This window comes from Macrosteles quadrilineatus, unplaced genomic scaffold, assembly GCF_028750875.1.
Source record: "Macrosteles quadrilineatus isolate MER2022 unplaced genomic scaffold, UCM_ALF_1.0 Scaffold_9__3_contigs__length_116548681, whole genome shotgun sequence".
NCBI classification, from domain to species: Eukaryota; Metazoa; Arthropoda; class Insecta; order Hemiptera; family Cicadellidae; genus Macrosteles; species Macrosteles quadrilineatus.
Genome location: NW_026542602.1, coordinates 114797434 through 114863927, shown reverse-complemented (window position 1 = coordinate 114863927; position 66494 = coordinate 114797434). Strand labels below are relative to the sequence as shown.

The window sequence follows — 66494 nt, the reverse complement described above, 5'->3', positions numbered from 1 at the left end:
TATACTGTATTTTGCTTGGCACAATATGACAAAACATATAGTTCATCACAAGGGCGAAAAGTTTCCTTTCAACCCTCACCCATTTACTGAAATCGCCTTAATCGTAAAACTTGAGCTTGAATCAAAATAATATTATCCTTATTAGTTTATTAAAACTTATAATTTTATGAGAACTTGTAATTCTATGTTTAAGCTATGGCTTAACCATAAAGGTATTCTATATTTAATTCACTTATGTCCGTGGTCCCACCATCATCTTTAGTTTGTATTGTAGTATAACACTTTACTTTGTTAATAATCTCCGACAATGGTGTAGTCGGATGGATATCACCAAAATCTAATCTTTCTGATGATTTTGATTGTGTACAAGATAGCCGCAAGACAACTAAGTGTAAAAAATAGTTTCTTAAGACTATTTTAATACAACAAAAATACACGTTACTATTAAGCATGTGGAACAGTGTGGTGTTTGGATTTTTCAGTGATTGATACACACCTTTTAAAGGTGTGTGTTTAGTATGATTAAATATCTCACGTTGTCCAGCTCTGTAAGCTATAAAGGGCCAAACCTGAGACAATTATGCTCGAGTGTGTTTTTTCTACTTACCTTTTTACATTCAGGAACTCTAGATAATATTACAGGTAAATTATTTCTTCATCAATATTTTCAAAATGAAAACCTTTTGTTTTATTTATAAAAAAAAAACATAAAAAACAAGAGTTTGTGACTCTTTGTACTATTTATTTAGTTTTAAGTAAAAGTATATTCTAGACAAGAAACTACCCTTTCATAATATTTTTAGAATCCTCATATGACACTTCATCAAGTGATGATTTTCATAAAATAGAGCTGAACTATGCTTTGAAACCTGAAGAAATGTATAAGAAGTATGAAATTTACCCTTCATTCGACACAACATGGGACATCATTACAGGCCCTGAGGTAAGGAAAGATGTTTAAATTTAGTTTATGTTTTAAAGGAAAAGTAAATGTAGAATAGAAAGAATGGCCATTGTAGAACCTAACCCTCAGAAAAGGGATCTTTGAAATTAAGCCTGTAAATAAAAATATATCTTGTCCTTACTGTCTTCAGCAATCAGAAGTGATATTGCACTACGACTGTTTTGGAGATTACTCCATCATGGAGTGTGTAGTTTACTTTTAATTGTTTTTTATACACTGAACACAAAATGTCTTCATTTGCATTGCGTCAGTGGTTGAATAAAAGTTATGCATATAAAGACAGGACGGACACATGATACGACACAAAAACATTTAGCGAACATGCATGGCTTAAAAACTGGTGACCGATGTCAGGCTTTGTACTTCATTACAATGTAAAAGGGCACATCCAGCTAGTTTTTAAAGAAATGTTTAAATATGTAGGGTTATAGAACCATAATGATAATTATTGTACTGTAAACTAAAACATAAACCCCATTATAGGAACGGACTGTTGCATTTGTTATTCAAGTTTTGCAATGTAGAAAGTAGGTACTTTTCTTTTGAACCACTCAGTGGAGATGTGATTTTAGCAGAAATAAGTTTTTTTTTTACAAGAACAATCCAGATAACATTGAAATTTCATACCAGCTCAGTAAAGTGCAATTAATTAATAATTTCAACATTTAATTTTGTTGTAAAATAAAACCCATCAACATAATTGTATTGATATTTGGTAGTCTATTGTGTACCTTTGATTAAGTTCCTTTCTTTTTCAATAATTTAGAACAAAAATCCAAAGAGCAATATTATTTTATTACAGTTTGCCAATGTCCCGTTCTTGAAAAAAATTGTAAGATTGTGGAACACCACTCGGCGTCCAAAGATAGTGCAGAAGAAACCTAGGAAAAGAAGGCAGAACACAACTACGACTATAGCACCAACAATGTCAGGGGAAGATGTTAACATTACAGTACTGTCAACTACAACAGTAAAATATGAGACAACGCCTCGTGTTTTGCAGCCTGGGCAGCGACACCCGTTTGTTCTCATTGAGGGAACTTTGACTACAGGTTTGTGATTATTTGACAAATCCAACCATTATCTATATTATCTATGTATTTCAATCCGTAAGTGAATCGGTCCTCCCAAAATATTCAAGCTAGGAAATTAAGTAGCATGGCTGTTGAGGATTCATTTTAAAGCTTAAGGTCCAAGGACGGTGGGGAAAATATCAGAAGTGTCAAAAATTACCCCTGCTCTGTCCCGCAGGCTGTCAAAGATCCAGTCATTTTCTAATGGATGTACTGCTACAGTGTTTCTATATTAAGCTGTTTTAAATGTGCCAGCTGATGTAAACATTGTGTATTTGTTTGTTTATCGATTTTAGTGTTCACGAAGGAGAGTATTTAGGAATGGTGCACAGCATAGGGAATGGTTACGGACAGGGCGGAAAAATAATATTGTTTGGGGGAAATTTTAACCAGATACTGCCTGTTGTTCCAAGCAAAAAAAGGTTCAAAGAATATAACATAGCTTGCATGTATAGTAAAGGGAGCATACATAACAGTAAAATCTGGAGGTAATTTCCGTTTCTTTACGTTTCTTAAATTAACTAAAATATGCGTGTTCCGATGAAAAGGAATTTGGTGATTCGCTTTGACAACTGGGAAACGGGACCCTAACCAGTATCAAAGTATTTAAAAATCAATCAATGATTAGTTTTTTTTAACAGTATTTAAACAGTAAACAGTATTTACTCACAAACAATTCTATTCGTTGCCTTTAGCAAACTTAAAACTCTGGAAGGAATTTAATTATTTATTGAAAATTAATAACAAAATACCAAGGTAATCAAAGAGAATGTTTTCAAATGCCTTCTTACTTTGTTTAAATATTACAATAATGTGTTTTACAGTTGAGATTTTTGGGGACTTCTGTCCCTACAAGCCTTTACGCTTATATTTTGTCTGTTACTATGTTTTTTTTGTGTTTGTTTTGGGATTTTTAATACCATCCTAATTTTTTAAGGTTTTTTGTAAAGGGAACTGTCCACACCCTACCATCAACTATCTAACATCGACCTTTTGTTAGATAGCATCATTAACTAATACCCAATTAATTATGGTTCAATTTGAATAATGTGTTTCCTTCTTTCAAATACCTTCAGAAAAATATTCCTACATTTTGCACCAATTATTTTCATTTCCAATCACAAGGGCAGAAAGAAATGGTGCAGCGTTTAATTGGAGACATCAAAGAATAAATTGTAATAGTTTTATGCAAATGGCTTCTGTTAAAAAGTGGAAATTATCTTTACAAAATTTAGTATTAACAGTATCACTAATATGTCAAAAGGAAAACAACTATATGGTGGTTGTGCATGAATTTTAGCTCTTAAATGAGCTCCAGAAGGTAGGTAGTTCAAACCCAGTTCATAGACATCCACATACATTTAAACTTGTATTAATACACATCCATCAACTCCAACTGACAAATCATTGATTTCAATAGGGGTGGTCCCCCTTTCTCAGAAACTGTATTATAGAATGTGATTAATACTTAGCGAGTGTCAAATTTACTTTGAAACATTACTGCTAGCTACACAAGACCAGTAGAGCAGACAGGTTACTTGCCTAGAGTGTATTTCAAGTAACCAGCCGCCAACTGACTTTGTTTAAACGCGGCTTTATAATTACATGGGTGTGGGCCTTGGCTTGAATATTAGTGGGGGAAGTAAAAAAAGAATGTGCTGGTGTCAAATTTGAATTATCTTTCTTGGCTAGACTGGATCTCTTTGTAGACCCTAATTTACAAACACATTTTGGAAAAAAATCATTCCTCAAAATTGAGCAAACTTTTTACATTTCTTACAACAATTCCCATTATTTAAGCTTTTTTTTCATAGAGAAATAAACATTAACCAAATTGACTTTTTCAGCAAGGCGAAGACTGTTGAGAGGTGTCATGAAACACACAACCTTTGTTTATGTCAGGAATTTTCGACAACATCCTTTCAAGTACAGAGACAAGTTTTCTAGCTACTCACTTCTGAAATTAAAAAGAGCCTACGTAACTTTACAATTCTACTTGACAGGGAGAGATGTAGAGAGAATACTACAGGAAAGGCCTGTAATAATGACAGGGTAAGATAATAATTATTTTTTTATTAGTATTTTCATTTACAATATATCCTAAATGATTGATTTCGTTGAGTTTCAAAAGACAAGGCCGAAAGATGCTTTTGTTACTTCTACATCCACAACTATAAAACAAACAATTTAATCATTTTTTTACCCTCCATGCTTTACAGATAACATATACTTTCAGGTGATACGAGTTTTTCCCTAATATTCGACCTCTGGTTTCGAGCCCAAATAAAGTAAATTTTCAAGTTTAACACAAAGTTGTTAAAAATCCTCATTGTACCTGGGAAGTGAAAAGTTGTAATTAATCCATACACACACAAAACACTGACATGAAGATTGATAAAAAAATGTTTATACCAAATAATAGTAGTCCAAGTGATTTAATATTCACCCTTATTTACAGAAAACTAGTTACTTTAGATTTAAATCCAGTAATTGTAAAAAAAACAAAAACACAAAAAACAGAATAACCTGACAGTATTCTAATAATACCTCTTGGCAATTGGTTAAAAGACAATTCTGTAATGTTTAAATTGGGTTAAAACTGGATTGAAATCAAAATACCTATGGAACTCCGAACTGTCGCTGGACAGTAACTTAGGAACCAATTTTGAACGGTTCAACAACACAATTTAACAACACATACAACAACAACAACACACTTACGATTCTTTGCCACCACTCATTTTTGCCTATTGAATATCTCCTTATGTTGACCTCAACTAAACAACTACTTAATCCTCGGGGTAGTGGTTAAAAAGGTCAGATTACTTTGGGACAGTCCTTTATGTATTGTAGTACAACAAATTAGATTGAGGCGAAAGCAAATAAACCTGTAACTTCTGAACTTTGTTTAATAATACCTTTCCTTGAATCATCCACTATGCTACATCAACTCTGCTTGAAATAAAAAGAATCCAAAATAAAAGATTCCAAAAACTATTTTTGCATTTTTGGAATATGTTTAGGTTCTGGATGAGACAAATGGCAGAGTTCCTAGCCAGGAGGTACAAAACTATCAAGAGTCTTCCTCCACCTGGTGATAAGGTTTATCAGTGGCCGAGTGACCTTGTACGACCTGACCTGGTGTTCTTCCTACACAGTCCACGGACAGGGACGCACATCAAGGAAGACACTGTAGCAAGGCTTGAGAGGTTAGCTTAGTATAATCTGGATAATTGAAATACTGTATGTTATTTGAGGGATTATTGAAAAACCTTTATTATCATGATTTGTAAAAAAGTTTCATAATGGTTTGGGTATGTGGAATCTGATCCTGTCCTCAGGTGAGAAAGGACCTAAAACTAACAAGATTTTTACACAAACTCTGCCAAAGCTGGAAAACACAAACAATAAGCCACACAAAGTATGTAGTAGCCAAATATAATAGACTACTAGATAGATAGACACTAGATGGTAGCTTGTGCAAGAATTCTTCCCGTAAAACACTTTAAAATGACAATGTAGTAGCAAAACCACAAATTAAAAAAAAAATGTTGGATGGTTTATAAATAAATAGTTTTACCACATAAATAGCTATGAGAATTTTCAATGAAAACCAATAAAAATGTTCACTTAAGATGTATGTTTTCAGGATAATTGAGATATATCACCGGATGAATCCTCAAGTAATAGACATCGACCAATCGTACAACAATGCGACTGAGAAGCAGTACAGCCAACTGAGAAAGACTATGATTGACAAACTAACTCCAACTTATCCTTGGGCACATGAGTACATCAAGTGTAAACTTCCATCTGACAAACTAAGACGCAAGGGTTTTGGAAAAAATAAAACAAGAGCAGGAACAGAAGGCGACCAATTCAATGTGACGGATGAAACCACCGCCAGTGCAGATTAAGTAAATATGTGTGATATGTTTTTGTACCATAAAATGTATTTTCGTAAATAATTTATTTACTTTCTCCCTAAGATAAATAATTTATTATCTTTCACTCATAAAACACTATAAAATCAACGCAGGCGCGAGCGAGCACTTTTGAAGAAAAGAGAAACAAAAACTTAATTGGCTAAAATTACACACAAAAAGTCATAGAAAATATTCACCTGAGATGAATAAAAAATATGCTCAATTATTTCCTGTGTATTAGAAGTGCTTCATACGTACATTGGAACGGTTGCCTTATCTAAAGTATGAAAAGATGTTTCAGCTTAAAACACAACCTTTGAAATAGTCTATTTCTACTGAAAGTATGGAACGAGTTTGAGTATTTGGGTTGATACCGCTTGAGCGTCAGAAGGGAGGCATTGAACATTTGTGAACTTGTTTATGTGATAAAAACAGTTTTCTTTATGACCAATTTTCTTTATAATCATGTATAACAAGAGAGATAATGCTGTATTATGTTTCTTTGATTAAATACAGAATTTTAAAAGTCGGCTTTTTTTAAGTAGCCTATATATTTTTTGCCTATTAAGATGATTGAAATATGAATTCTACAAACTTACATTCAACATTACATACAGTCACCAAGAGCTATATCAATAACTGATTCTTGTTGAATGTGCAGCATTTTTAACCAAACCAAACTGGAAGGACAACAAATTAAAGGAACTAGCATCTTTTATGCCGCAAACTACCATCGTGGTACCACATCATAAAGTACCGTGAGAGAGAAAATATTATTGTGACTGAAGCATAGGAACTCTGTGAAATACTCATTCAACTACTGTATGTCTAATGTGAATGAAATCGGTTACATCTGGTCCATTAAGGTGATTTGTTAAGGATGTACCAACAATTTTCTGATCAGTAGAAACACTAAGCTATCCAAGTCTTCTGCTAGAAGAAGCTAAAAATAAATACTAATCATTACAATAATTGAATAAATGTAATTGTTGACTGCTGTGTGTTCAATTCGATCTCCAAATCAAAGGCCAATCGCTTCACACCCTCATCTGCAATTGCTGTAAATTAGCTGATAACATTGTTCCTACAATGTATTACTTTCAAGACAAGAGTACATTACATAATCATAAAGAAATATTAATTTACGTCCAGTATCTTTTGGATCGCTAATTGTAGTTTCTTATCTGATCTAAGTGTTTAACCCATATTCTTTCTTAAAAAAGTCTTCAATGACCTGAATACTGACAAAATTAAATTTGACAAAGTTTTTTTTTTCTAACTGAAACAATGGAGGTGACAACAAGTATGTTTAACGTTGTTTATATCTCAGTCGTTAGTGCTTTTATGTTTTTCATGTTATGTAAAAGTGAGGACACAGGTAAGGTATTATTCATTACCTACATTTTTACTAGTAAATTTTCTGGTTATTAGTAAATTATTTTTTGTCATGCTAGAATTATAATTTACCTTGAAGCTTTATCATTTTTTAAATCCATGGTTGACTGTATTTTTGAGTTGGTTACATCGTAGCTTTGACAATAGATAGAACTAGGACATGTTAAAGTTTCTATTGTCAGTTTTAGAATAAAAATAAACATTGTTGAGCTGAACCTACAGCAGAGTGCTTATTTTAACCAAGTCAAAGTGAAAGGACAGATTATTGTACATTTTGTCATATTAACCTCCACAGAAACAAAAATCTAGGTCGAAAGTAGAATTTCAGACAATAACATATTCTGTGAGTGGCTTACTCAACTTATTATTTTCATATAAAATTGGCTAGAACTGGTCCTTATAGATGGGATGTTTATTTCAGTATTGAAAAGTCAACGATAGGAGTCATTGTAATTACGAGAAATAGTGAGATAATTTGTTTACAAATACATTTTACTGGGTGAAAATGACCCAACTTTTATAATAAGTCTTGGTTGTACAGTATTGAGTATGGTTAACACTAATTACAATAAAATACACTTTGATCTTATCCTAACCAATAGGTTTTTGAATGGTAAAATGGGTTTTAAGGAACTTTGATATATAATTCATAATTTTGTGGTTAAAAGTTATTCAAATTTTTAGTTAGGGATGTCTCTTTATATAGGTACTTATAAAATGGCTTGACATTAATTTTAATTCAAACTGATACTGATGTCTTTCAATTGTTAAAAACTGTACATGCTTTGTAGAATGTTTAAAGAACATTTTAAGATCAAACTAAAATTGCCAAAAGGAAAGGAAGTTTACACAGTAGAAACTTCTTAAATTTGTTTCAACATAAACAAGTTTTCATTTAAATGGGAAATTTATTTTTTGCAGGTTATGGTGAACCAGCTGATAATCGAGTTCGGTATTCAGGTATGGTAAATTTTTTTTCTATTTCATACACCATATCATATATTTGACAACTAATTTACTATAATCCTATAATACAGAAACTTATTTGAGCTTTACTTTCCTCAAACGCACAGAGCTGCTGGTTTAGTGGCTAGGTAGAACTTTTAATCCTGGTGGCCCAAGTTCATTATGTTCAAATCACCAATTAATTTTAGCCATACGACAACACGGTTAATTGCTCTCATACTCACATTTGTTAAGTCATCTAATGTGAACTAATTCTTTGTTACAGAGTCAATTGAGACGAGTCAAGATTTTGGTGTGTTTTATTCATTTGATTCAGTAATGCAAGTCTTCAATGATCCAAAGGTAAATGAGGTTTGGTAAAAAGAAGGGTTTATTTGTAAAGAAGAAATCTTTAGCAATGTTGTGAGAGTAGGCTGAAAGTGTCGATGAATATTCATTTGTTGTGCTGATATACAGAAAACTGTTGCTTATTTAATTTGTTCTGGCTTATTAAACTTGCCAGTAATTTTATAAAGGGGTCATATTGGTGAGAGATGGTAGTGTGAATGTCCAATTTGGAAAGTCGGAGCCCAAGGTTCAGCCTTGGGTCCAGGAAAAAATTATATTTAGATTTGGGTTAAAGTTGGTGTAGTGAGGGTTTGAGTTTATGGTTAAGTTTCCGAAATAATTTAGGATTAACCTCCATACTCTGTCTCAGAGTAAATTGAGAAGGCTATCTAGCCAGAGTGTAGAATGGGACAATGGCTGGGCCGACCCTTTGGATGGATCCCAATAGGAACGTCTTACTGAATACACCACTTAAATGTGTAAATTGTCACCATCAACAGGCATGTGCATTTTTAAAGATCCTTTGTCTATTGTTTTCAGTATTACAACACGACAGAAGTTCGGCAACTAATGAGGACTTACCAGGAGACTTATCCTTATGATCCTCGCAGGAAGTATGGCAAGCGGAAACCTTTCATTGTTGTTGAGAGCACTCGTAGAGACAGTGAGTTTAGTAAAACTACAATAGATTAATTGCTGGTTTATGAGCTTTCTCCTGATATTTGCAGGAGTTGCATTCAATTTTAAAAATTCATCGCTATCAAAGTCCGTCAACAGTTGATGAAGGTGAATGGAGTAAGTGTTTACTTACTCTTACTTTTACTCCCATGGTCATCGATACCCTAGGTGGTATTTGGCCTCGCCAACTACATCGAAAGTGGAGTAAGTGTTTGGATAAAGAAAATATGGGTAAGGAGTTGAGGGAGGACAGAGGTGGTCGTCAACATTATACAATGTGTTGCATGGTGTAGGCTGGCTGCAATCATATGTCAGCCTCGTTTGAGGCAGTGACCAATGTTTGTGGAATTTTGCTTGCAGATCGTGGTGTGACTGAACGAGGGATCACCAAACTGTTGACTTCTCTCTATAAGTCTATCAAGGACAACAGTAAGCCCTGAAAGTCTTAAACACAACAATCAGCAAGCAGTTTCCCCAACAATAATTGATAGAAACTGATGACACCTTGCCTCATTGTGCAAACACGAATGGCCTTATGCAAACTACCACTTACACATATTTTCTACGTTTAATCACTTTTCTGCATACCCATCTGTCAACTGGCAACGGATTCTATGGGGTTGATCTTTTCCCCAAAGTAACGTAATCACAGAACTTGATTCATACTTGGAAGGAGTGTAGACTTTTTTCTCTTATGGTTTTTGGCTACTGAGACCAATTAGCCATTGGGGTGGGAACCGGCTAGACTAAATAACCGGGGTGAGGAAAGTAATAAACACGGCACTTTGCCAGGACGGGAGCACTTTGGAGACCTTGGAATTTACTGACAGCCCTTGTAAGTGGAAGTTTGGTCAAGTTGGTCTTGCAACCGATACCTTGACCGTTAGAGCTGAAAGGATTAAGTCCATCCACCATATGGCCACTACATAACCTCAACAATCAACATATTTACAGGTCGGCGCACTACAGGGTGGATGTTAGCTCGCAGTACAGGGTCACGTTACATGAGCAACCCCCCACGTAGTCTGGTGCCTCTACGTGACCTGTACGACAATCGTGGTGGTCTTCTACGTAGAGCCTACTTTAGCATTAGCATGTATGCTGCTGCTCACGATGTGCTCGAAGTTATGTATCGCTATCCTGTTGTCATGGTAGGGTAAGTATTTTACTTATAGATGAAACAGCGATATTAAAAAAATATTTAATTAAAATTATTATTATTTAAACAGTCAAATCAAGTAAAATCAAAATTTATGTCACAAAACGTTTGTACATAGCATAGCTACAAAACAGGTGACATTGTCAAATTATAATAAATACATAGTTTGTCATCTTACATTCTATAGTTAAAAAAAAAATAAAATACTGACTTTATAAAATAGTTCACAACAAATACTCATAAATATGGTAGTAGTTTTTTTCTAATAAAAATGTTGATAAATTATTTTTAAATACCAATGTATTGGTTATATTTTTTTTGGTTATATTTTTGGTAGCCTATTTTCAAGAAAAGAAAGCTTTTTTCCCATGTATGTTGGTGTCTTTTCAATGAGACACAGACGATGGATCGGCAATTAAAAATTATTTTTAAACGTTGTGTTATATCTCTGATCAAGATTATCATTTTACAAATTTTTATAGTTTGATTGTACCATTACTAAGGTTTTGAATATGTATTAATTTGGAACAGTTACGATATTTAATTCCCTGAACAGTGATTTACAAAATTTCTTAAAATATGAGACTGTCATTATTCTTAAAAACCTTTTCCTACAGTTACCTAACAATGTACATGTTCGCTCACTGATTTGAGAAAGCAAAGTGGCCAATTCGCTCACCAGTGAGACAATGTTAACATTGTCTCACTCTAATTACTTTGTCTCACTCCAGATTTGCAACGTGAAGGCACGAAATAGTGAGCGCGTAACATGCAGGCAACGTCGTATGCGTGCGAAATGCGTTGGCGTTGGCTGTAAACCAGCTGGTCAGCTGTTGTACTGTTGTATCAATCAATCAATCAATCAATCTTTATTTGCCATAAGGATACATTTACATATCATTGACAAAGTCTATTTGCGGTTTTCAAACCAAGTCTTAAAATAAACAACAAAATACTCTTACAGGCCAAATATTACAATTAACATTCAACTCCATTCACATTCTTAACTGAAATTAAAACCAAACTAAAGGACAATTTCTCCCAGTTTAAAATAATCATCCAGACTATAAAAAGGGTTCTGAAGTAGATAATTATAAAACATGGCCTTAAATTTGTTAATTGAATGAAAATTTATATTATTTTTTACTGAATTATACACTTTAATTGATAAAATTATGTGGCAATTACTAGTTTTACTAAGACGATGGGATTCTAACAGCGCAGTATTTTTAAAACGAGTGTTGTGACTGTGATTATTAAATTGAAGATATTCAGGGTTTTTTAATATATAAACAATCAGATCATAAATGAACAAATTTACTGCAGTTTGAATTTGCAGATCTATAAAAAGAGGTTTACAATGATCAGGGTGCGTCCCTGTCATAGCTCTTAAAGCCCTCTTTTGGAGAATCAAAATTTCTTTTATTCTACTACTACCACCCCAAAGCACCAATCCGTATCTCATAATTGACTGGAAGTACGCAAAATAGGCCGTCCTTACATATTTCTTAGGAACCTGATCTACCAGACGATCTAAAAGATGCACCACACGAGACAATCTTGAAGATAAATAATCTATGTGAGCATTCCATGTGAGTTGATTATCAATTTGAAGGCCCAAAAATTTTACAGCTGTGTTATTATTTAGATCACTCATAGTGGGGATTTGTTTTAGTGTAAAAATCATGTTTTGGGTTTTTTCTTCATTAAGCAAAAATCCATTCGCATTAAACCAATTTGATGCTTTTAGCTTTGTTTCATGGACAAGATTTTTTAGTTCTGTTAGGTTGGGGTTTACATGAAAAAATGTTGTATCGTCAGCACAAAGAATAGTTTGACTCTTTACTGCCAATGGAAGGTCATTAAAATAAATTAAAAATAAAAGTGGACCAAGGACTGAGCCTTGGGGAACGCCCCATTTTACATTCTTTTCTTGTGACGTATTGCCATTAATACTTACTATTTGTTTACGATTGTTTAGGTAAGATGAAAAGAATTGTTGAGATGGCCCTCGAAACCCATAATTTTGTAATTTATTTATAAGAATTTTAAAATCAACACAATCAAACGCCTTGCTGAAATTAAACTTATTTGTCACTTAATCTATTTATCACTTCACATTAAATGTTATATTAAAAGTTCACTTCTGTGTAAAAATAGGTTATGTTACTTCACAAATTTATTTGTTTTATGGTAATTGTAGGAAAAGTATAATGTGCAACTCAAGTTCAAAGTACAATTGCCTCACTCGAGAAACCATTCCTCACTCGCCTACGGCTCGTGAGTAAGGATTTCTCTCGAGTGAGTCAATTGCTCACTTTTCTCACTAGTTGCACAAATAACTATTTCTGTACTTTAAAAACTTTAACTGAATCATATGTTAATCCCCAGAACTCAATCACATAGTACTAGCATTTGATAACAGGTAGAATTTAATTTACTAATACTAATAATATTATCAATATAGTTACTCCAAGAAAAATTAATATCCAGTTCTAAACTAAGAAATTTTGCGCTGCCACTAAGTGGTATTAACTGGTCCCGAAAGATGATTTCTGAACTATAACCTTCTTTTGACTGTGCGGTACAAAATTTAATAGTTTTATCTTGATTAAGTTTTGACATTAATTCACTTAAAACCAGCTTGCCAGTTCATAGAAAGTATAATTAATTTTATGCTCCAATTCAAAATGGGACTTAGCTATAATAATTGCTGTTGTATCATCTGTATAGTGTATATAGAGTAAATTTTGCTGAAACATTCCTAGGTAAATCATTTATATATAGTAAAAAAGCAAAGGACCTAAGAATGAACCTTGTGGGACACCCATTTTAATTTTCTCCCAAAGAGACTTTGATACAAAAAATTTTCATAATTACAGTTATTTGAAACCAGTTTTCTAGGTATGATTTAATCCATGTAATTGATTGTTTAGAAAATGTGTACACATCAAGCTTTTTTAAAAGTATACAGTGGTTAACACAATCAAAGGCCTTGGAAAGGTCACAGAAGACCCCCATGGTACTCTGTGACCCATCCAGAGCCCAAGATACTTCGTTAACAAGTTTGTTTACTGCTCCTACTGTACTGTGACCTTTTATAAATCCAAATTGCTCAGCGACCAGGATTCAGTGTGCCTCTAGAAATGTTGAAATTTGATTTATTGCTATTTTTTCAAAAATTTTGAAAAAAGAAGGAAGAATAAATATCAATAGCTGACAAACAGTCTTGATTATTCGAAATTCTGCATATAATCGAGTCTGCAATTTTTGGCTTCCAATTTGAGAAAGTTAATTATTTCAATGAAAGATAAACATATCCTTACATAAGATTGCCAAAAGAGATAGGGTGAGTCTAAACCACAACACCATAGAGAGGGTAGACTTTTCTTGTTAGTTCACATTGATAAAAATCCATTGTATTAACAAATTGAAATTAACCCTATTGATAAGAATATGTATGTAATAGTTCTGCTACGCACACTCGACTAATAAACTAACGAAGTTGGCCGTAAGTAGCATTAGAATACTCTTGATTGATTAGTCTAGGACGCAGGACGCTAATCTGAAAGCTAGACTGATCCAAACAAACTTTTGGGGGAAACGATTAATGTATTTTAGATGAAAAACAAAGCTTTGTGTTCTGAGTTACTAACACTATAGAGCACAGTATTACTATTTACATTACACACAGAAGTATTTGATTTACTCTGATAGAACAATGAAGGCCTATCGTTCAATGGTGAATGTTGATGTTTGTACAACTGTGGGCTGATAGCTACTGTCCCCAGGTATTGGCATGACCAGGCAGCGTTCGCCATAGCCAAGGAGTACCCCAACATCAGAGATCTGCCACCAGAGGGCGACCCTATCTACAGATGGCCCAGTGATCTTCTCAAGCCTGACATGGTCTTCTTCATCAACTCACCTGACAGGGAGAGCTCTGGCTGGAGAGTCACACCTAAACCTAACTTCTTCAAGCCAAGGTAATATTTTCACTGTAAGTTATGCAGTGTTGGAACATGTCAACCCTCTGAGGGAAGATTAAAAAGAAATTTATGTACAATCATAATTAAATTAGATAGCATGATACGCTATACTACATAGGCAAACAGGGAATCAAATAAGTGCTGGGAGTGAGATCACCTGTTAGAAAGGTAACTAACAAACTATTGTCTTGGCGGTTTGTAACTACTGTACACCGTCAGGGTGTCTACTACATTCTGGATAAAAAATTCATGGACAATTCCCGTACATTTAAGGACACTTTGCCGTAACCTTTGTCGGTGTCATTAGGCCTACCGAATAATTTTCCTGATTTGTCAAACTGTATTAATCTTGTTATTCACTGTAGTTGTACCAGAGAGAAAAGTAAATATTAATAGATAAGAGTTAAAAATTTCAAAATAGAAATTTATTGAAAGTAAACAAACATAGGCCTACCTATACTTTAGGTAAAGCTTTTATAGTGTAACAGAGAAACGCAATCATTGTCTCCTGCGATAGCAACAAATATCTCCATCGGTCACGTAAACTTCATAACATAGCTTATCCGACCCAGGCCGATTAATTTGGCATGATTCGCCCTGGCACAACGTTAGGTTCTCCGACTACTTTTGAAAAAAAAAATCTTTAATGCATATTGTTACTCAATTCTTAGTACAAAATCAAGGTATGGTAAGCGGCTATTAATAAGCAATAAGCACAGAGTAAGATTATTGTATTTCCATTTGCAAAGTTAATATCGACACATAGCAATCATTTAGTTGTTTATCTTAGGCTCAATTACATTTTCTTGATATATTTTATAACTCTTTCAAGAATCAAAATACCCAGGCCTAGACCTAATTATTTAGGAGGGCCTATATAAACTGAGTAACAAACAATGAGGTTATAATAGCAGCAAAGTCACTATCACCATTCTAGTTCATAAGATTTAGATTGCTTAAAGCATACAACTCAATAAATAAATATATGGGAAACAAAAAACATTGAAACCTGAATAGCCAACAATATAAGACAAAGATACAGAAAATGCAATGACATAATTTGAAACCAAGCAGGTCTACATAGTGATAAAACATTAATGCAAACTGCAAACAACAATGCTTGTGGTTTTGTCAATTGAAAGATAAAATGTCCATAAAAAAGGGGTTAACTTACAAAATAAGACTGTAGATTATTTACATGTTTAATATGAAACCATAAACAGTTTTATGGCACTAGGCACTGGCCGCGGCAAATTGTATCTTCAAGCCGAAAGTACAAGTAAGAAGTGGAATTTAACAGCCATTATAAAGCTATTATTTTCATGATAAACTAGGTTTGGGATCTAATAATAATTACCCTAGTAATAAAAAAAGAAGTTGTAAAGGAATAAAAGTGATACAACTTTTATGAGCTAGCTGCTGAGTCAACAGTTCTTGGAAGTACTTGACTTGACACTTGATTGTCTGATAAAATATTAATGGGTTTGAGATTGCTAATGGCATTTTTATTGCATAATTACTCTAGTAATAAATTATGAAAATGTAAACAAACATCTGATAAACCTTTTATGTGCTCCTAACCAACTAGTGATCAATAAAATTATGGCCCATTAATAATTTAAGGACATAGTCTGAAATTTAAGGACAATTCCCGTACATTTCATGGCCAGTAAAAATTTAAGTACAATACCCGGTTTTCCCGCATTTCCCGGTTGGTAGACACCCTGACCGTACATATAATAGAATAGAAATACAGTAAAACAACAACAAAGATAACGCAGCTCAATGCATAAAAAAAATAATTATGAACAGTCATAGTTAAAAAGAATTTTTTTTGGAAAAAATTACTAAACTAGAATGCATAAGTAACTAGTTTAGTACTTGATTACACTCGTAATCCTTTCATGAAGTGGAAAGCAGATTTTTACAGCTCGATTATTTATTATTTTACTACAAATATGTGTAAAAAACTGTACAACACCCATTGCTGTAAAAATTTCTGTTGAATGGTTATTGCAACTTATGTAATTTCTCCCCTAGAATATCGTAGTTACTCCCACCGCTTAACCGTGGAGTTGTTGACAAGCTAATGAAATAGGAGAAAGTAGGTGTCGAATTGCTGTTACCATGCCTTTTATTTATACAGAGATTTTCTTCAAAGTAAGACCTTTTTTTCATCCCCATTGGTTCATTTTTAAGCTGACACTATTTAAACCATACAGTACTCCAAATTCTCTTTATAACTGGGAAGAGTTGTTAAATACACAAAACACAAACACGAAAACATGAAATAAAAATGCTCTAATAAATTGCTCTAATACAACCGCTGTTGACAGGTTGGTAGAAGTGATGAGGCGCATGTACGGGATGCCGATAGTAGAGATCAACGATACATATCTCTACGACGACATCCTCATCAGGATGCAAACACATCTAGAACACCACCTGCCTGGACGACTGAACTTCCAACAAGTGTTCTATAAAGATATAATCGGATACAGGAACGAAGAAGAAACGTGATTTTAATAAATTATTAACAAAATTGTTGTCATCTAATTTAAGACCTACATACAAAGCAAGAATATAATATAAATTATAAAGAATTCAAAAAGAGGGAGCTAGCTGGTATAACGGTATAGCGCAAGGCATTGACCCTTCAGATCCTGAGTTCAAATCCCACCAATCACCACTGTGTGCTAGTGCCACAACTATAGGCCTAGTCTGAAGTGATGTGTAAACAGTTCCTGACTAGAGCCTAGCATCCTAAAATGCAAGGGTAAAAGAAAATACCCCACCCAACAAACCTGCAGATTAAGCGAATTTCCATTTGTAAACGAGGTTGGATTCTCGCTAAGATATTCCCCAAAAATTTGATTGTCAGATTTATTTTATATTCCATATTTCTAAGAAATCACAAAATCGGATTTTTTGGGGGCCAAATATGGGGAAAACCAATTTTCACCCCATAAACCCCTGTTCTCATAGACCAACCGTGCTAGTTCATAAATTTGTTCTGAATAAACATACGTTGCTCTGAATGAAACTGAATGCTCATCATGGGACCTCACTGACCCTTAAATTGTTGAAAAAAACTTGTTTCCAAAAACAATTATTGATGAAAAAAATAGACACACTGCAATAGGATACTTAATAAAATTAGGACCTCATGTGACTATTTTTTATATGTCATTAAATTAAAGGACCAAGGCAAAGCAGAGGTTGGAAACTGAACAAGTGTTAAGAATACTTTGGCCTGTGTAATTAACCAAATTTTTATATAACTGCACCAAACAAATTACTAAATGCGATTTAGCCTAAAAATAAAGGGCTGTTATTAGGTATTGTGTAAAACCAAATGACTAACAAATAATTTATTTTAAAAGGTTTTTATTGTACAAAATTACTTAAACTATAGGAGAACTATTCCACTCATCAATCGAGATACAAATTATTCTTATCCTTCTAAAGTTTGTAGGTAAAATAATTTTATCTTTAACATTTTTTAGTAACTGAAATGTTGTAGCAAAAGACAGACAGTCGAGTAGAATATATAATTTGTTTTGTGTTTCACCATTTAAACTTTTACCTCGTTTGTATGAATAGTAACTGAAATACTGTATTTAACTTTTTGTCTTAACCTTTAAAATTGTTGGTCTTCTTATGCAACTTGGTCTAAGTAACATAGATTTATCAATACCTTTTACAAATTAAAATATAAATTATCACAACGATGTAATTAACAAATATTTGTGAACGCAGAACACAACACGAACCTGCAACAGAATGAAGCACTCCATGTAAACATTATACATTTTTTACTGTTGTCATTAGGTGATGTTAAATTTGATTACGGGCCTAAATTAACTCTTTTTCATCACAAGATAAAGTTTTACTATATTACAAGGGGCGAAGGTTGACAATTTCAGTGATGAATACATTTTTCATCATATTGTATTATAGGCCTATTTAAATTAACTAATTCCCAATACAATTTTGAATATTTTTTACGTTGATATCATCTTTCTAAACTGTTCCCATCATGATTTGATATTAATAAAAGGAACGGATGGAACTATACTTTTAGTTCCAGATGACACAAGAAAATATTTTTCTTCCCGAGCAACAAAGGAAACTTTAGTTTGTTGTCTTGAGTGATGATAACATCTCTATGCACTATTTACTCACTTTGTTTAAATTATTTGGAAAAAAATTAATTGAGAAACTTTTAATGACTGTACTTGAACCAAACTTAAATACAATATTATAATTCAGCCACATTTGGCACTTACCTAGACCGTAATGGGTTCATCAGTGTCATCCAAGCAGGTAATCTCATCACTGTTATGTCTCCTCTTCTTGGCAGGAACGGCCGCCTCGGGCAGCTTCCTCTTGTTAGCCGAGCTAGTAGGTTCAACCTCACACACTTCCTCATCTTCTCCCAAGATCATCATGTCGTCATCATCACTCTCTTCTTTGCTGTCTCCTAGAAAGACAGACACAAGTCTTGTAAGTTTATTATTGTATGTCTTTGTGAGTAAGTTACCAAGGTCGGACAGAAGGGAGATTGGAAGCGGTATAAAAGAGAATGGAACTAGAGGAATGAGCTGTTTAAAGTACTGCCTGAAATTAAACAAAGTGGGATGGAGTTGGAAATAAATAGTGCAGATAAGGAATGCATAAAGACAGATAAAGATGTTTATTGTATTGGGCCTAGTCAGTCAGGACCTAGTTGAAAAATCCAACAGCTATTTTGTTATATTTGTTTGCTTAAAGACTGTCTATTTTTAGATATAAAAAAAATCCTACCGACGATCACGCTGTGACTGCGGAGTCATATCGACGACCACGCCGTGACCACGAGTCATACCGACGATCACGCCGTGACCGCGGAGTCATACCGACTGCGAGTCACAAGTTTGTATACCTGTACAGTTTTACCCATTTTTTTTTTTTTTTATAGATCAGTGCCACAAATGGTAACAATTGATTTTGTTTGTCTTTTTTGGTAACTGCAATACTCAAGAGATTCTTTTTATGCACAGGAAAAAATCCCACCTCGTCCCGTCCCGAAAATCGGGAAGTAAATAAAAATCCCGTCCCGTCCCGTCCCAAAATAAAAATTCAATCCCGACCATAAAAAACAAAATAAAACAATATTTTTGAAGCATCATACTACAGTATTGTTAAAATAGTTACCATTTTTAGGAGCATCTTCGGCTTCTTTAGGTTTTGCATCTTCACCAGCAATCAATTCAAAAGTCTGGCCTTCAGAGAACTCCTCCCTGAAAATCATTCATAAATTTTGGGTTAGTCCATTTATTACTTTAAATTATTTAATTTTTGTTAATTTTTTGGTTCTGTTGGTATTGGTTCCTACACAAACATTTAGGGTAAAATATGTGTTTGTTATACCAAGAAAGTTACATTTTACAGTACCTCATCTTGATCTATCTTCATCTCAACAACATTTAAAATTTAAAGATTTAAAATGAATTGACAATAAACAAATACAGTAGAAACCCTCATATCGGTCCATGAGGGGACAGAGCCATGGTCGGAATGGCCAAAAAGGGTCAGATATCAGGAGCAAAAAAAAATTGTTTTCCTTAAAAGTTTATTTTACAAAAAAAAAGCTTACACAGTATGTAACAATAAATACACATTATGAAATAGAAACATTTTCAATGGTCAAGTAAAAATACCCCAATCGCAGCAAAATCCTGAACAAATCCTGCGGTCATAGAAAAACCTGCATTGTCTTCTGCAATAATGGCAAAATCCTGAACATCTCCATCAGGTAGAAATCATCACCGTCTCCTGTGATCACGGAAAAATCCTAAACGTCTACTGTGGTAGTATGGACATCATCATTGTCTACAAGGTTTCGGGAAAATATTAAGCATTTCCCATGGTCCTGGAAATATCATTATAGTCTCCTGCCATCACTGAAACTTGGATCGTTGACATCTGCAGCTTGAACTCGACTTACTGGCCTAGCATCCGTTCTCTCGAGTTTGTAGACTAGGCTCGGCTAAGCTCTAAAATTAAACCACTCGCACACCTCTATTGATATGTATAGTTTTTAATGGGACCTTAGGTAGGATTTTCCGATGATTAGATTAAGCCGAGGTCAGATATAATAGGTTTTAATGTAAAACGAAACTAACTAATGAAACTTCAAAGTATTTTTCAAAGTACAAGTTCCTTATTTTAAGAGGCTTTAGGTAAAAATTCTCAAAAAGCAAAAAGTTGTCTCAACAGCTACAGATTAAATAAATGTTGCTTTTCACACATTAAGTTGTCTTAAGGGTCAACTATAATATATTTTTTATAAAGCGGATTATAAAAAATGTTGGAGTCGAGATACAATAGAACCTCTTTAATCCGAACTAATTGGGACCGGGGGTAGTTCGGACTGTTGAATAGTTTGGATTACAGAACATATTGTTGTTTTTACATAACAATAGTTAGGGAAAAGTGAAAAATGCTTAATTGAAATAATTGATTAATTGAAATAATTAAGGTGCGTATATCAATAAATACAGTATACAATAAAGAACCACGGTACTGTGTATAGAGTACAGGAATGAGGTGTTCGGATTAGTGGACGTTCGGATTACAGGACCTATCTTGTTCATATTACCAATGACCTGCCAGATTTCCTTCACCAACATTGCCATACCGTTATGTATGCAGATGACTCTGTTCTGCTGACATCGGGTAAATCTGTTGAAAATCTAGAAATGAGAACATTCGTGGCTCTTGGATGTGCGGAGGACTACTGTAGTAGCAATGACTTGGTTTTCAACGAATCAAAGACCATTCAACTAACCTTTGGAAACAAAAGAGAACATGTATCTGCTATACCAGGCCTACTGACTGTGGAGAGTACTAAACATCTAGGTGTAGTTATAGACGAACGACTTTCCTGGCAAAACCATCTAGACCAACTATGTCGACAGCTTAGTAGCGCTCTATATGCTCTGAGAAGAATTAAAAGCGTCTGCACGCAAGAGGCTGTGCTTGTGGCGTATCACGCCCTATTTGAAAGCCATCTACGGTATGGAATAGCAGTTTGGGTGTCTGCTGCTCTTACTCACTTGGATCGAGTATTGATACTGCAGAAAAAAGCTCTGAAAATCATGTATGATGTCGACTGGCTGGAAAGTTCTAGAGGTTTCTTTAAAGACAATGAACTACTTACTGTAATCAGTCTCTACATAATAGAAACCATTATTTTGGCCTCAACCAGGAATCTCAAGCAACATGAAGAAGTACACAGCTATGAAACGAGAAATAAAACCAACTACAACCTCCCTGCTCATCGCCTTGGACTCTTCGAACGTAAGCCTACCTATGCTGGATCAAAATTCTTCAACATGCTGCCAGGAGAGCTGAAAGATGACAACCCTAAAACCTTAAAAGCTCAACTCACCCGTTGGTTCTGCAAGATGCCATTCTACAGCATAAGAGAATTTATGGACTGGCAGAACTTTGTTTGTATTTGACAATTTATCTCATTTTTGTGTTAATATTGTATTGACGCCTTTCTAATCTCTAAGATTTCGATTAAAGATTGTCTGTCTGTCTGTCTGTCAGGTGTTCGGATTAAAGAGGCTCTACTGTATTTGAAGAGTATCCCATTTATTAAAGTGATTGTTAAACAATGATGCAATAATTTAATTATGAACACGACACTTACTTGTGAGTGATGACTACTGCGAGTTCATAGTTCTGTTGGAAGTCATCAACTATCATGACAGTAGAATCTCGGATGCCAACCTCCTGTAAAGTTAGATATAATTAATAACCCCACCGCAGAAAAACTGCAGACTCAGCGAATTTCCATTTACCTGGCTGGATATCTACTAAAATATTCCCTGCAAATTTTCAGATTTATTTCCTATTTAAATAACATTAATTTTAATGAGTACATAGGTTTCCTGCTACAGTGAAGGTATTGACGTGTGTTTTTTATTGAAATGTTGATAGCTTATAAAATAAACAAAATTGCCAAATTTGATTAACATTTATCTATAAACCAGCAAACTACAACAGTTTATTTATTCTCTATTAGAATAACATGGGAATTTTAAATTTAAAGTTTTTAAAATTATCTCTGTAACCGTTAGGCATACAACAATGCTTCAATATACAAAATTATATCTTTTTTTAAGCTCTACAAAATAGTCTGGAAAGTAGTTGTGAAATTTTATCTTTTTAGAGTCAAAAATGGGAAAATCAATTTTTACCCCATAAACCCCCTTCCCATAGTCCGAGCATGCTGGTTCGCGAACTCTTTCGAATAAGTGTAGGTTTACACGCTTCTACCAAATTTTATTAAAATCAGATAGTTTTTGCTTGAGTTTTCGCGCTAACGGACACACACACACACATATATATATATATATATATATATATGAATTTAAATGGAGGGCGTTTTGGGACTCTAAACAAAAGAGTAAATCAGTCCCGGGTCCAGGTCTTACCATGAGTACTAGGGTAATAGCTTATTCCCTATATTTTGTACAGTAAAAGAAAAACTTGAGAAATTTTAGTTTTAACCAATTATTTATAAATAGATTAAACTCTTGGCTAATTACCCACAATTACGAACAATATATAACATATTATGTATTATGAAAATTAAATGTACGTTATAAAGCGATGACCAAGATGTTGAGCATGAGGAGGCCAATCATCTCGCAAGTAGACTATATATTTGCTGTAGTTAACTTTAACGACCACCAATTATTAGAAATGTGCGGATATCCGAATATTTGTTTAGTAGTTTAGTTGTTTATTGGCTGCTGTTCACATGCTGTTGCTTTAAGATTAATCTGGAACGAACAGAGATAAAGGGGAAAAGAACTACCGAGGTCAAATGAATGCCAATTCGTACTCTTCTCCTGTTAGTTGGAATGCTGCGATGCCATTATGGTTTAGCTTATAACACAATGACATACATGAATACAAAAATGTACAGTTTTAAGATCAAATAAAATATTTACAAGCCACAAAATACCATGAGCTTGACAGTCTCTTCAAACCTAGCGTTTTCCTTTTCACATGGGATTGGTGGGAACATATCAGACAAAGCAAAGGGTGAGAGAGATGATTCAAAATAAGAAAAAAACTGTATAAAACTTTATTAATTTATAAGTAAAGAAACCCACCGTAAAGCCTCGACACTGCCTTTGTTTCAATTAATTAAGCATTGAATTATTAATTAATTAAGCCCGCTCACCAAAATGATTAAATAAATATCTTGGATTCTTTGATTGACAGTTTATGATGGATCTTAAGGTGTTGCCTACAGCCAACTCACCGTAAGAGTCTTGTTGTTGTTGTGTTCTGTTTCTCCCTCCTCACTTGAGATTATGATAGATCCTGAGCCATCGTCTAGTCGAGCATCTGGAGCGACCATGTTCAAGGCCTTCTTGAGCACTGCCTCCTCTAGCTCCTTCACAGTCATCTTCTGCACATCCACTGACAGCGCCACCTACATTAAAGAAACCTATATCAGCCTCCTTACCATATTTGGAGCAAATCCAAAAGCTCGGTCTAAAAAACCGGTGTATGACTGGCTCTTAAGACAGGAACTGTGAACAAGTCAAGACAAGTGACCAAAAAATAGTGCACTTATTGTAATACATGCATATTGATTTATGTTATGAATTTAGATTTGTATATTGGCAAGGCAACAGGGTGTAACTTACGGATTTAATTTGAATAAATTATTAATACCGTCGGTTGACGAATCAAGATCCACAAATCCAACCAATCACCGATAGCATCACTATTCCCCATCACCAACCATCGGACCAAACCGAAAACCCGGACCGGACTGATGGTCCAACATTGTGGCCATCTATCCAAACGACCTCAGTTGTATACCAGCTTCAACCGCTTTTCCATGTACCGCTTTTTTATTATGTCAACTGGCAGTAGTTTTGCTTACAATTCTGACTTATTATTTTACCCCGGTCTGTACAGTGAAGAGCTCTTTCTTAAGTGTTAATTTACAAGTACAAACACGCCAATTCTCTGCTCTTCCATGAGGGTTGTTGGTGGCTTCGCAGCTCAGGTTTTCTTTTCACTAACTGGTAATTCAGCTCAGTGCCTAAAACAATGTGAGTGTCAAAGTAACTTGACTAACTCCCCACCACTTGGAATGCTTTTTAACCCTGTGCCATTCTAGTTCACACTACACTTCACTAATTGTCTGGGTAGCCTATTGGTTATAGAGCTGGCCTTCAAATCTGAAGGTCACTGGTTTGATTCCAAATGAGATTTTTTTCCAGACCCAGATGTCTTTTGGTCATTGATTAATGATGCTATCTCACAAAAAGGTCGACGTTAGTTAACCGTAATGGTTTAGACCATTCCCTCTCAAAAGATAAAAAAATCCATTGGCATAAAAATACACAAAATAAAATTACACTGAGCTCGTGGGGCTGTACAGTGACACAACTGTGACACAATGCAAACCACCCATAATACTAGGCTACCTGCAAACTACACAATTTATAAAACCTGTGTGCTAGGAATAGACGGAAACAGATGGCAGTTTATTAAATTTAGGCTACCCAATTAAATTGTCACCTCAGTGCAGAATCTGCTGCAAAAGCAAATAGGAGAAAAGAAAAGAAACAAGAGTTAACATGATTTTTCACTCACAGTAGGCTTGGACGAGCAGACATAACACTTGGGGTTAGGTGCCTGCAGTTGCCTCTCTGGTACTATGATCTGTCCGCGAGGGTTCGGCCTCAGTCTTAGGTAGACACTCTGGCACTGGTCCAACTGACCCTGCAACACCTTGAGTGCATGCAGCACCACCATGCCAGCCACTATGGCATTGGTAGTGGCTATAGCGGGGATGATGTTGCCTGCCATCGCTGTAACATAACACATTTACAACATTGCTTTCACAAATAAAAGAATACAATAGACAACACTTTTTATTAGTGATTTCTTAATAAAATACAAAACGTAGAAATTTCAGGCTTTACAAAGGTAAAATTTCAATATACCTATTACATTGAACACAATAAAGAGTGTATACAATATTTAAAGTGCAATTCCAGGTTTTTCTCCTGGGTTTTAAATTTGTCCAAGTTCCCGGTGTTTGCTGTTAACTATAACTAACCAATTCCTGGCCAACAGCTTTAAAATTTGTTCTCTTCACTATTATATATTGATGCCCATATAGGTTTAAAATTCATTTACACAACACACATTACCAGTTCCTTTTAGATGTGCCATATCGTAGGCTAAGTAAATTTAAAAATAGTTACATAGTTATTGCATTAAAATTGTTCAATAACCTCAGCAATGCCAAAGAATTAGATTTTAAGTCCTTTAAAAAAAGAGCTCATGTCTGGTAACTGCTAAATCTATTTTAAGATATAAAAGATTATTTTAACCTTGACTTCATTGACTTTAAATCTCATTCATCACGTGTCGGCATTCTTTTTTTCTTTATGTAGCTTATTAAGGTGTGTTTTGCCCAAAATATAGGCTGATTAATTGCCACATTTTTATTGACTTTTGTCTATTGCATCTATTGTAAATGTTGTAAAATGATTCTGATTCTGGTTCCAAAGTTCAATGAGCTAGTGTTGCAAAAATAATAATCCTTAATAACATTATCATTTATATATCGACCTACAGTATGAAAACATAGTCTCTCTCGATAGCGGCAAAATCCTCAATTTTTCCATTGTTAAAAGAAACATTCTTATCGGTGGCATAATCCTAAAATCTCACCTAAGGTTATCATCATAATCCGCAATAGCGATAAAATCCTGAATATCTCCCGCAGTCCTGTGGTTATAATCATCGTCTCCTGCAGTCATGTAAACGATATCACTGTCATCCGTCATAAAGGCAAAATCCTGAATATCTCCTGTGGTTTGTATACATTATCGTCGCCCCCCGTGGTCACGCAATTGTGGCAAATGCGTGAATTTTTCGATCACACAAAGTTTGCGGACGCGTTTTACAATCGCGACTGTAAAAGCTCGGCTCAGGCATAATTTTCCGACTTTTGTGCTTAATATCTTGGGCTTGTAGGCCAGGCTCGGCTCAACAATCGATCCGCTCGTACACATCTACTACTGCTATTAATGGCTGAAATAAAAGTCACGGAATGGCTCTGAAAATACCAAATTTTCCAGGTTTCTTTAAATTTAAGGTTTTTCCCAGTTGGTATACACCCTGTAATGTATTAGGGCTATCTATGTTGCCATCTTCAGACCTGAATTGAACTTTTTAAGGTCTTTGGTGTCACTTTTAGGACAGAAGTAGACTGGAATGAATTATTCAGCTCAAAATCGGAAATTGAAACTGAAGAGCCACTTACATTTGACATCAAACCGGCTCTTATTCGCAATGCCAAAGATGTGTGCTCGGATGTTGGCACAAGCTGCCACAAAGTCCATGGCAGCCTTGTCGTCTTTGTCCCATACTAGGTGATCTCCTTCTTTCAGCGCCTGCAGGTAAACAATTAGAAAATGGCATCACATGTTTATGAAAAATTGTGTCTTAGTGTTTGACGTTTCACTGACTTCCTTTACCCCTAGTAAAAGAAGTGATGTTTTAGCAGCGTCTTTAATCCTTAACTGACTTTTATGAGCACATTTTATCCCCTAGTAAAATGAATTAACTTTCCAGTGTATTATTTGACTCCTTGGTAAAATTACTATTAAATTACTTGACTTTCTTAACTCCCAGTAAAAACACTCACTGCCTTTTAATTTTTTCCATAACTTCCAGACCTCTCTTTACTTAATTCCATGGTCACCGTGCAGTACAGATATTATTGAAGATTGTCATGATTTTAAGATGGAAACATTGTTTTGGACTTTGACTTAATGATTTGGATTTGAACTCTGGTCGATTCCAAATTAGTATATATAATATTAAAAAAAAGTTATAGGTTGCCTTATGTTTGCCGCAAGTGTCACAATTGTTACAATTACATGGAATATGGAAACTCTGTACTGCACTGGGAATGTGGAATGGATATTAGGATTGACATAAGATGATTTGATTAATAATTTATAACGAAAAATCCTCAATAGATACTTCCTTATAAGTTTGCCAAAAGATGGTTTCCTGATTAATATATAAATAAACAGTCATATGTTTTTCAATTGTTTTGTTAAAAAAACATTAGTGTTTCCATGTTTTTGTTGTTTGATGACATAAATAAAGAAGATGGTTTTTGTTCACATTTATTTTGTCATTCCTAATGTTTAATCTTAAAGTAATCGTCCGTGATATCAAATTAATTGAATCACGTACATTGACGATTTCAGAATTCACTAATACTCTGTCGCTTTTTAGTTACTTCCTTCACCCATTTATATATTAGTTGAGTTGCTAAAGACAACAAACCTTGAATTGTTGTGCAAGTTCTTTGCAACTGTCGGCAAACACCTTGCCACATTCTGCTACACTCCAGCACCTCTGGTCTCTCAACACGTTCTCTGGCTCTCGACTGCTGCCTTGCACTGCAACATCAAGTAACAATATGTACAAGGCTGTCTTCCACACAAACTGCCTCAGATCAAGTTAATGGTCTAGTTAAAGCAACATGCTTATTTAGGTTAGCACAATTTATTCTGTTAAACAATATTTAACATTAAGGGTTGCTTCTGTTCTTGATTGAATGCATTTTATAGGATTTGATTGTTTTTTTACTCATGCATTTTATCTTTGGCTATTGATACAACTAGACATTCCATCCCCATGTTAAAGTTGTCGCCAGTTTTTTTTTAAATGAAATTGTCTTAGTTGATGAGAGCCACCGACAGATTGTACTGATCGAAATTACTGATTTCTGTTGAATACAAGAACCTATTAACAAAGTCAAACTGGAAAACGTTTTATTGTGAGCTAAAGCAAATGTTTTGTATGACCATTGACTATACACAGATTAGACTTCCCATGTGATGTAATAATGTTAAGCCAAGAAAATAGATGATGTTGAGGACCATCCCTACCAGTGGGTGTTAGTATATTGGGTTAAATAGTTTTCAAACTTGAAACAAAATCAGGAGTTCCACAAGGTTCTGTACTAGGTCCAATCTTATTTATCAGATTTGGCAATTCACGCATAGATACATAAGATTAGCAGATGTATTTTTTTTTACTTGCCTGCTTTGAGAGAATTTCACAAATAATAGTTTACACCATACTTAATTCAAGGTCTGTTTTCTTAACTGATGTACATTTAACATATGAAAAACATTGTTTCAAGCAAGTGTTCTACATTCAATCATCTTCAATCAATTGCCACAAGTAGTTGTTTGTGTGTTTCGGGCATTTATTTCAATTGTTAAGAAAACACAACCCTTACAGTGCACCGGACAGAACAAACAATATAATTGTCTTCAGTTTAATGGATGAGAATCTACTAAGGGAGTATGTTTGATCTATGAAAAGTAGTATTGGTTATATAAGCAATTATGTAAACGGAATCAGACCTAAAATTTAATTAACAAACTAACTACCTCCATCGGGGAGATTATTCCAGTCCAATGGGGTTGGTGCTAGTCTTGTTTTCCACAAGTTGCCCATGGACAGTAGGTATTTTATATCATCGTTGAACAACTTGGTGAACAGTTTCTCTGGGTCGTATTGGCAAGATTGAGCCCAAGCCCTGGTTGACACTCGTTCAACGTTTCCTTCCTCTGTTGCTTTAGCCTTGAGGGCCCCCTCACCTGCTTCGCCTAATAGAAAAGCGCTTGTTAATGAAGTGACATTAGTGGCAACAATTGAAACTCATGAAAGAGTCTAAAAATAACATATAGGTTGGTGGTGCAGACTACGTGCTTGGTATTGTCTAAAGTGATTAGTTAATGAGATGGGAGATCACAGCGCTAGACGGGGGAATAAAGTACAACATTTTTCACATAAAGTAACAAAGTTTCAAACTATTAAAAACAGTCAAATTTTGATTCCACCAAAACATTTGTAATAGACCCTAACAATAGGTTTAAAATTATATACAACGTGTTGTTTGTATTATAAGAAATGAACTAATGAACCTCTATTTTTGGTAATCTCGTATTAAAAAATAATCAACAATTTTTTAAATTAGCTTATTCCTTGAAGTTTTTAGTGGGAAAATTTCCATTTCATCATTGAGGGACTAACGGTATGTCTGAAATCAATAGTGGACACCTTACGTGATTCACCATGTTATATAATTATGGAAGACCTAGGAGATGTATGAGGGCCAAAATTATTGGCCCGACCCGAACCAAAAAAGGCTGACCCGCGGACCCCTAACGCGGGTCAATAATAAATATGTATTTTTAAACTCACCAGCCGCCTCAGGGTCTGCCGTGTCTGGTGAAACATCTTGATCTGGATCCTCCTCTCCAAAAAGCTGACTGTAACAAGCTCAACATTATTATTTCAATAGTGATACCTGGTGGCATAAAGCCCCTCATACAGATGAGTGTGACAATCTGGGGCAATGTATTAAGGCCTAAAAGTAGGCCTATACTTGTTTTAACTCTAGAACTGCCAATTTTATGGCTGTTTGAGTACCTCTTGGGTACCTCATAAAATGACCAATCCAGTATTTTACATAAATCCAAGCTAATGATGAACAGTTTGACATATTAATCTTGGATGTGAAGTTAAAGATGTTGGCTATCCTACTACAGTTTACTGAAATCTTGTTTCCTTTCTCAGGGCGACTAGTTTAATTTCCATTATAAAATTTAAGACTAACTCCAGACTTTTCTGGACTATTTTTTCCAACAATTAGTGATGTTTCGATACCACAATTTATTGAATCTCAATTCTTAATACTAAATACCATTTTTTTAAACCAAATTTTCTAAATAAATTGGTTGTACTACACCAACCCAAGTTAATGGGGTGTTTTTCAAGTAAAGAAAAATGAAAGCATGAAAAATTATAACTAGCCAATTTGAGTTTAACCCTTCTTAACACATTAAATAACTATCATATCAAAGGTAATAAATGAAGATCCAACGACAACATACAATTTTATTATAACTAGAGGTGTGCCTGCCATCTTGTTTCTTATTCATATGAATGCAGTAACGTATGTTGTGTAGTATATCGTTTGTTATTACAGTTATTTTGTTTAGGTTATTTTTCATGGCGACGACGTTCATAATATGAATGTTTTGATATTTGTAATAGACAATTAGTCAACCGCTGTAACATCAATGGAAACGTAATGTTAAAATAAGGTCCTTGAAAAGTGGAATTTTCGAAACCAATGATGATTATTAACTTATGAAGATTTTGTTAGGATACTATTATTTAACCCTCCCAGTGTTACTTGACGAAAATTCGACAAGCAGCACACTTTGTGTAGTGTTACTTGTCGATTTTTCGACAAGCAGACATCGTTTACGGCGAAGGCTCTATAACTGACTGAATCGGATTGAACTGGATCGAGTTAGGTATCGTTCTTTCCGTTTCATTCTAAGCTTTCTCCAGAGGTCTGTCTCAGCGCTGTACGTTATCTGAGCCAATCGTAATATGTAGCAGACAGCTGACGTGCGTGTATTTGTAAACAGCTAGGTTACCCTCCGACCGATGACTGATGTGTTTTATTACGTTTATCATTGTTTTAGTGTTAAAAATCAAAAGTAGTGATATACGTGTTGCATTATAAGAAGATTTAAGTGGTTTTGAAGTGCTGGTTGATGATCCTGAAGAAGTAGGTAGTGATATTGATGTAAATTATCAGCCAGATTCCTAGCTATGGTTAGGCTATGCATTCTTAGCTAAACGCTATGTACTGAAATCTGTTTTTTGCCCATAACTTATTTATTTGCAAATCTACTTCCTTATATTATTATATATTTGTAATCCTCATAAAATTTAGAACAAAGTGGCTATTTTCAAATATTTATAGGCCTATAATTTATACAATTTCATTGAGCGCGAACTTTTTTTTTTTTTTTTGAAAATTTTCGAAATTATATTTTTTTTTACCTAAAAATTTTTTTTTGAAAAAATGTTCCTTATGTTTTATATATAATATTGAAGCCCATGATTTTCCAAACAAAATGGTAATATAGAACATTAGAATTAACATTGTTTTAAGCTTCTCAGATCCGTTTTAATAAAACCTTGCAAATGCGCCAAAAATAGGTGGACATTAAGGCCTAAACTATGGATACTTGGAGGGTTAAGGTACATACAGGTTTGTTTTCAGTCTAAAGCGTTATAATGTACAGTCTATCCGAAAATGTCTGACGATATATAACGGATAGTGACCGATATCAAATTCGACCCGAATTTTCGGAAACCCCTACACCTCTAATAAAAAGTGGTCTGCATGCAACTAAAATACTCACTTGAACAAGTGTTTGGCCCAGACAATGCAATGGATAGGATCTGACGGGGTGTTCCTGATGGTGCACCCTGGGAATGTCTTTTGTGGGGCCTTGGGATCACACTCGTAGCACTTAGTTTTGCCCTTGACAATGAGCTCCACTTGTCCGTCAAACCCGGCCGTTCCACTCTCTATCAGCGGAACCTCAGCGGCGAGACAGAGCCTGTTGACGTGGTTGCGGGCTGCGCGATTATCCAGTGCGTTCAAAACAACATTGAACTGTTGGAAGTAGCTGATATTGTACTTGGGGCTGCAAGATTTTTTAAAAATTAATAGGGATTTAGAAAGACATAAAGGTTTATGCGGTATAAGTTTTAGAGAATAAAGGATCATGTTATTGTTAATCCCAAATCAATCATAAACTGTCCTGTTGGTAATGAAGTCTCAGGGATAAAATCCCTCACTCCACAGTATAAGACAAGTTTCCCTATAGTAAAAGGTTTTTAAGTCATGATCAAGGATACAAAAAACATTATGGCCCAATATTTAAGTCTTTGGATACTGAGCTTTATAGGACTTTCTGCAGCTTCTGGTCTTATAAAATAATTAAATAGGCTATTAAGATCAATTAGTAGTATGGGCCCCAAAATGTGAATAAGTGACGTAACGTAGCATACTAAGTTTGATAATGAAATTTTAGCCTACTTACTTCATGATAGAATCATGGTGTGCAGTAATGTTGGCATCTGGATTGAACTGAAGGGCACTCTCCTTGGCCACCTTAGCTTTAGATTTTCCCACATGTTGCTTGTGGAATAAAAACTGGCGATTCAAATTGCTAACATCAATTGTGTCTAAATCGATCTGAAAATATATAAATATATAAAACACATGAGACAGGCTATTAATTTAAGCTTTAAACCCTTTGAACCCTAGAAATCATCTATGTATGAGTAATGCCAGAACAGAAATTCGACCAGTAGGCATAAAAATGGTTATTGTGGAGACAATTAATTTGACGAAGATAGACTTTCATGCATATACACACACAAAGTATGCATATTACAAGCCTAAGTAAAAAGTTGAGAAATGCCTGTAAGGGGAACAACTCAAAAAGTGTCCGAGACCCAATCTGTCAAAGCCACTGTTTTCTATATGGACCAGCCGGACTAGCTTACTCATGCGATTTTTACAAAACTTTTGTATACTTGGCTATATTAGGCAACTCTGAGCACTTTTGTGAGCAAACGCCGCTTCGCTTTCACCCCGAGAAGGTTGGTTAGATTAGGTGAAGTGAATTTTAGTTAATAATGAACCTCATTAGTTTATGTTACCTCCAGACTGTTAACTTGTTAAAAGAAATAAGAAGATTATTATGGTAGGCCTACCCCAATGGGTTGTACAAGAGATAAGATCACACCTAATCATTTTATGAATAATATCTTACAGTTTCAAAGATCCACAGGTGCTGAAGTTTACGTTGTTCTGTTTAACAAAGCAACAAAAAATAAGACACTGAGAAATGGTCTCTCACAATGGGAGTTCCAAAATAAACTTCAAGACCTTTTACGTTCAGCTAACACAGGAAATATCCAACTATTAAGAGTAGAACACCCACAAACTCCTTCAGCTAATCAACCTAATAATCAGACCCCAGCATCATCTTCAATGAATATTTCTATCAGTTCAGAAACTTCCCCTTGGAGAGGATGGTCCACTCCACAGCGAGTTCCTGTGGAGTGCCAAAGCTATCAAGCTATTGCCAACATCTGCAACAGTCCAGGAAGTCCATGTCCACCCACGGGAATAGTCCCTCTCGAGCTTCAGACTTCAACTGTACCTTCAGCCACCAAAATACGTGTCAAGTGTAAGTGCAAGTTTTAGTGTAAGTGTTCAAAACCATGGGCAATATAGGGTCAGTGGAGTGAGCGCTCCGAGTTGTGATTTAAACTAATTAATCATGACAAAGAAAAAGATTCTGCATGTAAACAAAGCTGGCATAATTTTAATAAAGAGCAACACTCAAACATCTTTAAAAATACTTCATCAGGGAATGTTAAACATCTGTCCTGTCTTTTAAATATAATAAAAATTAATTTGGAAGAAATAGCCTGATTTAGTAAACTTATAGCAATATCAGAGCATAAGATGACTGAATCTGAAATGTTGTCCCTACATATCCTAAACTATAAAAATGTTCATTTTTCACAAGAAACTATTTTCTGGGAGGAGGAGTTTTAATTTTAGTTAAAGATAGCATAAAAAGTAAAAGTATTAAAATTCCTCCTATACAAGATCATATTTTTGAAAAGGGGTTTGAGTGTTGCATATCTGAAATTTATTGTAAATAACAATACATTTAAAAAATTATTAGTTTGTTTATAGATTCCCAATTATATGATTCAGCCACAACTAAAAAAACTGGATTTAATGTGCAATCTGTTGAGTAAAAAATTCAAAAATATTGTTATAGCTGAGGATATTAATATTACTGTTCTAAACAAAGATAAAACCTACAAATCTTTTGTGAATGTTCTAAAATCTTATAATACGGAATACAAAGTAGATTTTCCCACTGAAATTCTCTATCAGGTGATTGTAGGACATATCATAATCTTGTAGAGATGGTTTGGAATTGTAGGTGGGTTTTGTCACAAGGTCATATGTCATAGCACCTCCGTTCAAGTGCTGACATGCTAGATGATCACTAATTAAATCTGCTTCTGAAGGACTTTCCAGAAGAACTTTGAAAACTTTTGCTACACCAGCAGGCATGTGTCGATCACTCTTAAAGTTGCGCGAAATACAATGCCCAAATGCATTACAGTAGACTCCTCGGGACCGAGGCCAGTCCGGATAACGGTTTTTCCGGTTAAGCCGACGTCCCCAAAAACTCATTAAAATGGACCGTTTACGGTGATATTCGACTTAAATTTAGGAGAGCATTGTACAGGGTGACACAAAGGAACCGGACGTTTTTTAAACAGCTGTTCCATTGTTGTTGCACGTGGTGGGAAGATTGAAGTTATGGTCATTACCTTCAGTGAGGCTTGCCATTTTTGTTGAAATGGCTCAGTGGGCCCTAGACCATCGCGTTTTCGCATACAATACTTTAGTCCGAAATGGTGAATTTGTCGTCAAATCCAGCGGGAATTTAGTCGACATTTTAATATTGAACACCATGGAACGGTTCCAAGCCGAAATACACTATTAAGATGGGTTTCAGGGTTCCGAACAACTGGGAATATAACAAGAAAGCAACCACCAGGCCTTGTTAGAACTTCGAGAACACCCGAAAACATCGCCAGAGTGAGAGCAGTATTGAATGAATGTTTCCTAACAAGGTGATTTCTCGCTTTGGTGACATGCCGTGGCCGCCAAGATCATCTGGCTTGTCCACTAGTGATTATATCCTTTGGGGGTTTCTTAAGGAGCGTGTTCATGCTCACAAACCACGCACTCTAGAGGATTTGATGTTGGCAATCACAGAAGATATCAATGGCATTCAACCTCCTGACCCGAGTTTCAGAGGATTTTCAGACCAGAACACACATTTGTAGATAAGTATATGGCCGCCGTATGCATGACGTCATTTTCAAAAAATGACGGTTTTGTAACAAATGGCAAAAGTTTACCTCACTATGTGCAGTATTAAAACCAGTTTATTCCTTTTAACTACTGTGTACTACTTATTTATAAAACGTCCTTTGTGTCACCCTGTATTTAGACATGTGATCACTGGTCTCAAATCTTTCCCACGAGAACAGTCGTTACAGTACCGCCCACTTCCTGCCGATCTAGTCCGGTTAAACCAATGTGCTGATAAAAATTGTCCGGTTAAAGAGATGTCATTTCCGTCGAGTGTAGTCCGGTTAAAAGGTATCTGGATAAGAGGGAGTCTACCTACTGTAGTTTGTTCTGAATGAAATTGTTGCATAGATGTCATTCATATTAGCTTCAATAATTTTTATTGGGATGTTGTCCTCTCTAATTGCTGTCTTTTCTTGAAGGTTGGAATTATCAGTATCTTTTATGATTGACGGTGTTTTGGGATGTATCCTGATGTTTGGCAGAAGATTTTTCATTATTTTTGATACCACTATACAGGGTGAATAAAAACGTCCTCTCTAATATTTTTCTAAGTAAATATAGGCTACAGAGATATCCTTTTGGATTTTGGGGGCAACTCAAAAATTTTAAAATCATAAAATAAAAACTTGACCACCAAAAGGATAGCCTAACTCTGTAATATTTATCAAGGAACAAATTAGGGGGAGGGAAATTACTTTTTATTACACAGTAAAATTATTGAAACAGTAACATCATTTAACTTTTGACGGGCTACCATTTTTGATAGAAAAGAGATAAACAAACTCTGGTTTTCACCATTCTTTAAGTTTTTGTAAACACTTCAAAATGAGGTGTCACTTGAAGAGGGTTTACATTTACAATTTTTGAGTTGCTCCCAAAATCCCCCCTTTGTGGGGGACACTCAAAAATTGCAAATATCATAAAATGAAACTTCCTGCTAAGACATTTTCAAACCTGGTTTTCTGGGTAAAAACGGCATTTGCCGAAAAAGTGTTGGAAAAGAACTAACTTAACTTAAAGAAAAACCCATACCGTAAAGATTAGTAAAAGAAAATTTTTACCTAAGCCCCAAAAATCATTGATTTCTAGACCCAGTGCTTTTTGCGATGTTCAATCGCGATTTTCAGAGTGACATTGTCGTTTCCCCCAAAAGTTCCAAGGGTAAAAAGTGCTTATAATCCCCTAATTTTGGAAACCTAGTTAAAATAAAAATGCAATATAGGCCTAGATAACATGAGTAGTAAAGTTCAGTAAACTTATTAAGTAAGTAACCTAGGCCCTACCCTAAGTAATTTCTAATTCAATACAATATTTATAATGAATTATATACTCACTATGTGCAGTATTAAAACCAGTTTATTCCTTTTAACTACTGTGTACTACTTATTTAAAAAACGTCCTTTGTGTCACCCTGTATTTAGACATGTGATCACTGGTCTCAAATCTTTCCCACGAGAACAGTCGTTACAGTACCGCCCACTTCCTGCCGATCTCCGGTTAAACCAATGTGCTGATAAAAATTGTCCGGTTAAAGAGATGTCATTTCCGTCGAGTGTAGTCCGGTTAAAAGGTATCTGGATAAGAGGGAGTCTACCTACTGTAGTTTGTTCTGAATGAAATTGTTGCATATGTCATTCATATTAGCTTCAATAATTTTTATTGGGATGTTGTCCTCTCTAATTGCTGTCTTTTCTTGAAGGTTGGAATGATCAGTATCTTTTATGATTGACGGTGTTTTGGGATGTATCCTGATGTTTGGCAGAAGATTTTTCATTATTTTTGATACCACTATACAGGGTGAATAAAAACGTCCTCTCTAATATTTGTCTAAGTAAATATAGGCTACAGAGATATCCTTTTGGATTTTGGGGGCAACTCAAAAATTTTAAAATCATAAAATAAAAACTTGACCACCAAAAGGATAGCCTAACTCTGTAATATTTATCAAGGAACAAATTAGGGGGAGGGAAATTACTTTTTATTACACAGTAAAATTATTGAAACAGTAACATCATTTAACTTTTGACGGGCTACCATTTTTGATAGAAAAGAGATAAACAAACTCTGGTTTTCACCATTCTTTAAGTTTTTGTAAACACTTCAAAATGAGGTGTCACTTGAAGAGGGTTTACATTTACAATTTTTGAGTTGCTCCCAAAATCCCCCCTTTGTGGGGGACACTCAAAAATTGCAAATATCATAAAATGAAACTTCCTGCTAAGACATTTTCAAACCTGGTTTTCTGGGTAAAAACGGCATTTGCCGAAAAAGTGTTGGAAAAGAACTAACTTAACTTAAAGAAAAACCCATACCGTAAAGATTAGTAAAAGAAAATTTTTACCTAAGCCCCAAAAATCATTGATTTCTAGACCCAGTGCTTTTTGCGATGTTCAATCGCGATTTTCAGAGTGACATTGTCGTTTCCCCCAAAAGTTCCAAGGGTAAAAAGTGCTTATAATCCCCTAATTTTGGAAACCTAGTTAAAATAAAAATGCAATATAGGCCTAGATAACATGAGTAGTAAAGTTCAGTAAACTTATTAAGTAAGTAACCTAGGCCCTACCCTAAGTAATTTCTAATTCAATACAATATTTATAATGAATTATATACTCACTATGTGCAGTATTAAAACCAGTTTATTCCTTTTAACTACTGTGTACTACTTATTTAAAAAACGTCCTTTGTGTCACCCTGTATTTAGACATGTGATCACTGGTCTCAAATCTTTCCCACGAGAACAGTCGTTACAGTACCGCCCACTTCCTGCCGATCTAGTCCGGTTAAACCAATGTGCTGATAAAAATTGTCCGGTTAAAGAGATGTCATTTCCGTCGAGTGTAGTCCGGTTAAAAGGTATCTGGATAAGAGGGAGTCTACCTACTGTAGTTTGTTCTGAATGAAATTGTTGCATATGTCATTCATATTAGCTTCAATAATTTTTATTGGGATGTTGTCCTCTCTAATTGCTGTCTTTTCTTGAAGGTTGGAATGATCAGTATCTTTTATGATTGACGGTGTTTTGGGATGTATCCTGATGTTTGGCAGAAGATTTTTCATTATTTTTGATACCACTATACAGGGTGAATAAAAACGTCCTCTCTAATATTTGTCTAAGTAAATATAGGCTACAGAGATATCCTTTTGGATTTTGGGGGCAACTCAAAAATTTTAAAATCATAAAATAAAAACTTGACCACCAAAAGGATAGCCTAACTCTGTAATATTTATCAAGGAACAAATTAGGGGGAGGGAAATTACTTTTTATTACACAGTAAAATTATTGAAACAGTAACATCATTTAACTTTTGACGGGCTACCATTTTTGATAGAAAAGAGATAAACAAACTCTGGTTTTCACCATTCTTTAAGTTTTTGTAAACACTTCAAAATGAGGTGTCACTTGAAGAGGGTTTACATTTACAATTTTTGAGTTGCTCCCAAAATCCCCCCTTTGTGGGGGACACTCAAAAATTGCAAATATCATAAAATGAAACTTCCTGCTAAGACATTTTCAAACCTGGTTTTCTGGGTAAAAACGGCATTTGCCGAAAAAGTGTTGGAAAAGAACTAACTTAACTTAAAGAAAAACCCATACCGTAAAGATTAGTAAAAGAAAATTTTTACCTAAGCCCCAAAAATCATTGATTTCTAGACCCAGTGCTTTTTGCGATGTTCAATCGCGATTTTCAGAGTGACATTGTCGTTTCCCCCAAAAGTTCCAAGGGTAAAAAGTGCTTATAATCGCCTAATTTTGGAAACCTAGTTAAAATAAAAATGCAATATAGGCCTAGATAACATGAGTAGTAAAGTTCAGTAAACTTATTAAGTAAGTAACCTAGGCCCTACCCTAAGTAATTTCTAATTCAATACAATATTTATAATGAACCGAATAAAAATCAGGCTAGGCTATAGGCCTATTAAAATTGACCTGATAATAAATTTTCTCTCAGGTTCTCTGTGGCACTTTACCCAAAATACAAGTACCGGTACCCCGAGATCAAAGCTAGGCCTAAGTTATATACTAGCCTAGGGGAGCATAAGGGCAGGCACGCACTATCCCGACCACGACTCCGACTGGTCGGTTACGACCAGTTTTATAATAGGAATAAATGGAACAGCGCGCACTGGTCGACTGGTGAGACCCTGGTTGCGCGACCAAAGTTTTCCTGTTTGGTCGGGCCCGACCTGCTGGTCGTCAAAAATAGCACATGTAATGGGACGACGCGCACTACCCCCGACCCGACCAGTACAACACTCAACCCCCAGTATTCCTAGATCAATCAAACGGCGAGCACTTGTTTTTTGCGCCGGTCTATAAAGTGACTCATTTGGTAAAATGTCACAGCATTTTGACACTTATGAAACCTGTCTTGATATTGACCTAGCTCAAAAATAATGTTAAAAAATGTATAAAATGTTGCAAAATGCCCTTTTGTAGACCTGACAGTTAGCCTAACATTGGATGTTCCCAGTATAGTTTCTTCTTCCGCGTAACGTAGCCTAAGTTACCCATCTTACATTACAAATGCACCACAGCAAACTACTTCTTCAACAATCATCTTGACACTGAAGTTTGTAAAACGTTGTTGCCTTGGTCGGGTCGTGCTCTGGTCGCCTGGTCGCATGGTGAATGACAGACTGGTCGGGCGCCGGCCGCCGGTTTGGTCGTGGTCGGGATAGTGCGCGCCGGCCCTAAGCTAGGTTATGACAGCACTTCCAAATTTCTTGAATGAAGTTAAGTTAGGCCTAACTAAGGATGATACCTAACGCCTTGAGACTAAACAACAAACAACTAAACTCAATTGACTTACCACTTCAATTTCCTTGAAGCCGGTGAGAACTAGATTCTTTAGCAGCTCACAACCAATTCCTCCAGCTCCAACAACAAGAATTTTAGAGCTATCCACTAATTTTTGAAGTTCACTATCCAAAATGCCAGCACCAGCCATTGCTAGTCTAAAGCCTGAATTAGAATTACACTAACTTATTTAAGTGAAATATAAATAACGAATTACTACTTGACTAATCAGTGAAATAATAATAAAATAAATACGATTCGAGCGAGATACGATACGATCACGATGATGATTGGATTATGGATTGATGATTGTTTGCGTTTGCTTGGAGCTTGGATCGGATCGAACTGAACTTGTTCCTTTCCTTCACTCAGTCCATTCCATTCTCAGATCAGACTCGCTACACTAGCACTAGACAGCAGTGTTTCCATTTGAGGGATAAAAATCCCTTTCTAGGGATATTTAGGGCCTTCGAGGGATTGAAAAGGGATTGAGGGATAACTAGGGATAATCAGAGAAATTGAAGGATTTTTTAGATTTTCTAGGGATTTCAGGCCTTTGACATTATAAAATTGAAATATTGATAAAATAATACATTATGGCTATATTTTAACAACGTTAAACAAGGGGAAGAGTAACATCTAACTCTGCACGAAACAAGCGAAGGACTGGAGTCGGTCGGTGGAATGGAATGGCGGATCTAGATTACTGTACTGTATTTCTTTCTTAGTAGCCCTGTGCCCTGTGTCAATGTCGAATATTTGTTTTCGTTTTGATTTTGTTTGCCGGTGATTTCTGTTATGTTTTTTGGTTAGTAAGTAACTCGGTGTAAGCTTTTCACCAAGGCATGGTGGCACGGTGGTGGCCATGTTTGAAAAAGACTATTATCATTATTAAGTTTGAACATTTGGACACTTGAGTAATATTTTTGAAACAATTGTAAATACTTATAAATGAAAATTATTAGTTTATAAAATTTTAAAAATAACTATTTGTTTTAATTTTAGTCAAATAATCTTGTTTTGTACCACATAGACAGTTTTTAATCACGGCTACCTTTAATTCAAAGCCGGAGGCCGCGGCCTTCTATGTGGCAACGTTGCAAGTATACTGTTTGTTCGGAGAACGCTAAGCTAATGATACTAGACTTTATGTATTTTTTAAGAATACGAAAGCTTGGTTACTGAGCTATGAAAATTTTGACTCCACATTGAATTTACAGAAATAGATTTTCAATTTATATTGTTTTGGTTTTTGATTCTATATTATGTTTTTTTCCATGTTAACTTATGGGACGTCTGGCACTAAACAATACTACCATTGACTATAAATCCTTAAGGATTTATAGTCAATGATACTACGGTAAGTTACTTGCAACGTTGCCAATTCTACCAGGCCGCAGCCTGCCTGGAGTTAAAGATGGCCGTGGTTTTTTAATGGTGTAAAAATGTTTTTTATATAGTATATTACTTTATAAATAATATGGGATATTGAAGAATAATATCACCAGTTACCATATTTTATTATAATATTAATAAAATGTAATAAATAATGTACATAGGTGGCTGTACATGATATTCATTGGTATTGCGGCAAAAATAATAAGTTATCTAGATTTGATGAAAAGGGATAATTGGAGGGATTATTAAAACACGGACTAGGGATAACTAGGGATTTTTTGACGTTGGCCGAGGGATATTTTTTTCTTGCGGATGGAAACACTGCTAGACAGTTTCTTTTTACATCCGTTTTAATTGCGGATTGCTCCTCTAAATGCGCATGCGCGAGTAAACTGTTCGTGGTACCATAGATGGTATTTATTCTATGGTGGTACAGTGAGCGCGTTTTGGGATACCAAGACTCTTGCCCCGGGGTGGTACCGGTGAACAAGCCACCGGTTAATCTGCATCCGGAACGTGCCCAGTGACATATATGAAATATCAGATTTACAACGTTTAATTTACTGTGAATAATTTGAATAAAGCACACAAGACAGGTTGTGTGCTATATTACCAAGTACTTTTACCAAGTAGTCTGCGCTTTGCTTTTACTTTAGTCTAATTTCTGGTTCTTGCTCATCCGTTGGTTTATTTTTTTTCGAATCTCATGTGCAAGTCCTCCCCCCCACATCACAGCCACTGAGCTATAATAATAACTAATAATAAAAACAAGAAATTCAATAACAAACTGGAGCATATAGTAATAAAATTTACCAAGGATGCAATTATGAAAAACGAGCAAGCAGCTCTTTTCTTTTAATTTATTGAACTTGAGGAGAACAAGTCAAGATTTTGAGGAATACCTTGACGAGGCTGCTGTCGAAGATTCTCAATGGATAAATTCCTGAATGTGTATCCCAGACGAAGTCCCACGATTCTCAGAAAACGGAGCTGAACTCTTTCGATGTCTTGTGAAAAACCAACTGTATATCCGATGGGTACCATACAGGAGAACAATATTCCAACAAGGGGCACACTAGCTTAACGAATAACGTCCAACGTCCTTAAAAGCATATAATGCCCACACAGAGAAGCCATCTCTGTATACTCTTAGAATGAATCCAAGGGCTGAGTTCGCTCTCCTTAATTGTTATCCTGTTAACTTGATTCATTGATTCTGCAGGGTTGAGAGATTATGTGAATGATACTCCAAGGTCGTTAACGAGGTGGATCGAACAAGTGCGTTCCCATTTATTGAATAGTTAAAAAGAGAGGTTGTTGAGAACCTGTTGAATGAAACCACTGTGTATTTAGATTCATTCAGAAGAATTACTATTTCGCAAACTCCACATTGAAATTTCATTCATGTTTTACAGTGCCTAAACGGCAAAATCCCTATAGTGCATAACGGAAAGAGGAGTGTTCCGCTTAGTGGAACAGCCAAATGATAGCTAACTCCAAGCGAAAGCAGGAGCACAAACTATTGAACATCTAGCTTAAAATTATCGTACACACCACTGAAGTATTGCTCTGATGAAGCTGCTAACCCTGGACCAGAAGCTAACCTTGAATAACCACGTAGATAAGGTCTGCAATAAGCTGTCAAGGGTATGCTTTGTGCTACTAAAACTTAGGTATCTGGTCACAGAGAAATCCCTGATGAATGTTTATCACTCTATGTTTCATGGCTCCGTGTTTAGCCCGGACGTGTTTGACGCGGACACTCTCAAAATGGTCGGCTTAGGCTGACGTACGCCTGTCCATAGCCTCAGCGTTGAACATATGTTTGTATAATATGTAGATAGTCAAGTTTTCCATGTTTTTAATGATGCCATCAATCCCCCCTGGAGTAAAAGATTTAAAAAAGACCGGTATTAAAATAATAAGGTAACCAAGGGTCACAATCTTATTCATATTCATATTCACATTCTTACAAATGACTATCTACAGCCAATTCATTTATAACTGTCTGGTGCAGACCAAGGAAAACATAGATAACCTCAGCTGCAGAAACCAGCTACATCGTTATAATACGAGAAAAGGAGAAGATTTAAATGTTCCTTTCTGCAGGCTTAGTAAACAAAAAGACTTTTATCTGGTCCTTGGCATCAGACTTTATAACCACCTGCACCAGGACATAAAGTCAATCCCTCTTAAGAGCTTTAAAAAGAGAGTAGAGGAGCTACTCAAGGCGCGGCCCCTGTACTTTATGAAGGAATATTTCACAGAGGAAAATGGTGAATGGACCTCGTAATCTACAGCCATGTAAACCGCATAAATATATAAAGTATTAAAACTAAAATGTTTGTAAATGTTTTTCTTTGACGAAATCTATCCAGTCACTACTGGTCATCGATGGATACATGGTATAAAGGTATTATAGCCTATGGTTTACGATTTATTTGTTCTGCTTCGTTTGGTTGGCAGTGAGCACGACGATTGACGAACAAGAAGAAGAAACAGAAAGAACAGGAAGCAGTAAAAGAAGAAAGAGAAAGCAAAAGAATATCATAATATAATAAGTAATAAGTTTTTTTAGTTTAGGTTCTCTCGGTTGTTTTGTATAATATGGTTAATAAGCAGTAATTCAATTCAGTTCTAGTCCTTGCCAGTACAGTGTTTTCTCATTAAAGTGCTACAAAAATAGTTAATTAGTAAATAAATAGTCCTTTACATAAAAAAAAAACTAGCATTAGGTTGAAAATTAAAGTTCACACCCTGTTTGTACCTATTTAATCATTGCAGACATGAAGATAATTGTAAAAGTTTTACAAGGACAGGAGTATGCTATAGAGGTAGGCCTTAGGCAAGTTAGATAAGCTAAGGGGAAACGTCCGTCCTACTAGAATAAGTAGTTTTCATAGCAAGGTGTTGAAACAAAAAAAAAAAACAGTACTTAAATCAGTAAATAATCATGATATCCTACACCTCTCTGCCAGTCTCTGCCTGGTTTGTGCTCTATCAAAAGATTAAGTTAAGTAAAAGGCCTAACCTACATAATTGGCTGCTAAACACGTTGAGTGCGGCAGGCATTTTAACAGGCGCTCGCCAATGGCGGCAGAGACCCGGCACGTTACCGTAACAGTGAATGCAATTGGCATTCAAATATTTCAATCTTATGAATATCAAAAGAGCAGCGATGATTGTACTATGTTACCCCGAGATTGGATGTAGTTCCCAAAACACCCAAAGGTAGCACTGCCTGGATCAGTAGTCAGTGGCTTTGTAATATGGCTTGAAGAGAGAAAATCCTCAAAAGCATTGTCAGACGGGATTTTTGGGAAATTATAGTACCAACCTACACCAAAATAAAGCTCACATTCTAAAGCTACAGGCTAGCAATGATTTTAACGTTCCCCAGCAATGGCTAAGCTCATACTGAACTAATGTAGTGGGGGTCGCGCAACTGAATCAAATGATGTCGGCCGGTAGGAGCGCTCGTGGCGCGACTACATCAATTGATGTAGTCAGCACTGAACGTGTTAAACAATAGTAGCCCTAGGCCTATTTTTTGGGTAGCCTAATACTGAACTTGACCTACTTATGTTATATTGCATTTTTCCATTAAAATTAGGCTACTTATTTGAAGGGTAGGCCTACACTTCCGTATCTGTTATCAAAAACAACCGAATGAAAAATTATTCGATATAGCCCATCGATTATTTCATTCGATATATTGTTTGGTTAGTTAGGTAAGGAACTAACCAAACGATATCTATAAGTATAAAAGAGGATGCTTGTATAAACTTATATATATATATACTTATATATTTGGCATATTTGGCAGTGAAACTCAGACACCGCTGAACCGATTGCCACGAAACTTGGTACATACGTGTAGAATTTCATGGAATAGGTTTATACACCATCAATTTCGTGATCCGTCCAATCGGCTCCGCCCCAGTGGCTCTGGAGTTTCCCATGTTAACCTTATGAGAAATGGAATTAATGAATCTTAACAGCTAATGAATCTTAACAGCTGTTTCAATGAAACAAGTTGGTTCTGTTCTATGATGTTCAACAGCATTAAAGTTACAAGGATTGCCAACAGGGTGCAGCACTATTATTTCTTTTACATTTATGACAACAGCTAATTTGCAACCAAAAGGTGAGTGAGCGTAGCGAACGAGCTAACCCGAAGGCAAGTGAGCGCAGCGAACGAGCTCCAACCTAAAGGTGAGTGAGCGTAGCGAACGAACTTCAACCTGGAGGCGAGTTAGCGTAGTGAACGAGCTAACCTGAAGGCAAGTGAGCGTAGCGAACGAGCTAACCTGAAGGCAAGTGAGCGCAGCAAACGAGCTCCAACCTAAAGGTGAGTGAGCGTAGCGAACAAGCTCCAACCTAAAGGTGAGTGAGCGTAGCGAACGAGCTCCAACCTAAAGGTGAGTGAGCTTAACGAGATCATCTTGAAAATTAAGAAGTTAAACGGGGCAAAGCCCACGGGAAAGCTAGTATCGAATAAAATAATCGATATACTTAGGCTACGGATCGATATTTTCATTCGGTTGTTTTTGACAACAGATACGGAAGTGGATCCTATTTTAAGCACTTTTTACCATTGGCACTTTTGGGGGATCCAACTATTCCACCCTCAAAAATCGTGTTTGAACATCATGGAAATCGATGATTTTTGGGGCTTGAAAATTTTCATTTTTTTACTTTATATCCCTAAGTTAGGCCTAAAGCCCCCCATACACTACAGTATCCAACATGTTGGACGGACATGTCGGGATCCGACGTCTTGTCGAACATATTGGACAGTGTGTGGGTTCCGACCCGACATGCTCGACGGATATGTCAGGTCGGATGCTCGGTCCGGTAGCACCACCCGACTCGAGCCGTCCGTCTGACATGTTGGACCCATCGAACTATTTGGACCGTGTGTGGGAAACAGTCGAACTGCTCGCCTGACTAGCCACAGTTTCCAGTTAACTTGTATTTAGTGAGTTGTGCATGATAACCGTCCCATTTTTCCATAATGTCATTTAATAATAATAAACAGTTCTGGTCAGAATTTATTTAACTTGTAATGGTACATTTTATTGGGCGGGGGGGGGGTTTGTTTTAATTATTTAAAGGCCACGAAGGCTTGAGCGCGCTTGACAACAATGTCAGACATGTCCACTGCAGGTCAAGTCTCCTAGTTCGTGACTTGACCACCGCGACCTCGGGGCGCTGACGTAGACGTGGTGGGGAGCAGCCGAGACGCCGGACAGTGGACATTTCTTGAGACAGTCTATGGCGAGCGCTTGTTCGCCGAACACCCTCCTAAGATCGTGCAGCGGACCTGCGACCATAGGTCGCGGATGTCGACTCGAAACGTGCGAGACAAAATACATAAAAGCGACAAAATAATAGCTCGAGAGAAGTATCGTCAGACGTAAGTACAGCGGTCTATCATTACGTTAATAATAATCTTATTTTCCCGTTTTACTTTGGCGAGTAAAAGTTAACCTTATTTACTATCATCTTAGTTGTAAGTGATTAGCGTATTGTATTTCTTGGGCCGGCACTGCGTGTGCGGTGCCACAGTAGCCTACACTTTTTAGTTTATTTATCGGAGGTTATTTTATTTTATTTTATCTAAAAGTATTTTATTTAGTTATATTTCAAAGCCAAGAAGTTCATTGGCATATTAGCGCTGACTCATTTCATTTCGTTATTTTATTATTGCGTGTGGCGGCCTTTTTATTTCACTACGAGAGTTTTATTTTTAGTTTTTATTTGAGAAGCGATACCTTTTGTTAGACCTAGAAGCTGGTCACGTATTTTCGTTCTCCTAGAAGTAATCCATCTCAGAACTAATATTTCACCTGACTTGTTGGGTAACATGCTCGATAGTGTGTGGGAAACGCCCGACATAAAGGTAGGCTACTTATTTAACTTAGTCCATTTTAAATACGTTTTCCTTCGGCAGGGGTACCCATCCCCCCCTAGACTCATGACGCACCCCCCCCCCCCAATTGAGCAACAGCCCCCCCCCAACAAATTAGAAACATTATTCCCCTGCCCAGTATTATTTGTAAAACTAATGGAAGTTTTATAATTTTTTAGATATTGAAAATTCAAACCCAGTTAATCTATATAAATAAAATTATAGTATTGTCTGTACATTACTCAGAATTATACATATTTTGGGTTATTTTTACGTTTTATACATTGAAGAAGTTGAAAAATGTCTTATGTCCAATTTATGTCCGTAAGTCATGGCCCAGAAGGCATTTTACGCAGCCTACTCGTACTGATTATGATTCTAATGGTTTGATTGTATTACAGGATTGGCGAGTGTCCTTAGCCATTAAAATATGGCCCCACTATTTTGAAAATAAAATAACGGACGATCAAAAACCCAATTTTGTGTGATTTTTCAAGTTTTTTCTCCATGTTTACTACATACGTCATTTATGAAATACTAATACACGTCATATATGAAATTACGAACAGCTGTTTTAGATAAATATTCCTTTTTCTAGCTGTCACTGACATGTTAGCATAAATGTTGTTTACGAATACTGTGTAGGCCCTAACCATTTCCGATCACTTTTGTAACCATTTCCGATCAAGTTTGTAACTATTTCCGATCACTTTTGTAAGCAAATACAAAATCAAGTGAGATTAATAATGTGTGGCTTTGGCTTACATAACGGGTTTGATTTATCACTGGTACTAATACAGTATGTAACTGTAAATTAAATTAAATAACTACCCGTCATCCAGGTCGGGAACCGGAGATTCTGTGTGTATCAAGTTGTACTTGATACCGGGAAAAGACCGTGAATCAGTGTTGTACAGGACTGGAAAACTTATCTTTCTATATAGGCCTGAATAAAATTAGAGTTTTATAAGTCACCTAAATTTACAGTTTTTTATTGCCAGAATGCCCAGAATATTTATATAGCGTTCGTAACCTCTGCTTAACGAATTGTCAGCGTCTTTCTCTTGACATAACGACCCCCTCTCCCTCCCTTTGGAAACATCACAGCTCCTTCGATGAAAATGAAATGGAAACAACGCTTGCGCCAACAATCGTCTGCTCCGTTTTACACTAGTCTGCTGTGCGCTATGTTACAACAGATTTCAGATACAACAGCTGGGGAATGATGACGTTAATGCATAGTAAACTGTGATTGAGTGATTAGTAACCATGGTAACTTTAGTAAGGCTGTGATTGGGCAATGAGTAGGCCTAAATATTGCGACTTGTTGAATTTGTGTTTGAATTGAAGAGAAACCTAAAGAACAGAAGATCAAAGAAAGAGAATAACAAGATTGTTCTCGTTACATTCTTTTTTAAGAGTGTTTTTATTATCTCTAAATACAATTTTACACTTTTTTATTACTTATCTATCAATTCCTATGCTGTGATACAGCACCTACCGGCAGCCTATCTGTATATCATGAGCAGTAGCTTATAACACTTTCTAAGGTGTATTATTTACGTTATTTATAGCAATGCAGTGTTTGGCTAGTTATTAGTTGAGTTTGAGTTAGCTTTAATTTTAAACATTGCAGTTTGTACATCTGAACCAAGATAAATTATTTAAAATGTCATTATTGCACAATAATAATGATTGTGCAATATTGAATTTCGTTTATAAAAATGCAAATCGTGACGTTAATGGCTGTTTACAGCGTTTTAATGGGTTTTGTTGGTATACTATATTGGATTAACCGTACTTTTAATTACCCCCCCTCCCTAAAAGTCCTTTGTAAGTATTATAACCTATGCTACTTTATTGTATTTTAACGAGCTATGTCAACAAAGCGTGCTGTGCTAAGTCGCGGTGTAGCTGGACGTGTCTGTACCACACGTTATCTTTATCTATCACAGCAGTTGAGCCATTCCGTGCCCTCCCTCCTAGATCTCACGTCTTGCTAATCTTGAATAATAACTTGCTACACGAATCCTAAAATCCTATTTTAACTAATTGAATTCAATAATATAACTATTATCATTAATTAATCTACTTTCTATCTGGTGATTTCGTAATATATCTTTGATTGTCGTCACGTTGAACACTGTTGCAATTAACTTTAACCACCCCCCCCCCCATTTGAATTTTTTGCAACCCCCCCCCAAGAATTTCAATGACGCAGTCTGCGTCACAGCCCCCCCTTGTGGGCACCCCTGCCTTCGGACACTTTTACGGTACAGTAGGAGTAAAATGCCGTTTTTACCCAGAAAACCAGGTTTGAAACGTCGTAAAAAATAGCAAAGTGCCGGGTTAACCAAACTAACTTAATAAATATAATCCAACCTAAACTTAATCTAACTTAACCTAACCCAACCCAACCCATGCTTAGGTTAGCAAAGTGCCGAAAATGACCTATTTTGGGTAAACCAGGTTAGGTTAGGTTAGTATCAAGTGTTTGACACATTGGTACCTATTTATTTAGTATAGGTGCCTCAAACAAATTTTTAATTTTGATATCATACTTTATAGTTTTTTACCTCCTGAATCCAAATAACTTAACTTATACTTAAATTTTACTTCAATTCAGGACAGTAGCCTTTTGAAGCTAAAATTTTAACTTACTATATAGTAGGCTGGCTATGATCATAGACTAAGGCCGGTTTTATGCACCGCGACAGTCACGTGTCGCGTGTCGCGGCGCGACTCAAGTTCTATTGAGTTAAATGGGAGCATTTATGCACCGCGACAGCGACAAACTGCCGCACGAGCGACTCGGAGATCTCTAAATACCCGCGACAGGTTTTAGAATCGCAGCTTCAAAAAAATGTGTCGCGCGCGGTTCAAGTTCTATCGGATCAAATGGGCACGTTTATGCACCGCGACAGTCGCGGCGCGACAGTAGTATTTTTCATACTCCACGTGGTATATTCTCCATATATTTATATTGATTAATGTTAATAATTAGTATATAAATGAGTTCTTTACCCTTTATTTGTAATATAAATTACATCATTATATTATGTAATGACATTTTTAAGAGGGTTGACTTAATTCCAACTGTAAATTGTATGTGTTGTTTAAATAACTGGGGTTTTGTCATTAACGTGTACAACACTACAGGGTCTATATTTAAACAACTTAATAATCACTTCTACATCACAAACACAACACACAACATTGGATTGAGAACAGACTGATTTCTTTAATTCCCCCACCACCGGATGTGAGTTTACGCGACAAAAAAGTGTCGCTGTCGCGTGACATTTTGGTCAGCCGCAAGACGTGGCGCGACTCACGACTGTCGCGGTGCATAAAACCAGCCTAAGCAACACAAGTAGACTCTTCTTCCCATATAGTAAATTTTTACTATATATTATTTCCTCAAAATTATAGACCAATATCTATTGTTCCAATCTTCTCAAAAATCATTGAATCGGTGGTTTATGAACAATTAAATGGGCACTTTGTAAACAATAATATGTTGACAGATTCGCAATTTGGATTCCGGGAAGGAAAGTCAACTGCTTCGGCAGTTCTAAAAGTAATTAATAAAACAATAAATGCTTTTGAAGACAAAGAAATTGTTTCTCTCACATTGTTTGACCTCACAAAAGCTTTTGATTGTGCACTTTGATTGCAGCACATTGAAGCACTTTTGATTGTGTTCCTCATAACATTTTGCTTAGTAAAAACAAATTTTATGGCATTGAGAATGCACAGTTAGGTTTCGTTCATTCGTACTTAAGTAATAGAAAGCAGTATGTTTCAGTTGGTGGGATGCAATCTGGCTTAAGAGACGTGGTCTCTGGTGTTCCACAGGGCTCGGTCCTTGGACCATTTCTATTTATAATATGTATCAATGATTTACCACGAAATGTTGGGATTGACTCTGTAATATATGCAGACGATACCACCCTAATCGCCACTCATAAAGACATTCATACTCTAAATACAATGACCAATGAAGCCATAAACCTAGCTTCTGTTTGGTTTTCAGCGAATAAGCTTAAATGTAATTAGGATAAAACGCAAAATATTTTAATTGGCCTCTCCAATGAAATTGAAAAACACTCAGTCAAATTGCTGGGTTTTTGTATAGATTCTAAATTAAATTGGAAAGAACAAATAGAAAACATCTGTAAAAAGATTTCCCGCGTTAATTGCCTAATCTGGAAACTCAAAGATTTTGTTACTTTTGATTATTTAAGAACGGCATACTTTGCTTTTTTTCAGTCACATATTTCCTATGGACTAATGCTGTGGGGGCATTCGTCTTGTTCAGATGAAATTCTTATTTTACAGAAAAAAGTCATTCGGACCATTTTTGGAGCGGGTCCTGTGGATCACTGCAGACCTCTTTTCATCAGGCTTAGAATTATGACAATAATTAATTTATACATTTATCAAATTAATTATGCAGTATACAAAAATTAACCTACATGAATTTAAGATAAGACAAGATTTTCATTCTCATAATACAAGGAATAAACTACAGTTAGACATAACAGCTCATAGACTTAAAAAAATAGCAATAGTCATAGACTAAACTGCATTAATTTTTTAAATAAATTGCCTGATTCGGCCAGAACTGTATCCTTCAAGATATTCAAATCTAAATTATGTGAATGGTTGATAAGTAATCCTTTCTATGGCATCCATGAATTTCTAAAAACAAAAGTTGATATTGAATTTTGATGTGTATCTACATGATCCATATTCTCTAGATATGTTGTATTTTAATTAACTAAGTATTTTGTAAAACTTTGTATTTTATTTGTTAATTTGGAATATTTTGTATGTGTTTTGACTATGTCTATTCCTTTGTACAAAGAAAGGTCAATGGCAATAAAACTTGATTCTCTTGACTCAATGCTTCCTAAGAATTGCAAAACTTCAGTACGGCATTGTCTAAAAAGGTTACGGAAACACAGATTTCAAGATAGCCTTTCATTTAATATATATGGTGAGATATTTTTAACAAAACAAATGTATTAACAGTATTCCCTATTCAGCTCCATTGATCAAATCTGTCTTTAATCTGACATACTTAGTCTAATAATGTTTGTATTAGAGGAATGTAGCAAACCTAACTTTGTTGCTAAAAAAACGCTGTTTAAATAATGGTTCCAGGCAAGAAAAGTCAGTTAAAAGATAATCAACGCTTTTGAAATTTGTGCAAAAAGTTCCATAATCTCAAAAATATTATAGACTTCTGAGTAACAAGTCTGTTCTCTATTCTAGTCTTTATAAAAATAACAAGATTGTAACCTATCAGCAAAATAAATTAAAACTAAACCTAAGTTGTAGGGTCTCTCCATTACAAGTGATCCAACAGGGTTTGCTTGACCATTTTAAAAATAAATTATACATTTTTACCTATATATATATATATATATACCTTATTAATTCCGAGTTCAAAAGTGATTTTAATATTTTTTGTTACTTCTACAACGAGCATTTTTGTTTTGCGAAACACATTAATTTTTGAATGCAAGGCTTTTTGTTAACTTGCATAACTCTGTACCGTTACCATGAACTTCAGAGTGATAAAACAAAAAGCTTTTTAATCTGGAAGAAACAGCCTAAATATTAACAGCCTTATTATTGTTCAGTAAATATTTAATCTCTCGTCTTCAAACCCATCCAACATTTCGTAAGGAAACGGAACTCGGTAACCATGAGCTCAAGATGAAACAAAAAGCATTTTAGTCTGGAAGACACAGTATAAATATTATGTTCAGTATATATTTAATGAAATATCTATCAAAAACAGACTTCGACCCATCCAAAATTTCATAATAAAACGGAATATTTCAATTTTTTAACACCCCTAGTACTAGGTAGCTTAGATTAAGTTACAGGTGTAGGTAATTATTAAGAAATGTCTAGCTTTTTTTCTTGCAAATTTTTTTGTGTTTGAGATTTTAGATCAAAACTGGAACTTCTACATGCTAAGTTCTAATCTAATCTGAGCAAAGGATTTTCCTTTTGTTTCTGGTGCTACAATGTAAAAGTAAATGCATCCAACAAATAATACCGATGCAAATGTGTAAAAGTTTGCATAAACCCCAATATAGTCTATAATAGGTTGATAGACTACCAGACTGATAAAGCAAAATATAGTGATATTAATGGTAGCAATGCTGGAGGCTATACCTCTGGTGTTTGAAGGGAACAGTTCTGATGTGTAAGTAGAGGATACAACATACATACCAGCACTACAGAATAATGCATAAGTTAAGATCAATATTGGTGACATCCAGCTGAGCTGAGAAACATTTATAGTTGAGTTAAAAAGTAGAAAATAATAAGTCCCTAAACAGATCTGACATATAAGGCATCCGATGCAAGATGTGATCAGCAGAAATCTTCGCCCTAAAGTGTCTGAAGTAAACGACCCAATCAGACTTCCTCCAAGCATGACCAATCCAAATGCTATTGTGATTAGGTCGGATGAAACTGTGAGGTTCGGGGTTTGGTTGAAAATTTCAGTTGTAAAAATCAAAAATGCAGTCAACCCACTCAGAGTTCTTACAGCCAAAAGGGCGTTAAGCAAAATCAGTGCTTTTCGATCCACACCGGATGCAAAAACATCACGAAAACTTGCTTTGCGTTTATTTTCTTCTACACTTTTCTTTATTTCTTCCATTTCTGCTTTAAGTTCCTCCAGGGTCGATGTTCTGAACCACTTGAGCGATTCATAAGCTTTTTCTTCTTCGTTGGCCATGATGTAATAATAAGGACTTTCCGGCTGCCAGTAGAGGAGGAAGACAGGAATGTTAAGCGCTAGGGAAAACCAGGTGTAGTTTTGAAAACTGAGATAAGGTCCGATGGAGTAAGATACAAGAAAGCCCATCCACCAAGAGTTTGAAAACAAGCTGGTAATCGCTCCTCGTGTGGTGTTACCAGCGATCTCTCCCAGATATATGGGGGACGCTGTATAAGCTACTCCCATGGCTATCCCGTGAATAGTCCGAGCCACACCGAGCATCACGGGGGAAGGGAAGTAGAGAATGAGAAACCAACCTAGGATGTACATGGGAGCACTAGACAGGATAACAGGCTTGCGTCCGATGTAGTCACAGAGAATCCCAGCTGGCAGTGGACTGATGAGATCTCCGAGTTCTATGATGGGTATGACCCAAGCTACCTCAGCTGTGGTCATGGGTATTTCACTGTCTGGTCCCATCAAGTGTGAAAGGATCGGGTTGATCCAACCGTAGCAGGAGCCCGAGGCAAGCATGCTTAGACAAGCTGAAAACAAACAAACAAAGAATAAAGTTAAATATAGATAACATGTTTCACATCTTGTGTTGTCTCGTGTGTGATACATCTAGTGATTGTACTGTCATAATTTTGAGTTTATTCAACTGGAAACTTTTCAAATTAGGCTATCTTACCTCTGTGTTGTCCAAATCACCATCAACAGCTGAATACTGACTAGTTTTGGTGCAAGCGTTGTTAAAGTAATTGTTAAAGTATGCAATTCATAAAAAAAAAAAATACATCAAACACTACAAAAACAAATACATCAAACACTACACAAAACACCAGCAAAAAAAAAAAGGTAGCACTATACAGTAGAGTCCCTCTTTATTACATAGGTGTGCTGCCTGGCCACCTTTTAACCAGTCATAGGTTTAACCAAATTTCATTCGGCTGAAGTGACATCTCTTTAAACCGTACAGTAATCATCAGCAAAAAAATTAAATTTTAAATTTAAAATATTTTACTTTAATTTTAAAAATTTAAGTAAAATATTTGGGATACGCATTAGATGTTCCTAATTGAACGAGTTTAGGGGACATCAGTTAAAAACCATTATCTGGACTGGCCTCGGTCCTGAGGAGTCTGGATAAGAGGGGTCAATGAACCATCAAAATATATTATAAGAAGCACAATCTCCTAAAATAGATGGCATCAGCAAATGGCTATGAAAGCGGCATGATAGGATACAATTAACCCTAGCTAGTACTGAAAAATGTTTAACAAAAGTATGCTTTTGCCTACATCTTGTCAACAACAACCACTCAATCGGGGCCTGGGAATATTACACTAGGCCTATACTAAAAATAGCTTATGGAGAATTCCCTAAAATAGAGAAAAAAGGATGGAAAAGAATCAAGAGCAAAGGAATTATGTCCTCATCGAACAAATAGGCCTACATTTCAAAACCAACTTCCTCTAACACTTATATCGCGTCAAGAACAGCTGACCGTCACAACAGAAGGGGAAGCAGATTTTTACTCTATTATATATCCAGTATACTGCCCATTGGGACCTATTAGTTATGATAGAGCTATCGTGGTATCCATATTTTATTTATTCATTTATTTTGATAAGGAGATGAATAACACTTACAGTACTAATTGGACGAAGTAACAAGTCTTAAAACGATTACATAACAACATGCATATTACTGTATACTTTTCAATTGATTAAACTGTGTGTTGTTGTGTATTATTAACAGACATCCCAATGAAAAAATAATAAATCCCGAGATTTAAATAGATTATATTTGACTTGATGTATCGTACAAGTGACCCTAGCTTATGTAATGGAATTACCTGCGAGTGCTGCTATGTACTGGTGGACCAATCCCATGGTTGACAATGTGTCAAGTGTTGGGAACAAGATTTGACCTCCTCAACTGGAGTCAATTGATCTGCTGTGTCCATGGTGGACCTAAACCAATCAACTTTATTCCAAGAAACTGTGATTGATTGTTTAGCAGATTTATCAACATATCGTAAAACCTCTTAACTAGAGTTTGATTAGGTAAATGTTCTGGTTTAAAAGTGAAGTTTTGATCAATTGTGCTGGCAAACTTCTGTAGCTTTTAAACGGTTCTAAATGTTTTATAGATTGGTTATAAATGAAACCTCTACTGTCATGTATGTCTATTCTCTTTAATCCAGACAACTTTGATCTCCAATTAGTCATATTCTTTAGTGATGATGCAGACCTATTTATAGATGATACTGTACAATGTTGCAGGTGACTGGCCAGACAAGGGTGTCAGAGGTGAAGGAACAACTGGATAAGTTGCTGGGAGTGCCTGTACTGCAGCAGAAGTTGTTGTTCACGGGTCGACCCCTCACAGGTGAGAGGGAAAATATGACACAGTTCAGCCTCACAAACTTGCAGAAGCTATTGAAAAATGTAACAAATGCTTATAGAACAGCAGTCCAAATCCATATGTTTTGTGGATGCGCCGTAAACTGAACAGGTCTCTCCCGTACTGAAGTCTGAGACACTAACAACTTTGTTAGCAAACCACCCAAGTTCATAAGATTAGGCTAATATAAGATTTAAAACATTGTCAAACTGATGATTTACTTCCACTCTATAAAATCAATCTAACTCATTATTTTGCATTATTAGAAATAGTTCCCTAGTTAAGGTTTTCATCTAGATTGATTTTTTAACCATAGCTTTACTTCTAGATGAAAAGTTGCTTAGTGACTACCCAACGATTAAAGATGGCACTAAGTTGAACCTCATCGTAAAACAAGAGAAACAAGAGACCAGTTCAAAGAAGCTGCCGGAAAAACCAAGCAGTGGAGAACAGGACCTGACAGTCCTAAAGGATGCTGCATACAAGTTTTTGAGAGACTTCTACTCCGAGGCAGAGACTAAGAGAATCGTCGATGAGTTTGGAAAGGTAGATATGATTTTTATGGTAATAGCCGGTAATGTTAAGATGGAATTGTCAGAAAATAATTTAATGTGCCTTAAGTAGCAGAAAGAAATTAAGTCCATTTGAAAATCATGAGAGTTGTCTGTAGATTAAAATAGACCGGCTGCGGTTGTTTTTCAGGATCATTTTGAGGGTGACCAAAGTTACGGAAATGGTGCTCATGGATCAAGTTGTGACTAAACTTTGCCAGACTGATAAGGGATGTCTCTTAGACTAATAAGGACAACAGTGAACACTGATAGTCTTACGTTGATCAGCAAGAAGTTTTCTCAACTTCAATCACTGTCAGGATAGAAATTAAAGAATACCTTCTGACAGATCTATGTACAAATCTGTACAAACTTCTGCAAACTATCTAGGTCACAGTTCCAATTTTTTATGTCCTAAAACCTTTCTGTCAACTCATCCTTTATCTGATAATTTTAAAAGGGCCACCCTTCCCACAGAAACGTAATCACAGATCGTCATACTGTACCTACTTAAATGGAGCTTTGTTTTTTCTTCATATCGTTTCTGCTACTAAAACGCAGACTAATCATTGCAGATGGATAGAAACCGGCTGGAACAGTAGTGCAAGAAGCAAAGACATAATGCTGGTGTCAGATTTGAGCTATCTCGCTCAGAGCAGACCTTGGAAAACTTTTTTTTTATTCCAACAAAAAAGGTTTAGAGTAAATCACATCTATGTTTGGCTGACTCAATTTCAAGTAACCATTTGAGCTTGAGATTATTCATTATGTTAATTGTGCTTGTTTTGGCTGCAGCAAATGTGTCAAACAAATGTGTACTAATGTTGTTTTGTAACATTTTACCACTGAGTCATGTCAATTTTTATAGCTTAGTGTGAGGTTAGATTATGTAAAATGATCTTGTTTCATCAGCATCTCCTAGTATTAGTTTTTTTTTTTTTTTTTTAAGTAGTACTAAGTTTGTTTGGGATGTAGGCTATTTCTGGTTCGTTCATTTGGGTATTTTTCCCCACCTATGTTTAACTACTTCTGGCATTATTCGACAACCAGGAAACCTTTGGCGACTGAACAGTGCTGCTACCTTCTTACTTGCCAACAAGTAGCAGGCAGTATTAATTAGCAAATAGGCAATAGGGGCAGTTATTAATTAAATGCTTTCTAGCAACAAATTGTTTCATCATAGCATCATGTATTCCATATGTGTCTTGTTGTTTAGTCAGCTTGGCAGTAGACTCCCTCTTGTTATTCAATTTGAACTGTTGCTGGGGATAAATTTGAAATTTATACTTGTTACGCAACATATTCTTCCATCACCCAACTTAATCCCAACCATGTATGTTTTTCTTATTTAAGTCAATGATGGTTTGACATGTTTTTTATTTTGCCCAAAATGATCCCAGAGAGTTTGAACACTAGGGATTTTGCTTCGTTATTTACTTCAGTTAGTTATGGACTGTCAGAATCAGAAGTTAAATCAGTTTATTCAATTCTTAAACACTTTCACTGCAGTTGAATAATAATAGCCAATGCACTAAGTACAAGAAAATGTTTGGATTCCATTCTAAGCAACAAAGGAGCCACTGTATGAAATGTACTGTGTTTCAAGGTTTCCTGTGTAAAATCTTCAGTAGTGTCAGGCCAGCAACCTTTATTTTTAAGGCCACGACTTTAAAATTATCGTGTTGAACCTACTAACCTTGATTTTTTTTAGGAGTTCTTGCGGTCAGTATCTACCTTAAGTCTAGATGACTATGAGAGGATAGCCACTTCATGTCTTGAGGAGGAAAACCAACGAGCTTCATGAGAAATTAGATGATAATATTTGACTAAAGTTGTAGGATTAAGTCATCCTATGTATCTTTACTTACCAGTTGTTATTTATTTATTATTTATGATTTTTGTTTCTTAGTTTTTAGTCGAAGGAACACATGGAAAATAACTGTTCCTTTGCCTAAATCTATGTTTCCTGTAGGCAGATTAACTTGTTTCATTTCATAGTTTACAGATTATGACGGTTTATAAGCTATACTTGAAATTCACAATAAGAAATACAAGTAACCACTAATACTTGTTTGAAGTTGTGTTAACAGAAAAAAAGATTAATTATAAGAGTTCATTCACATCAACGCTATTTTATTTAACTAGTTTCCCTAAGCTGCACATTTGTACTAATTACCTAGCTTAGTGTAAATTGTATCATTGTTTATTAATAAAACTATAAAAAATTGTATTCAAATTTCATTTAAATTTTAGGTAGAATCAGTATACATAAACTACTTTTTGTCTGTAAAAACAAAAAAATCCTTCACAATTTTTGTAGTATAAATGTTTACATACAGTTTGAATAAAATTTGTATTGACCTATAAGTTTACCTTGGCTTTTATTAAATCCTTTATATAAAAAATCATTTAATCATTTTGTTATAAGTTGATGACTTAACAGCTTTACATGGAATCATCATTGGCTCGAGCCAATACCCATATGTTGATAGATGCCCATGACCACCCCCTGACTGAGCTAGTGGGAAAAAATAAATCAATAAGAAACATTAAAGCTCTCAATACTGAATAGAAGCATCCAAATTGCCTGTATTTGGTCCATAGAGATAATAAATGCATAAGGGTAGCCTATGTTTAATCCATTGGCATTGGGAAATCTAAAAATCGCAAAGGACAAACATTTTGACATGTTTCCTAGTGTTGTTGGATTACCTAATATAAGCGACGTAGGAAGTGGTGAAGGAAGTAGTCAAGGCGAGTTGTTCGGAGTGTGGGATCTGTTTATGACGATTAGATTAAGGTATCTACAATCCTAAAATGCTACGGAAAGGGAGGGAAACAGGTCTGTGACGTAGGAAGTGGTGAAGGAAGTAGTAAAGGCGAGTTGTTCAGAGTGTGGGATCTGTTTATGACGATTAGATTTAGGTATCTACAATCTTAAAATGCTATGGGAAGAGAGGGAAACAGGTCCACGATGTAGGGTGTGGTGAAGGAAGTAGTAAAGTTGAGCAGTGTTGAGTTTGGGAATGGATTAATGTATCTGCAATGCTAAAATTCTACGGGAAGAGACTGTAGACTGTATGTTAAAATGATTACGAAGCACGAATCGATACATATTTTCGATACATGCAATCGTTTACAATCAAAATTTACAACTGAGTTGACAACAGCTGATTTTAACTACATAGAGGCTAAAAACGATTTTTACTCCCTAAATATTAAAAATGCTACTTTAGACCCGCAACGCATGCATAAAAACTACTGTTTTTACTGCAGTATGACAAAAACAATATAATATGAACCCTTGATGACTCCCCTCAATTTTGTGGATGCCTCTGCGAACGCCACCTAGTTAAGCATTATTCAAGGATGGTTTGTGTGTAGTTTGGTGCAGATCCGTCAAAAGGGAAAGGGCTTCGCCCCAGTGACTCTGGAGTTTCCCATGTTAACCTTATGAGATAGGTACTCATATTTAAATGGAATTAAAGAATCTTAATAACAGCTGTTTCAACTAAACAAATTGATTCTGTGATGATCAATAGCATTAAAAAGGTTACAATATGTATCAACAAGGGTGCAACACTATTAATAAATTGTCTAAATCTATGACAACAGGTGCTAATTTCAACCAAGCAGCTGTGATACAAAACTAGAACTGTCAAAGTAAGATAGTGTTTTATGTTTATGTTTTTAACTTAATAAATAATTTTTGATAGGGTGTGAATAAGGAGTTTTATTTTTAAAGTGCGTAATTTATTAACTTATTGACTTTTTTCCCAAAATGTTTATAAAAATCTATTGTATTTGTATGGTTTATTTCCCAAAAAATAATGTCTGGGATATGGAAGTATAGCCAGTTAATATTTTAAGTTAATACTTTTAGTGGATTACTAAAAGTTTATCTACATGTACAGCAGTTCTATAGAATAGTAATTGATTGCGAAGCACGGGTATGGTGGCTAATTAATTAATCAAAACCAAAATGGTTTCCACTACTTATCAGATTTAAAAGCCACAAAGTTTCTATAAAGGCCATAAAGGTTGAATTTTGTTTCATTTTAGCGAATTTCCCATATAGGGAATAAGCTATTACCGTAGTACTCATGGTAAGACCTGGACGCGGGACCGATTTTTTTTTTCGTTTTGAGGTTCCTAGAGGCCAAAAACACCATCCGTTCAAATTCATATATATATATATATGTGTCCGTTAGCACGATAACTCGAGCAAAAGTGATCCAATTTTGATGAAATTTGGTACAAACGTGTAAACCTACGTTTATTTGAACGAGTTCGCGATCCAGCATGATCGGACCATGGGAACGGGGGTTTACGGGGGGTTTAATGGGGTAAAAATAGGTTTTTCCCATTTTTGACCCAAAAAACATAAAATTTAGCAATTTCTTTCCAAACCATTTTGTAGAGCTTAAAAAAACAAATAATTTAGTATATTGAAGCGTTATTATGCGCCTAATGGTTACGGAGAAAATTCAAAAAAATTTTAAATTTAAAATTCTCATGTTATTCTTATGGAGAATAATTAAACTGTTGTAGTTTTTGCTTGCTTATGAACATATTTTGATCAAATTTGGAAAACGTTTTTATTTCTTACTAACTATTAACATTTTACAAAAAAAAACAGTTTTACCCTCCCTGATACAGCTAACCTAAGTACTTGTTAAACTAATTGTATTTAAATCGGGAATAAATGTTATATTTTTAAGTAGACATTTCAGTTTAAATCAAATCAGTCAAATGGAAATTCGCTTAGTCTGCAGGTTTGCTGCGGCGGGGGTATTTAGACATCAGATGTAAAGATCAAAATCTTTCTATTTCGTGTCCTCTTCACGTTGCAAAGCACGCAGGTAAAACTGGTAAAACTGCTAGTAACTTCTAAAAGTGGTTGTTTTCGTTTATAACCTCATTGCCACTGACAGTGATGCAACGACCCATTGTACCAAACACTAATTAAGTTAATTGCACCACTCATTAACAATTAAATTGGTCAGCTTAGTTGAAGTTATAGAAGCATTACAATATTTTACTTATTTGCTCTCAATCCTTGAACCCCATTGTTCCGTTACTTGTGTTGTTAGGTAAAAAAACAATGTTTTTTTAAGTAAGTTAACAATGTGGTTAAGTGAATCTTTTCAATTCTAAAATAATAATAGAGATCGATGGCTGAAACAGAATTATTGTCTCCCTAGTCTGTGCCCTAGCCATTGTGAGTACTCAATGCCTTAGCTAAGCCGTCAAGTGCTGCTGCTTAGTAAATGATTCCTGAACTATTTGATCACTGAGAATAAACAGAACAGACCAGAATAATGTTGCTGCAAAATAATGTACTGTAGTGTAAGATCAAATTTTATCATTTTGATGAAATTTGGCTTGAAGATGTAAGGCGGGATAAACTTGAATGAGTTCGCGAACCAGCATGATCATACCATGGGATGGGGTTTTATGGGGTAAAAATTGGCTTTTCTCTTTTTGCCTTAAAAACACAAGATTTCTTAATTCTCTTTTAACTATTTTAAAGAGCTTAAAAAAACAAATAATTTAGTATATAGAATTGTTTTTATGTGGTTATCGGTTACGTAAAAAATCCCAAAAATTGTAAATTTAATTCCTATATTATTATTTTTTTTTTTAGAATAAGTAAACTTTTTTCGTTTGCTTATTTCTGGATATATGTTGATCAAACCAGTCCGACTTCTTTATTTTATACTAAGCTATTAATATTTTACAAAAAAACATACTTTTTTTACCCCCCCCCCCCTTCCTGTAGCAGCAAACCTAGGTGCTCGTAAAACCTAAATGCTATTTAAATAGATTTAAGATAGAGTCAAATCAGGCAAATGGAAATTGGAAATTCACTTAGTTTGCAGGTTTGCTGCGATGGGGTTACGGTTTTACCAGGCAAATGGAAATTGGAAATTCACTTAGTTTGCAGGTTTGCTGCGATGGGGTTACGGTTTTACAGAATTGTCAAGATTATTTTTGTTTTCAGGCCAACCGGATTTAACAAGTTCTCTTACTTCAACCACTTGAACTAAAGCACTGTTCTCATCTGCCTTAGAATACTGTTAATACTGTTCTATGAAATGGCGACCATACAAAGTAGGTATTTTTAGCCAAGTAACAATGGAGATGAGTGGCGCGATCTTGTAGTCTTGTTGGTATGACTAAGGCCACAGAAAACATACTACTATAACCTATGTTTTCTGTGCTAAGGCCGACATTCCTTACTCACAGCTGTTAATTAATAGCCCATACAGCTAATGGCAACTAAGGGACCTACAGTTTATAGTGGAATCCGAACCACATTTTTGCCTTGGTAATTAGGAATTGGTCTAATTATCATGATAGTACTGCGGATAGTCGTAGTACTCACCCGTGCGGACGTTCCACACCAAGGAGTATCGCATCCACAGTGCATGCCTATAATGCCTATAAATATCCACAATTCTAAACAAGCTAAATTTTTCTCAAGAAATGGGTTAACTATTTTTGAACAAATTGACTTTATTGAATCTTCATTTGAATGATCAATTTCCTCTTTAGTTTGAAAGAGTAAGGATGACCTTGATAGGTGTGCAATATACAGAAGTTTACCAGGCTTATAGATTTTTTCTTAATCTTGGTAAGAAGATGGTACAATTTGTTAGAATATCAAATCAATATTATCACCATGTATTATAAACTTCCAGAATCGTTATTGAACCAATTCTTCTTTTGTACTGAGTTTTGCAGTTGCTATGGAATAGTTATTTGTGTACCTAACTATTGCGCGAAGTGGCACTTTGCGCTCAGTATTTACGATCTTATCAGTACCGGCCATCTTAGTCTGTAACAAAGCTACAGTCGTCTCACTCTATCCTAAACTTATCATTTCCTCGTATTCTTCAGGCTTAAATACGCAGCATAGTGATTCCATCTAAGTTAATGATAATGAGTTTAACTATTAATTACAATTTTTTCCTCCATCTTCTGCCATTTCCAGTTTTTTACCACACACTAATGGTGAGCCAGTTAGCAACAAAGCCCCCTAGCTCGCAGATGGCACGTCATTATCTGCAATCACAAAGGGTTGTTGGGCCACAAAAGCGCAAGCCTTTGCGCAAACACCGAGTGTGGATCCCTCAAAATCCGGTGGTGGGCGGTGAATAGGCTCTGGATCGCTGTCACTGCATCGTCAGCATTACGAGACAGAGATATCAATGGAGAAAATATTAGGAACCACTCACGCGGATACGATCTCTTTGGGATGCGAGCAAAAAACTGGAGACCGTGAGGGAGACTTCTGAAACTGTTGAAACTTTTACATCTGATGTGGTGAAATAACTTCCTCGTATAAGGTACAAGAGTGGCAATATCTGAGTTCCGACCGTCATCTTAAAAAACTAATTAGAAATAATATTTACAATTCCGGTGCTGTAACACCATTGGCATTGACTTCGGATATAGCTTGTATAAATTCTTACATTTTATAACTCAGTTGAGCAATCTTATATAAAACTTTTGCAAAACTTATGACAGCTAGCCTGACCATACTGGACCGAATTAGACGCGGGTTGTACAAAAAGAAAGGTTAAATCGGTCCTATATATGCAGGTTTTATTTGAATTTTAAAAATATTTATGTTAATTGGGTCGAAAATGTAAATTCAACTTTTCTCATATAGGGCTAAATGGCTAATTCTATATATTAATAGATAACGTTTATTGAAAACCTTTTTTCTCAGCTCCTGTGCATCGCAGGGGAAATCTACGAATACGAATAGAAAGATATTTGCCTGTGAATGTGCAGAATCCCTTTACAAATTAAAATAGTCTCAAAATATGCACAATAATGAATTTAAAATTTAAAAAAATTAACATGGGCCTTATGGGTTGCTACGTTGGTGACGAAATAACAACAAAATATAAACAGAAAGTCAAAACAAATGGAGGACATTCCAATCACATGTTTTATTTACAGCGTGGGGTGAAAATAAAGGAGTTTGCACAATACATGATTTTGGTCAAATTTTCGACCACGGGGCGAGCTCTAGTCATATTATAAGTCCATTTTTTTGTTTCATGCACGGTTGAGTTTCAAAGCGTTAATGTAATTTTTTCAACACGTGTTTTATTCTACGTGTAATCAAATAAGATAATCAATAGTTAACTACGAGCATGTCTCCCTTATGACATTTTTACAACTTTATAGGGGCGTTCGATTCAATAACTCTAGATCCTCCGAAATTACCAATGTGCTTAAACAACTTTGCCCTGTTTTCGATCAATCATCTGGATGAGCAATTTTACTTTTTTAAATTTGTATTTGCTCGTGGAGAAACATTTGGAATTTTATTAAATCGATCTTATTAAGAGCAATAGAATTTGCAAACTAAAACCACGAGTTTCAGTCTAACTCTATTACTAATAGCACAGACTATAGAATAATTTAATGTTTACTCTATAGTCTGTGCTAATACTCTTTTGCAAAACAGACAACGAATTTTTGTTCATTCCACGACCTAAGTTCTATAGGCTCGGGCTGGGCATATAAAGGTGTTTCCTCGACGACTTGCACTTTTTAACATCAGTGCAGTAACATTAATAAGCCACATTTTACCCATTCATTTTAATGGTTTTCTTGGCTATCTATTTCACCGTTACAACAATGTTCGTACATCATCATGTACACGAGGTTTTCTTGCCAACACGTTGGTAACACTAACACTGTTGGAAGGGGGTTTACGGAGTGATTTAGTAGATTGGTCAATTTACGTTGAATTGTTCTGGTATGTTTGGACCAACGCCTCTCCTCTGATGGACAGACGGGCGGTGGTCGACGATTTGCTCGGGTGTCAAAGTTATGATCTGTGACTGGAGCTGTCATTATCTTGTTCCGCCCGAGCACTCGCGCTTCGGACAGTAGGTTCTTACGGTGACAGGAGAGTGCCCAGTCTGTTAGCTGAGGCTACTAAAACTATGTGGTTGGCTTATGTACAATCAATGCTGACATGTAAGCTCAGTTATAGCGTCTAGCGCTGGTATAACCATCGATAAACACAAAGATCTCCGCGCCCCCCGCGCCGAGTAGTCTATATGGTATGGTCTATGGTATTGCGTAGTTTAGGTGGTTTTTAAATGTTTATCGATTTTGCTTGTGGGGAAGCAGCTATTATCGTTATCTTTCGATAATGTCTGGATCCAATTTTATTAATTTAGTGAACCAGTCCGATCCAACCACGCAAGGGTGCAAATGAGGGTTTATGGCCTTATATAT

General features: G+C 35.5%; 3 protein-coding genes across 3 annotated transcripts; 2 read left to right on the top strand and 1 right to left on the bottom strand.

Annotated features, from left to right (window-relative positions):
- The first annotated feature begins 7151 nt into the window (after positions 1-7151).
- LOC129003748 (uncharacterized) lies at positions 7152-16997 on the top strand. Its single transcript, XM_054432043.1, has 7 exons — positions 7152-7341; positions 8280-8318; positions 8590-8666; positions 9192-9315; positions 10284-10485; positions 14280-14474; positions 16814-16997. The coding sequence occupies exons 1-7, from the start codon at positions 7251-7253 to the stop codon at positions 16995-16997; spliced, it is 912 nt and encodes a 303-aa protein (XP_054288018.1). The 5' UTR covers positions 7152-7250.
- Positions 16998-17857: 860 nt separating this feature from the next.
- LOC129002516 (SUMO-activating enzyme subunit 2-like) lies at positions 17858-40474 on the bottom strand. Its single transcript, XM_054430385.1, has 13 exons — positions 40218-40474; positions 32525-32679; positions 31838-32125; positions 29814-29881; positions 28997-29215; positions 27879-27994; positions 26842-26971; positions 25158-25375; positions 23806-23979; positions 22180-22262; positions 19674-19759; positions 18767-18960; positions 17858-18250 (listed from the first exon to the last, which is right to left on the bottom strand). The coding sequence occupies exons 1-12, from the start codon at positions 40353-40355 to the stop codon at positions 18767-18769; spliced, it is 1869 nt and encodes a 622-aa protein (XP_054286360.1). The 5' UTR covers positions 40356-40474; the 3' UTR covers positions 17858-18250.
- A 3694-nt stretch (positions 40475-44168) lies between these two features.
- Positions 44169-59553, top strand: LOC129002836 (ubiquitin-like protein 4A). Its single transcript, XM_054430928.1, has 4 exons — positions 44169-44436; positions 56553-56658; positions 57002-57219; positions 58936-59553. Exons 1-4 carry the CDS (start codon positions 44389-44391, stop codon positions 59026-59028), a joined length of 465 nt encoding a protein of 154 aa, XP_054286903.1. The 5' UTR covers positions 44169-44388; the 3' UTR covers positions 59029-59553.
- Positions 59554-66494: the final 6941 nt, after the last annotated feature.

What these genes read in the sequence shown, in the direction of transcription:
- LOC129003748 (XM_054432043.1), top strand. Translation starts at nt 7,251, where the DNA reads ATGGAGGTGACAACAAGTATGTTTAACGTTGTTTATATCTCAGTCGTT. An exon ending in TGAGAGCACTCGTAGAGACA is followed by an intron (nt 9,316 to 10,283) that starts GTGAGTTTAGTA and finishes ACATATTTACAG; the next exon opens with GTCGGCGCACTACAGGGTGG. An exon ending in CCTAACTTCTTCAAGCCAAG is followed by an intron (nt 14,475 to 16,813) that starts GTAATATTTTCA and finishes CGCTGTTGACAG; the next exon opens with GTTGGTAGAAGTGATGAGGC.
- LOC129002516 (XM_054430385.1), bottom strand. Translation starts at nt 40,355, where the DNA reads ATGGCTGGTGCTGGCATTTTGGATAGTGAACTTCAAAAATTAGTGGAT. An exon ending in GGCAGACCCTGAGGCGGCTG is followed by an intron (nt 29,216 to 29,813) that starts GTGAGTTTAAAA and finishes CTTTTCTATTAG; the next exon opens with GCGAAGCAGGTGAGGGGGCC. An exon ending in GAATAATCTCCCCGATGGAG is followed by an intron (nt 27,995 to 28,996) that starts GTAGTTAGTTTG and finishes TTGATGTTGCAG; the next exon opens with TGCAAGGCAGCAGTCGAGAG.
- LOC129002836 (XM_054430928.1), top strand. Translation starts at nt 44,389, where the DNA reads ATGAAGATAATTGTAAAAGTTTTACAAGGACAGGAGTATGCTATAGAG. An exon ending in CACGGGTCGACCCCTCACAG is followed by an intron (nt 56,659 to 57,001) that starts GTGAGAGGGAAA and finishes CTTTACTTCTAG; the next exon opens with ATGAAAAGTTGCTTAGTGAC. An exon ending in TCGTCGATGAGTTTGGAAAG is followed by an intron (nt 57,220 to 58,935) that starts GTAGATATGATT and finishes GATTTTTTTTAG; the next exon opens with GAGTTCTTGCGGTCAGTATC.